The sequence below is a fragment of the Aethalodelphis obliquidens genome, unplaced genomic scaffold (assembly GCF_003676395.1).
Source record: "Aethalodelphis obliquidens isolate GAN/ISIS:26980383/991018 unplaced genomic scaffold, ASM367639v1 scaffold46, whole genome shotgun sequence".
NCBI classification, from domain to species: domain Eukaryota; kingdom Metazoa; phylum Chordata; class Mammalia; order Artiodactyla; family Delphinidae; genus Aethalodelphis; species Aethalodelphis obliquidens.
In genome coordinates this window covers 10102020-10174108 of record NW_020837990.1, presented here as the reverse complement: position 1 = coordinate 10174108, position 72089 = coordinate 10102020, and the positions used below count along the sequence as shown (strand labels likewise).

Genomic DNA, 72089 nt, shown 5'->3' with positions numbered 1-72089 from the left:
GGACACTTTGTTAATATATAAAAGTTAATTACATTCCTATATACCAGCAATGAACAAGTGGAATTAGAAGTTATAAGCACAATACTATTTATATTAGCACTCCCTCCCTCCCAAATTAAATACTTAGGTATAAATCTAACAAAATATGTACTAGATTTACATGAGGAAAAATTACAAAACTCTGATGAATTAAATCAAAGAAGATCTAAATAAATTTTGAGATAGTCCATGCTTGTAGATAGGAATGGTAAATATTGTCAAGATGTCAGTTATCTCCAATTTGATCTATAGATTCAATGGAATCCCAATCAAAATCCCAGCAAGTTATTTTGTGAATATCAACAAACTGATTATAAAGTATATATGGAGAGGCAAAAATTCCCAAAATAGCCAATACAATATTGAAAAGGAAAAAGTTGGAAGACTGACACTACCCAACATTAAGACTTAATATAAAGCTACAGTAATGAAGACAGTGTAGACTCAGAAAAAGAACAGACAAATAGATCAATGGAATAAAATAGAGAGTGCAGAAAAAAACCCACCTAAATATAGTCAACTGATCTTTGACAAAAGCGCAAAGGCCATACAATGGAGCAAAGGTACTCTTTTCAATAAATAGTGCTGGAACAACTGGACATCCACATGCAAAGAAAAAAATATTCTAACACATGCCATACACTCTTCACAAAAAAGTACCAAAAATGGGTCACAGACCTAAATGTAAAACATAAAACTATAAAACTCCTGTACAATAACATAGGAGAAAACACAGATGACCTTGGGTACTTTTTAGATACAACATCAAAGTCAGAGTTCATGAAATAAATAATTGATAAACTGGACTTCATTAAAATTAAAACTGTTCTGTGAAAGACAATGTGAAGAGAATGAGAAGATAAGCCACAAACGTGGAGAAAATATTTGCAGAATACACATCTAATAAAGGACTGTTATCCAAAATATGCAAAGAACTATTAAACCCCAACAATAAGAAAACAACCTGACTAAAAATGGGCCAAAGACCTTAACAGAAATCTCATCAAAGATATACAGGTGACAAACAGGCATATGAAAAACTGCTCCACTACATATGTCATCAGGGAAATGCAAATTAAAACGACAATGAGGTACCAGTACCTACCTATTAGAATGGTCAAAATCCAGAATACTGGATCAAGATGGCGGAGTAGGAGGATGTGAAGCTCACCTCTCCCACAAACATATCAAAATATATCTATATGTGGAGCATCTCTCACTGCAAATAACATGAAGACTGGCAGAAAAGCTCTTCTACAACCAAGACTATAAAAAAGATCCACATGTAGTCAGGTAGAAAGGGAGGAGAAGTAATTGGGTCGGGAACCACACTCCTAGCATGGGGACACAGAGGAGGAGGGGAATATCTTGGGCTTGGTGATCCTCCCTGGGGAGTGAGGGGTTCAAGTCACAGTTTGGGCAACTCAGCCCTGGGGTCCAACAGCAGGAAGACAAGTCCCCTTAGCTGGTTTGGAAACCAGTGGAACTTACAGGAGGGCTGTAAGAAACCAAGACTCTGCTGTTTGGGAGTGCACACACACACACTTGCTTACCCCCAGGAAGAGCATGGAAGCAGCAGGTTGAAAACTGCCTGGGCTCTGACCAGCTTGCTGGGACCACCCCAGCATGCAACCCAGTCCATATCAGGCACCTTCTCTGGCCCTGCTAGTGTGGAGGTGCTGTTGCTAAGGAGAGTGTGCACACTTAAAGGGAATGGAGCTGGCTCAGACCCAACCCTCAGGACTTCCACTTCAGTCCCTTGAACCCCTTGAACTCCCATCCCTGAGAAGGCAGTGACTGCCATTGAGCAGAGGAGAAGCCCTGGCTTACACATGTCTCTGGCCCTAGCCCTTCCATCTCCAGCCCTACCTCCTACCAAGGTGGTAGTTGCCAGCATACCCTGGGGGAAGATTTAGCCCATGATTGCTTCAGATTCAGCTCTTCCACTAAAGCCACTGGGCACAAGCAGATTGTATAAGGATACTCCCACACAAGGACACCCATTCAAGACTGGGATAGGTAACCATTTCACCTAATTTCATAGAGACAGAGAAAGATAAGCAAAATGAGAAGGCAATGAAATATGTTTCAATTGAAAGAACGAGAACCCTTGCCCCCCAAAAGGACCCTAATGAAATAGAGATAAATATTGAATAATTTACCAAATAAAGAGCTCAAAGTAATAGTAATAAGAATGCTAACTGAACTTGGAAAGAGAATATATGAACACAGTGAGAACTTTAACAAGGAACTAAAAAATATAAAAAAGAAACAGAGCTGAAGAATACAATAACTAAAATGAAAAATACAGTAGAAGGAATTAACAGCAAACTAGGTGATACAGAAGGATAAATAAGCAATCTGAAAGATAGAATAATGGAAATCATCCAATCGGAATAGCAAAAAAAAATTAAAAATGAGGACTTTTAAGGGACCTATGGGATCATATCAAGCATACTAGAATTTGGATGGAGAAGAGAGAAAAGGATAGAAAATATATTTGATGAAATCATTGCTGAAAACTTCTTGAAGATGATGAAGGAAACAGATTTCCAGGTACAGGAAGCACAGTGAGTCCCAAACAAGATGAACCCAAACAAACTGACACCAAGATGTACCATAATCAAAATGGCAAAAAGTTAATGATAAAGAGAGAATCTTAAATTCAGCAAGAGAAAAACCAAGAACTACATACAAGGAACCCTCATAAAGCTATCAGCAGATTTTTCTGCAGAAACTTTGCAGACCAGAAGGGTGTGGCATGATATATTTAGAGTGCTGGAAGGTAAAAACCTAAGCCCAGGATACTCTACCCAGCAAGGTTATCATTCAGAATTGAAGGAGAGATAAAGAACTTCTCAGACAAGTAAAAAGTAAAAGATTTCATCAATACTAAACTGATCTTATAAGACATGTGAAAAGGTCTTCTTTAAGTGGAAAAAGGCTACAACAAGAAGTAAGAATTTATAGGAAAGAAAAAATCCCACTAGTAAAGGCAAATATATGGTAAAGGTTGTGGATCAACCACTTAAATAAGCTAGTATGAAGAATGAAAGACAAAAATTGTAAAATCAACTAGAACTACAATAAACAGTTAAGGGAAAGACACAAAGATGTAAACTATGACATCAAAAACACAAAACATGGGGGAGAGGAGTAAAAAATGTAGATCTTTAGAAAGTGTTTGAACTTAAATGACTGCCAGTTTAAAACAAGTGGATAAAGTTATCAGTCAACATACATGAACCTTATGGTAACCACAAATAAAAAACCTTCAATAGATACATCAAAACTAGAGAAAAAGGAACACAAGCATAATGCTAATGAAAATTGTCACACCACAAGGAAAAAGACTAAAAGAAGAAAATAACAGAAGAACTACAAACACAACCAGAAAACAAGTAATAAAGTGGCAAAAAGCACATACCTGTCAGTAATCACTTTGAATGTCAATGGACTAAATGCTCCAATCAAAAGACAAAGGGTGAGAGACATTAGCAACCAAGATGGCATAGTAGACAAACGTGCTCTCACTCCCTCTTGCAAGAACACCAGAATCACAACTAGCTGCTGGACAATCGTCAACAGGAAGACACTGGAACTCACCAAAAAAGACACCCTACATCCAAAGACAAAGGAGAAGAAACAATGAGACAGTAGGAGGGGCACAATCACAGTAAAAGCAAATCCCATAACTGCGGGTGGGTGACTCACAGACTGGAGAACACTTATACCACAGAAGTCCACCCACAGGAGTGAAGGTTCTGAGCCCCACTCAGAACCTTCCCAACCTGGGGGTCCAGCAACGGGAGGAGGAATTCCTAGAGAATCATACTTTGAAGGCTAGGATTTGATTGCAGCACTTCAACAGGACTGGGGGAAACAGAGACTCCACTCTTGGAGGCCACACACAAAGTATTGTGCGCATCAGGACCCAGGGGAAGGAGCAGTGACCCCAGGGGAGACTGAACCAGACCTACCTTCTACTGTAGGAGGGTCTCCTGCAGAGGAGGTCAGTGGCTGTGGCTCACCATGGGGACAAGGACACTGGCAGCAGAAGTTCTGGGAGGTACTCCTTTGTGTGAGCCCTCCCAGAGTCTACCATTAGCCCCAACAAAGAGCCCAGGTAGGGTCAAGTGTTGGGTTGTCTCAGGCCAAACAACCAAGGAGGGAACCCAGCCCCACCCATCAGCAGTCAAACGGATTAAAGTTTCACTGAGTTCTGCAACTCAGTAGAGCAACAGTCAGCTCCACCCACCACCAGTCCCTCCCATCAGGAAACTTGCACAAGCCTCTTAGATAGTCTCATCCACCAGAAGGCAGACAGCAGAAGCAAGAAGAACTACAATCCTGCAGCCTGTGGGAAAAAAACCCCAACACATTCACAGAAAGATAGACAAGATGAAAAGGCAGAGGGCTATGTACCACATGAAAGAACAAGATAAAACCCCAGAAAAACAACAAAATGAAGTGGAGATAGGCAACCTTCCAGAAAAATAATTCAGAATAATGATAGTGAAGATGATCCAGGACCTCGGAAAAAGAATGGAGGCAAAGATCAAGAAAATGCAAGAAATGTTTAACAAACACCTAGAAGAATTAAAGAGCAAACAAACGGAGATGAACAATACAATAACTGAAATGAAAACTACACTAGAAGGAATCAATAGCAGAATAACTGAGGCAGAAGAATGGATAAGTGACCTGGAAGACAGAATGGTGGATAAGAAGGAAGTTTATAGCTATACAAGCCTACCAGAAGAAACAAGAAAAATCTCAAACAAACAATCCAATCTTACACCTAAAGGAACTAGAGAAAGAAGAACAAACAAAATCCAAAGTTAGTAGAAGGAAAGAAATCATAAAGATCAGAGCAGAAATAAATAAAATAGAAACAAAGAAAACAATAGCAAAGATCAATAAAACTAAAAGCTGGTTCTTTGAGAAGATAAACAAAATTGATAAACCATTAGCCAGACTCATCAAGAAAAAGAGGGAAAGGACTCAAATCAATGAAATTAGAAATGAAAAAGGAGAAGTTACAACAGACACTGTAGAAATACAAAGCATCCTAAGAGACTACTACGAGCAACTCTATGCCAATAAAATGGACAACCTGAAAGAAATGGACAAGTTCTTAGAAAGGTATAACCTTCCAAGACTGAACTAGGAAGAATAGAAAATATGAACAGACCAGTCACAAGTAATGAAATTGAAACTGTGACTAAAAATCTTCCAACAAACAAAAGTCCAGGACCAGATGGCTTCACAGGTGAATTCTATCAAACATTTAGAGCAGAGCGAACACCCATCCTTCTCAAACTCTCCCAAAAAATTGTGGAGGAAGGAACACTCCCAAACTCATTCTATGAGGCCACCATCACCCTGATACCAAAACCAGACAAAGATACTACAAAAAAAGAAAATTGCAGACCAATATCACTGATGAATATAAATGCAAAAATCCTCAACAAAATACTAGCAAACAGAATCCAACAACACATTAAAAGGATCATACACCATGATCAAGTGGGATTTATCCAAGGGATGCAAGAATTCTTCAATATACATAAATCAATCAATGAGATAAACCACATTAACAAATTAAAGAATAAAAACCATATGATCATCTCAATACATGCAGAAAAAGCTTTTGACAAAATTCAACACCCATTTATGATAAAAACTCTCCAGAAAGTGGGCATAGAAGGAACCTACCTCAACATAATGAAGGCCATATACAACAAACCCACAGCAAACATCACTGTCAATGGTGAAAAACTGAAAGCATTTCCTCTAAGATCAAGAACAAGACAAGGATGTCTACTCTCACCACTATTATTCAACATAGTTTTGGAAGTCCTAGCCACAGCAATCAGAGAAGAAAAAGAAATACAAGGAATATAAATTGGAAAAGAAGAAGTAAAACTGTCACTGTTTGCAGATGACATGATACTCTACGTAGAGAATCCTAAAGATGCCACCAGAAAACTACTAGAGCTAATCAATGAATGTGGTAAAGTTGCAGGATACAAAATTAATGCACAGAAATCTCTTGCATTACTATACACTAATGATGAAAAATCTGAAAGAGAAATTAAGGAAACAATCCCATTCACCATTGCAACAAAAAGAATAAAATACCTAGGAATAAACCTACCTAGGGAGACAAAAGACCTGTACTCAGAAAAGTATAAGACACTGATGAAAGAAATCAAAGATGACACAAACAGATGGAGAGATATACCATGTTCTTGGATTAGAAGAATCAATATTGTGAAAATGACTATACTACCCAAAGCAATCTACAGATTCAATGCAATCTCTATCAAATTACCAATGGTATTTTCTATGGAACTAGAACAAAAAATCTTAAAATTTGTATGGAGACACAAAAGACCCAGAATAGCCAAAGCAGCCTTGAGGGAAAAAAACGGAGCTGGAGGAATCAGACTCCCTGACTTCAGACTATACTACAAAGCTACAGTAATCAAGACAATATGGTACTGGCACAAAAACAGAAACATAGATCAATGGAACAAGATAGAAAGTCCAGAGATAAACCCACGCACCTATCGTCAACTAATCTATGACAAAGGAAGCAAAGATATACAATGGAGAAAATACAGTCTCTTCAATAAGTGGTGCTGGGAAAACTGGACAGCTACATGTAAAAGAATGAAATTAGAACACTCCCTAACACCATACACACAAAAAAACTCAAAGCGGATTACAGACCTAAATGTAAGACCAGACACTATAAAACTCTTAGAGGAAAACATAGGAAGATCACTCTTTGACATAAATCACAGCAAGATCTTTTTTGATCCACCTCCTAGAGTTATGGAAATAAAAACAAAAATAAATAAATGGGACCTAATAAAACTTCAAAGCTTTTGCACAGCAAGGGAAACCATAAAGAAGATGAAAAGACAGCCCTCAGAATGGGAGAAAATATTTGCAAATGAATCAACGGACAAAGGATTAATTTCCAAAATATATAAACAACTCATGCAGCTCAATATTAAAAAAGAAAAAATCCAGTCCAAAAATGGGCAGAATACCTAAATAGACATTTCTTCAAAGAAGACACACAGATGGCCAAGGAGCACATGAAAAGCTGCTCAACATCACTAATTATTAGAGAAATGCAAATCAAAACTACAAAGAGGTATCACCAGTTAGAATGGGCATCATCAGAAAATCTACAAACAACAAATGCTGGAGAGGCTGTGGAGAAAAGGGAACCCTCTTGCACTGTTGGTGGGAATGTAAATTGATACAGGCACTATGGAGAACAGTATGGAGGTTCCTTAAAAAACTAAAAGTAGAATTACCATATGTTCCAGCAATCCCACTACTGGGCATATATCCAGAGAAAACTGTAATTCAAAACGACACATGCACCCCAATGTTCATTGCAGCACTATTTACAATAGCCAGGTCATGGAAGCAACCTAAATGCCCATCGACAGACGAATGGATAAAGAAGATGTGGTACATATATACAATGGAATATTACTCAGCCATAAATAAGAACAAAATTGGGTCATTTGTAGAGACGTGGGTGGATCTATATACTGTCATACAGTGTGAAGTAAGGGAGAAAGAGAAAAACAAATATCATAAACTAACACATATATGTGGAACCTAGAAAAATGGTACAGATGAACTGGTTTGCAGGGCAGAAATTGAGACACCAAGGGGGTAAAGTGGGAGGGAGGTGGTGGTGGTGGTGTGATGAATTGGGCAATTGGGATTGACATGTATACACTGATGTATATAAAATTGATGACTAATAAGGACCTGCTGTATAAAACAATAAGTAAGATAACATTCAAAACAAAAAACAAAGACAAAGGGTGGCTGATTGAATAATAATAATAAAAGATGAATCTATACACTTCCTACAAGAGACTCACTTCAGAGCTAAAGGTACACACAGACTGAAAGTGAGGTGATAGAACAAGTTATTCCATGCAAATGGCAATGCAAAGAAAGCTGAGGTAGCAATACTCATATTAGACTAAGTAGACTTTGAAACAAGTCTATAACAAAGGACAAAGAAGAACATTACATAATGATAGAGGGATCAATACAAGAAGATAACATAACTTTTGTTAATGTATGTGCACCTAGCTTAGGAGCACCTAAGCTTATAAAGCAAGTGCTAATAGACATAAAGGGAAAAATAGACAATACAATTCAATTTGATTCAATACAATACAATAATAGTAGGGAATTTTAACACACCACTTACATCAATGGACAGGTCATGCAGACAAAAAATCAATAAGGAAACAGTGGCCTTAATTGAGACATTAGACCAGTGGGATTTAATAGATATCTACAGGACATTCCATCCAAAAACAGCAGAATACAGATTCTTTTCAAGTGCACATGATATGTTCTCTAAGATAGAACCCATGCTAAACTACAAAGAAAAAGTCTCAACAAACTTAAGGTGATAGAAATTATACTAAGTATCTTTTCTGACTATAACTATATGAAACTAGAAATCAATTACAGGAAGAAAAAGTGGGGAAAATGCAAACATGTGGAGACTAAACAACATGCTACTAAAAAACTAATGGGTAAATAAAGAAATTAAAAGGAAATCAGAAAATACCTCAAGACAAATGATAATAAACAACTTTCCAATATCTATGGGACACAGCAAAAGCAGTTCTAAGAGGGAAGTTTACAATGATACAGGCCTTCCTCAAGAAACAAGAAAAATCTCAAAGAAACAACCTAATCTACCATCTAAAGGAATTAGAAAAAGAAGAACAAAGCCCAACGTTAGCAGAAGGAAGGAAATAATGAAGATCAGAGCAGAAAATCACATGATAGTATATATAGAAAACCCTAAAATCTCCACCCCAAAACTATTAGAACTAGTAAATGAATTCAGCAAGGTTGATGGATACAAGGTTAATATACAGAAATCTGTTGTTTTTCTATACAATAATAATCAACTATTAGAGAAAGCAAGAAAATAATCCCATTTAAATTGCATCCAAAAGTATAAAACACTTAGGAATAAATTTAACCAAAGAGGCAAAAGACCTATACTCTGAAAACCATAAAATGTTAATGAAGGAGATTGAAGATGATACAAAGAATTGGAAAGATATCTCATGTTCATGGATTGTAAGAATTAATATTGTTAAAATAACCATACTAGGGGACTTCCCTGGTTGTCCAGTGGTTAAGACTTTGCCTTCCAGTGCAGGGGGGTGCGGGTTTGGTCTGTGGTCTGGGAGGTAAGATCCCACATGCCTCTTGGCCATAAAAACCCAAAACATAAAACAGAAGCAATAATTGTAACATTCAATTTAAAAAAAACTTAAAGTCCATACTACTCAAGGCAATCTACAGATTTAATGCAGTCCCTATCAAAATACCCATGACATTACCCAAAAAACTAGAACAGATAATCCTAAAATTTATATGGAAGTACAAAAGACTCTGAATAGCCAAAGCAATATTTGGAAAAAAGAACAGAGCTGAAGTTGTCATGCTCCCTCAATTCAGACTATACTACAAAGTTTCAGTAATAAAAACAGCATGGAACTGGCACGAAACAGATATATTGATCAATGGAATTGAATAGAGAGCCCAGAAATAAACCCATGCATATATGGTCAATTAATCCACGACAAAGGTGGTAAAATATACAGTGGGGAAAAGACAGTCTCTTCAACAAGTGGTGTTGGGAAAATTGGAGAGCTACATGTAAAAGAATGCAATTAGAACACTTTCTCACAACACATACAAAAATAAACTCAAAATGGATTAAAGACCTAAATGTAAGGCTAGAAACCATAAAACTCCTAGAAGAAAACATAGACAGAACACTTTTTATATAAGTCATAGCAATATTTTATTTTTTTTGGATCTGACTCCTCAGGCAAAGGAAACAAAAGTAAAAATAAGCAAATGGGACTTAATTAAACTTAAAGCTTTTGCACAGCAAAGAATACCATCAACAAAATGAAAAGACAACCTACTGTATGGGAGAAAATATTTTCACATGATATGTCTGATAAGGGGTAAATATCCAAAGTATATAAACAGCTCATACAACTCAATATCAGAAAACAAAGAACCTGATCAGAAAATAGGCAGAAGACCTGAACAGATATTTTTCCAAAGAAGTCATACTGATGGCCAATGAGCAGAAGAAAAAATGCTCAGTGTCACCAGTTACCAGGGAAGTGCAAATCAAAATCACAATGAAATATCACCTCACACCTGTCAGAATGGCTGTTATCAAAAAGACCACAAATAACAAATGTTGGTGAGGATGTGGAGAAAAGAGAACCCTCATAGACTGTTGGTGGGAATATAAATTGGTACAACCACTATGGAAAACAGTATGGTGGTTCCTCAAAAAACTAAAAATAGAAATACTATATGATCCAGCAGTTCCACTCCTGGGTATATATCCGAAAAAGAAAAAAAAGAAAGAAAACACTAATTCGAAAGATATATGCTTCCCTATGTTCATAGCAGCATTATTTACAATAGCTGAGATATGGAAGCAATTTGTGTCCATCAACATATGACTGGATAAAGAAGACATGGTGTATATATACAACAGAATACTTCTCAGCCATAAAAAAGAATGAAAATTTGCCATTTGCAACAACATGGATGGACCTGTAGGGTATTATGCTTAGCGAAATAAGTCAGACAGAGAAAGACAAGTACTCTATGTTATCACTTATATGTGAAATCTAAAACATAGAACAAACAAATAAATACAACAAAAGAGAAACAGACTCACAGAACAAACTAGTGGTGACCAGTGTGGAAAGGAATGAGGGGAGGGGCAAGATAAGGGTGAGGGATTAAGAGGTAGAAACTGTTATGTATAAGACAAATAAGATACAAAGATATGTTGCACAGCACAGAGAATATAGCCAATATCTTATACTAACATTAAATGGAGTATAATCTATAAAATATTGAATCACTTTGTTTTTCACCTGAAACTAATATTGTAAATCAACCGATAAAAAAATATCCAGAATACTGACAGCACCAAATGCTGGTGAGGATGTAGAGCAACAGGAGTTCTCCTTCATTGCTGGTGGGAATGCAAAGTAGTACAGCACTTTGGAAGACAGTGTGGCAGTTTCTTATAAAGCTAAACATACTCTTATCATGAGATCCAGAAATTGTGTTCCTTGGTATTTATCAAGTGGAATTGAAAATTATATCCATAGTAAAACCTGTACACAATTGTTTATAGTAGTAATTATTCATAATTGCCAAAACTTGGAAGCAATTGAACTGTTTTTCAGTAGGTGAATGGATAAATAAACTGTGGTACATCCAGACAACGGAAAATTATTCAGCACTATAAAGCAATGAACTCTCAAGGCGTGAAAAGACATGAAGGAACCTTAAATGCATATTCGTATGTGAAAAAAAGCCAATCTTAAGTGGCTACATACTGTATGATTCAAACAATATGACATTCTGGAATAAAAAAACTATGGAGACAGTAAAAAGATCAGTGGTTGCCAAGGAGTTGGGGGAGGGGGCATAGGGGATAGCAAAGTACAGAGGAGTTTTAGGGCAATGTAAATACTCTGTATGGTACCATAATGATTAATACATGTTCCTCATTATGCATTTCTCCAAACTCATAGAATGTATAACATCAAGAGTGAAATGTGGTGTTAACTACGGACTTTGGGAAATTATGACATGTCAGTGTAGGTCTATTAATTGCAATAAATGCTGCACTTTGGTGGGGGATGTTGATAATATGGGAGGCTATGCATGTGTTGGGTGGGGCAGGGTGTGTATGAGAAATCTTTGTACCTTCCCCTTAATTTTTTTGGGAACCTAAATCTATTTTGAAAAATAAAGTCTTAATTTAAAAAAATAATGAAGCAAAAATTTTAAAACTCTATCCATACTGGTTTTAATAATAAGATTATGTGCTGGGAACTTACCTATTTTTCTGAAGTGTATAGCCTTAGATTTCCTCTGAGGGTTAATCATATAATTTGGAGTTAATTCAATCTCTAAGATTCTCTGAGAGTTATAAACTAAGAATATGAAGGAGTTGGCATATTTAGCAATGACGGAGCACCCTAGAGTCTTTAGTTTGAAGTATCACACTCGACCTATTTCATCACAATCAATAAAAGTGAGTTGAATAAATAAATCAGCACATGTTGTGATGGGCTGAATTGTGCTCCCACCAAATGTGTATGTTGAAGCCATTACTTCTAGTACCTCAGAATGTTACTATGTGGAGAATATGTGGTCAAGTCCTTCAAAGAGGTAATTAAGTTAAAATGGGGTCATTAGGGTGGCCCTTAGTTCAATACGACTGGGATCCTTATAAGAAAAGATTAGGACACAGAAACTTACACAGACCAAGGGGCAACCAGATGAAGACACAGTGAGAAAGTAGCCACCTGCAAGCCAAGGAGAGAGGCCTCAGAAGAAACCACCCCTGTTGACGTCTTGATCTTAGACGTCCAGCTCCAGAAGTGTAAGAAAATAAATTATTTAAGCCCCACAGTCTGTGGTATTGTGTCATGACAGCCCTAGCAGACTAATATATACATATTCTATTTGACCAGCCTCATAGTTGAATTCAACAATCATGTACTGAACCTTCACTGCACCATTTTACTGTGCTCGATGCCAGCTGGATGAGTAAGGCATAGCCTCTCTGCCTTAAGGGCCCTCTAGTTCAGTGAGGCAGACAAACATGGTGATGAACAATGATTCCACACAGACTCAGAGATGTATACGCACTATAAGCTCATATACTTTACCTAACGGAAAGTTATTCTGGGGCACAAACTTAGCACCTGGCCAAACTACCATTGTTTTAACAAAGGCTTTTTAGTTGTAAGTAAGTGAAACCAGCACAAAGAAGCTCTAAGTAAAAAGGGGCGAGGAGGGCTTTTTTGGAAGCCACAGGGCAACTTCTTGGTAACATAGCTGGGCCACACGAGCACTGAAACCAACTCTTGGAGAGTCATCAGGAATCAGTTACTCTTCTCTTTGCTGCCATGTGATTTCTCATCCTTGATCTCTCTACAGATCTGTTTTCTTCTCATTCTCTGTCGTCCAGTTGCTTCTCTATGGAAATGGTGGAAATTGACATTTCCCCAACGCCAGGTCCATGACACTTTCCCAGCCCCAGCACCAGTAACCAACTGGCCAGTGACTTATCCCCCAAGTTCTGGGAGAGAGTCTAGTGGTCCACTTGGACCAGATGGCCACCCCTTGTCCTATTGGCTTTGGTCAGAGTGGTTGGGAAAACAATACACACATGGCCATGGGAACTGGAGAAGGAGGCAATTTTCAAAGAAGGGAAGTGTACACAGGGCAAATATCCTGACAGTTTCTTTTTACAAGCGGCAAAGTAGAATTTAATGATAATTGAATGAAGGGAAATTCATTCCATCCATCTACAAGTGCTTCTATTTGCACTGATTTAAACTTGTGATTTTCAGACCTGGTTGCACATCAGAGTCACCTGTGGAGTTTCAAAAACATGCCAGTGCCTTGTTCCCACTTTTTACCTTAACATCAGAATCTGTGAAGTTGGGGCCCACGTAATCACTGTTGTGTCCTCTCCTGTTGCAGAGCACAGGCTCCGGATGTGCAGGCTCAGCGGCCATGGCTCACGGGCCCAGCCGCTCCGTGGCATGTGGGATCCTCCCAGACCGGGGCACGAACCCATGTCCCCTGCATCGGCAGGCGGACTCTCAACCACTGTGCCACCAGGGAATCCCCCCACATAATATTTTTAAAGTTTTTAAGCACTCCAATGATCCCAGTGTGCTGCCAGGGTTGCAAACTTCTTGTTTAGACTTCATGCCATTATAATTTAGACTTACGATTTTATGGTTTCATATCTTATTCTTTAAAACTTAAAAATATTTATTTATTTGGCTGCGCCAGGTCTTAGTTGCAGCACACAAGATCTTCGTTGTGGCCTGCAGGATCTTTCTTTTTTGTTGTTGTTGCTGCATGAAGGCTCTTAGTTGCAGCATGCAGGATCTAGTTCCCTGACTGGGGATCGAACCTGGGCCCCCTGCATTGGGAGCACAGAGACTTAACCGCTGGATCACCAGGGAAGTCCCTTCATATATTATTCTTAAAAGATGTGATCAAGTTAGGAATCATGTGCCTCTGCTAAAAGTTATGGAAAAATCATCATTGAATATTTTGGGGAGAGAAGAGCTTCCTTCAGGGTGGGGTAGTATTAATTTGAAGGTACCTTTTTGTTTTATTTTTAAAACATTTTTATTGGAGTGTAGTTGATTTACAATGTGTTAGTTTCAGGTGTGAAAGGTAGCTTTTTATATTTCTGTATGATTAGGCTCTGAAACAAAGTTGATCATCAGGTTCCTTAGAATGTAACAGTCTTCTGGAAAAATAAGAAACGTAGTATCTCCCACAAATCTTTGCTGACTCTTCAGTGGAAACCTTCAGTGATCTTCCCAGCTCTTCTCAGATCCCTTTTTACTGTTTCTGTGCTCCCTTATCTCAACTTCTGTGTGCTATTGCTTCCAAATGCCAATACCTAGAACTTTCGTAGAACTTTCCTTGGGCTACTAAAGTTTTGTCTGCCCAAGAAAAGAGCAGAAAATGCCTGGGAGTTCACTCCGTCACCCCTGCCCCCAGGCTCAAAGCCAATGACAGACAGGTGTGAGTATGCCGCCACCAGGCTCCCTTACTTACTAAGGAACGAATTCTTAGTGTAGGTTTCTGTCAGTTTCCCTGCAGTTTGAGGCTATAACGATTGTTTTTCCTTAGCTATTTCTGTTGTGAGTACTTCTACAATAAACACGTGTTCACAAATCCTTATCTCAGGTATGTTTCAGGAAAACCCAATCTAAGACATTCAGCTTTATGGAATTTTATACTTTCTGTCTAATATTAAAATTCTACATGACTTTTAATAATACTGTTTATAACTTTTCAGACAAGGAGCATCAAGGTTTTACTTATTCCTGCTCTTAGGAACAGAGTAGGGAAGTCACTGAGTCACTGGGAAACTCCCAGAAACAAAGAGTTTGGAGGAACAAACGTAAGTGAGCAGGGAGGAATTGGTTGACATTTGTAAGCAGAGTGGAAATAGATTAGACAGGTTGGTGTGAGTTGATGTTGGGGAATCTAAAGAGGGATAGTCAGAACAAAGAAAAAAGAGTGGTGACACGAATAGAGGTGGGACGTGACTTTCAAGTCTCGTAAAAGTGCACTGTGTAATAAAATAGAAAACAGCTTGGCGTTTCCTGGGGCTGCAGGTATGACAGCTGCCACAAGGCAGCGCTCTGATTACATTCACTTTGACTTCCAAGTAGCTTTCCCTTTTCCCACTCTGCAGTTTTTAAGGGCTCTGACTAGAGGTCTGTCACACTCCAGCCATAGTCAGCCAGCCTATTATTAGTGCCAAGCCCTCCTCCTGGAGCAATGACAGTGTAAATTTCAGCAATGGCAGAAAGGGGACAAATACAGCTGTTGCGCATTTTAGAATAATTGCTACGGGCCATTTGGAGACAGCTTTATAACAACAGCCCTTATACAGACTTATACAGTATTTCACTTTTCCGTTTTATTCTCTCCTCAACGCTTTTTAACACGAACTTATTAATCCACTCAACTCATGTGCATCTGGGATTATCTGCCTCCCAATTTTACACAGTGAGGCTTGCAGCTTCCTGGAAGGTACCATGCTTTTTCTTTTCTTTTAGTTTTTATTGGAGTATAATTGATTTACAATGTTGTGTTAGTTTCTGCTGTACAGTAAAGTGAATCGGTTATACATATACATATACCTACTCTTTTTTTTAGATTCTTTTCCCATATAGGTCATTACAGTGTATTGAGTTCCCTGTGCTATACAGTAGGTCCTTATTGGTCATCTATTTTATATATAGTAGTGTGTACATGTCAATCCCAAACTCCCAGTTTATCCCTCCCCCCTGACCTTTCCCCTTTGGTTAACCATAAGTTTGATTTCTATGTCTGTGACTCTATTTCTGTTTTGTAAATAAGTTCATTTGTATCTTTTTTTAGATTCCACATGTAAGTGATATCATATAGTATTTGTCTTTCTCTGTCTGACTTACTTCACTTAGTATGATAATCTCTAGGTCCATCCATGTTGCTGAAATGGCATCATTTCATTCTATCATGCTCTTTCATCTCACCGTCCAGCCTTTTCACATGCTATTCCTTCCGCTCTCCTAGTTCTCTCCTCACCTACCTATCTTTACCCAGCACAAATGTCACTTGTGAAAAGCCTCTCCTCACCTCACCCCAAATCTGGGCTCCATTTTTTTTTTACTTCTATTTTCCCCCACTTCATTCATCTTTTGGCATTTATCTCGTTGTATTCTAGGTGTTTCTTACCTATTACCTCCACCCCAATTTCCTTGAACTCCCTTATCTTTATATCCCCAGTGTCTACCACAATTCTCCACAGAGTGAATGAATGAATGAATAAAGCAAGCTCTAAAAGATCAAAGCCCTTGCCCATCTTGAGTCCATGGCAGAGATAGAAATATCCAGAAATTTAGACCAAACCAGAATAGCTTTCTTACTGGTTTCTGTGATTGACCGTATCCAGGCCTCTCCACAGAAGACTCCTAAATGAACCTAAGTGGAAAAGTCCTGGGCTCTGCGGTGAGCCACAGGTCACGAGAGATTCCCCAGTGCTGGCACAGCAAGACTTGAAGGCTCATGATCTGTGCAGAAGGCCTGACCAGCATGGCATCGTGAGTCAGACTCTTTGCTTTACACTGCAGTCTAAGCAGCTTCCTGGAACTGCTGTCATTGAAGGAATACACAGAAGCAACAAGCCCCCAGGTGTACATTCCTCTGGCTTCTGGGGGGACATCTCACTCCTGGGGATCACAAGACCCCCGAATTTTAGGTACCCTCTGAGAGACTCAAAGAGAGGCATGAACTTGCTGCATTTGTGTCCCATGTTTATCCTTTTCACGGCTTGCTGGCCTGTTCTGGAGCAAACTAAATAAAAGCAATCTTGATCTGAACCCAAGCCATTATTCTCACCATCCTTTGTGAGATGGGTAGTGAAGGGTTAGCATATTATATGTGGTTGTGAAAAAGCTAGGCCCTTCCTGGTGCCATCTTTCCTGCATAAACCAAAATTCTTTTCTGCCTATTTGTTAATTCCTTCCTTCCTCTCCTCTTTCCATCCTTCTCAAACATTTAATGAGTACTCGCTAGGTACCAAGCTCCATGCTGGAGATAGAAGGATGAATAAGATACAGTGCTCTGCCTTCAAGGAATCCACAGAATTCTGGAAGAGATAGGAAAGTAAACAAATAGTCATAATACACTCAAGTGCCACAATGGAGGTGTCTATGAAGCCCTGTAAGTTCAAGGGAGTGGGCCCTGGGGTGCTAGTGGGTGTTTGGTAACCAGCTGGTCGGAGGAGACCTGATTTTTAGTGTTTGCTCGTTCCCGTGTGGCAGATACTTCCGTCATGGCTGATTTCAAGCTACTAACCTGAACACAGAGTTGGGAAGGGATGTACACAGTTGCCCCCCCCTTTTTTTTTTGGCTGTGCAGGGCTACCTTCGGGATCTTAGTTCCCGACCAGGGATCGAACCTGTGCCCCCTGCAGTGGAAGCACAGAGTCCTAACCACTGTACCACCAGGGAAGTCCCCACAGTTGGCCTTTCTGATGTAGTAAGAGCCAGCTCCAGCATACCACCATGATTTCTGCCTTGTGAGATCCTGAGCAGAGAATTTATCCCTGCTGTGCCTGGGCTTCTGACCTACAGAACTTTGAGCTCACCAATGAGCTTTGTTTTAAGCTGCTAAGTGTGTGGTAATTTGTTATGCAACCATAGAAAACTAAACAGAGCCTATTATACCCTTTTTACAGTTGGGAAAACTGAGGCTTAGAAACAGTAAGCAATTTGACCAAGGCCATGAGCAGCTAGCAAGTGATGGAGCTGGGAGGCAAAATGAGGTGTGTCTGACTCCAAAGCCTGGAACCTTAGCTCCTATGTTCTCATGGAAAACTATGTCACATAACCACGAAAGGCCGGGGTCACGGCGGACCATATTTTTTTTGTTTATTTTTAGGGACCAGAAAATGTGCATTATTACTAAAAAATGAAATCCTGTGCCAGAAAAAAAAGCAAATGTTCAATGTAGCTTTGGACTTGAAGTGGTACCCAAGTGGTTACCTTGATATTTATTTCAGAAGGCACTGCTATGGAATAAAAGAAATTTCATATGGGACTCTACTCATTAAATAAAAGAAATTTCATATGGGACTCTACTCATTAAATATTTGAGTTTGGCTAGAGTGTCCATTTCTGCTTTTCTCCTGCAGCCTGACCAGATGTGCTCAGAAAATTTGGTTCTCGCTGAATATGTACATCTGTCAAAATTCCTGTCAATTTTAGCACTACTGCCAAGGGAGTGAACAAAGAGAGTTAGCGATTAACTTCAAAGAACTTTGTTGGAGAGGAATAAAGATATTTAAGGCCTATTTTGTCAACTAATTGCATTTGCATATTTATGGGATTTACTGATACAGCAGTAATTAAAAACTATTTAGTAGTCTTAAAGGACACATAACTCAGTTGCTGTTTGCATAATAAACACTTCCTTATTATGTTTGCATAATAAACACTCTCCCCCTGCTTCTTCCAAAAAACTGGTCCAAGAGGTGTCATATCTTACTCGGAAATAGTGGAAGAACAAAGTGCAAGGGCTCATGGGAATGTGGAGAGGGGACTTCTGAAATAAATATATTTCTAGGTACTCTCTTAATGTTAGGCCTGGCCTGAACTGCTCTCAGAGAATGGCAGATTCAAACTTCAGATTAATAAGTCTTTTTTTTCCCAGGTGATATTTAAGAAGGCTGAATGCTTATCCCCTGACAATTCCATTTTCTTTACTTTAATACCCTGACCTGTTTCAAGGGTCTGAACAGGGTTCACCCTGCATTCATCCTTCCTAAAGAGATATCTAAGGGGGATGAAATCTTTGACTAATGGATTGCAAAAAATAATGTGAGTAAACAGTATTGAATTTAAGGAGTTGAGAAGAGATGGTTTTCATGGAAAATTAAAAGTTGAGCAAGGGACAGACACCGAATGTAAAGGCACTGAGTATATAAACTAAACCTAGACAGGACAGTAAGTTTGGGAAAAGAAAGCTCTGAGCCATCTGGTCGTGCAGAGCAGGGCAATCAAGGGAAGATCAGGAAATATCTGTATATAAACTACTTTGAAGACAAGTCACTCACACAAACCTTTCTTGTCTTTGCAAAATTCATCAGCCAATAAAGAGCTGTAATGGGCAGGATCACCAGACTGTTGTTAAATTAGCTAATGAAGGTCGTAATGTACCTGTATTACACGTCATTAGCAGTGGCCTTCCAGTAACAGATGGGTATATGAGAAAGTGAGCCAGAAGGGAGGGCAAGCGTGTCCCAGGAGGTTTGACCTAGAGTCATGGCTTACTAACATGTGTGGCAAGAAGATAATGTTGATTACCATCTCAATTAAAGCTTTGCATAAAGGCAAGCTTCTGTGCTCCCTGCCCATAAAAAAAAAATGGTCTGCTGCCTACAGCTTGCCTTTCTCCTGTCCTAATTCATCTCATAGGTAGAAGCCAACAATTCAAAGCATTGATGGGAAGTGATGGGATTTTGATGGCCAGATCAGTCCTTCATGATCTTACCTCTTGATGAAGCCCCATTTATTTTTCTACCCTATCTCAAGGATATTTCTCAAACTTTCCATAACTTTGTATCCAATTTCCTCTACCAGGTTATATTTCTTTTTTTACTTTTTCTTCTGAAAAAGTAAAAGTATTTTCAAATGCCCAGCAAAACTGGAAGCACAGGAAGTAGAAAGAACTCTCCACCCCCACCAGCCATGTGAGAGTTTGTTGCCAACATGATGACCCTTCACCTGTGATTACTTAGAGCATTACTCTTACAAACAAGGACATTATTTTACATAATCTCAATACAATCAAAATTAGGAATTCAACATTGCTATATCACTACCATCTAATCCACAGACCGCATTTGAGTTTCACCAGTTCTCTCCAAAATATTCTTATGACAAAAGGATCCACTGCAGAATCACACATTGCACTGAGTTGTCATGCCTCTTTAATCTCCTTTTGTTTGATACAGTTTCTCAGTCTTTCTTTAACTTTCATATCCTTGACACTTTTGAAGATTACATGCCTGCTGTTTTGTAGAATGTCCCACAATACGGGGTTTCCTACTGCGTAGATTCAAGTTATGAATTTTTGGCAGGATGATAACAGAAGGGCTGTTGCATCTTCTCAAATCTCGTGGTGCACAACTCCCATAACTGGTGATGCTAATTTTCATCATTTGATAAAGGTGTTGTCTGCCAGACTTCTCTACTGAAATATTTTTAAAATTAATTAATTAATTAATTTTGGGCTGCGTTGGGTCTTCTCTAGTTGCAGCGAGCAGGGGCTACTCTTTGTTGCGGTGCGCGGGCTTCTCATTGTGGTGGCTTCTCTTGTTGCGAAGCATGGGCTCTAGGCGCGCGGGCTTTAGTAATTGTGGCGTGCGGGCTCAGTAGTTGTGGCACATGAGCTTAGTTGCTCTGCGGCATGTGGGATCTTCCTGGACCAGGGTTTGAACCTGTGTCCTCTGCCTTGACAGGCGGATTCTTAACCACTGCACCACCAGGGAAGTCCTGAAAGATTTTTTTAAATCTTTGTATTTAGTAAGTATTTTGTGTTAATGTCCTGTTCCTCATCAAACTTTTGCCAACTAGTTTTTATCACCCATTGATGTTTCTTTTGTGAATTAATTATCACTATAAAGATTCCATTATTTCTTCTACATTTATTAGTTGGCAATTGTAATTTAAGGGAAAAGTTTTCTCTCCTTCCCATCCATCTCTTTATTTAAATCAGGATGGACTCATGGATTGTTATTCTACTTCATGAGTTATAAATCTTTGCCATCATTATTGATTTTGATGCTTGAATCGTCACAGATTTGGCCAGTGGGAGCCCCTTCAAGCTGACTCTGTCCTTTTATCCTGTCCCCATGATTCTTTTAGCACTTCTTTACTTTGTGATACAAGGAGGCATTCTAGGCTCTTTTTCTACTTTCCTGCCCTGGCCCTGGCATCACGCATTTCTCCATTTCTTCCTTGTAGGTATGTATGCTGTTTAGAGACCAAGATCTGGGTGTTGGGTGTACTCATTTTTGTTGGGCTGTTCCTGCTCTCAGGCGCTCTAGTGGACAGAGCTAGGAACATATGCGTGTATGAACACATGTACACACATGCTTACATTTGTATGTATTTCTATATTTAGCTACATGTATCGAAAACCAAGAGTTCACTCTGATACTTCCAAAACCAACTCAACACTACAGGGTTCATCCTAGTTTTCTCCCTTTCCATATTTGTAACTGCTTTCACCAACATCTATATTTTACTGGTAGATGAAAATTAAAAAGAGAGCTTCATGGATTCTAAACAAAGGGACCAAATGATTAGGAGCACAGGGATCAGGTATACGCTTCCCCTCCCTCAGTTTGTTGTGTGAAAACTTATCTCAAACCTGTTCCTCTACATTCCATCTATAGTAAAAAGGGGGCATATGTTGGAAATGGTATGAAATTTAATTTTTGTCTCTAGAGCATCTAGGGGTCTACCAATGCAAGATAGAGTTATGTGGAATGATGCATCTTTTTCCTTAATAATGAAACGTGAATGGGGCTCAATCAAAAAGTGAAAAAAAAAACCCCAGTTTTTATTGAGTGATGTTAAACTTTAGTAGTTTTCATCTTCAGTAAGCCTAGACGCATTCTCTCTTATGTAGTTACTTTCTGAATTGTGGGCAGTGAGAATTTAAGAAGCATTTCTATTTATCAAAAATCGATGTTTCTTTTAATGAAAGGGGCTTAGGAGAAACAAAAGACACTCTTCCCACTGTACTGTTAGCAGTTGCTCTTCATTTGACAATACCAGGTTTCCATTAGCTTAGTGTAATTCAAGAGTCCAATAATCATAGTCAAATGCTGAAGATGTTACTGCATAAGTCTGATTTAGATCAGCTATTTGGATCTCAATTATTAATGAAATTAGTGTCCTAAATGTCAGCAAGAGGACTGCCTTAGGTAAAGGCTGTAAAGGAAATCACATTAGTGTGGAATTTCCCCTGCTTAGGGGCTCCTCTTAGATTACATTATTCACTTAGCTATCTCCTGTCAGGGAAATTGAAATGTTGGCCAAGATCTGATCCTGGGGCAGAACCAAATGGAGAAGTTAAGAAGTATTGCAATGGTATCAATTCCAAAACATTTGTGTGGTGCTGGTACTGCCTTTGGTCCCATTTAGTGTTTACAAAATAGCACCAGCAAGGACAGCATAAACTGGCAAACAGAGAAGAACGGAATGGAAAGGAGGTCTTTTAGGAAAGATTGAGCGGCGTTCCATCCAATAGGCAAGTTTGTGTTTCTCATCTTCTGGAAGTGCCTGGGGAACACTGGCAAGTTCAATGGCCCCTCTGTGGCCCTTGGTCCTGGTGGCCGCCTCAGGTGAGTCCTTTAATGATATTACTAGGCTTTGAATATTAACGCCTAGAAGCTAGAGACGTGGTTTTCTACGTTGTGCTGTATAACTCGTCACAAGTGTTTGTTTTTATTTACGATCTGTAAAATGTCAGTCCTGTGAAGCTACACGGAGACCAACAATTTGTTACGACTTTGCTCCTACAATTATAGATGTATATACACGTAGGGTCACACAGTGGGGCTTTACACATGGCTGAAAATATGCTCTGAAATGTTATAATTGTCTGATAAATTTCTGCTTCCTTAGAAATCAAGCTTTCTTTACAACAATTGACATTGAGAGTTTGGGGTATTCTCTTTCAGATTTACTTTTATGTCTGAATAGTATATTTTTATTATACAAAGTAGTCTTGGCTTTTAGTAGCCCAGAGAGAGAGTTCCTTGGATCCATCATAGCTACAGAAACCTGGATGTCATTTTGGTATTAGGGGCTTTACATCCAGCCGTACAAAGTCTGTGTAGGTGATGAGTGTTTCTCTAAAGACGAGCTCTATAAACTTGCATGTTTTGAGTGTACAATTCCCCTTAAAAATATTTTAGAAACTAATATATATATATATATGTTTTCTTTCCCTAAATTTCTGAAACTAAAATTCCATAGTGCCAGTATTAACTCTACTGAATTGAGCCACTTGAATAGGATACAATTGGTTCTTAGAAAATATACACAAATCAAAAATTTATGTTTATGCTGGTGTTTCCCAACACCCCACTTTCTTGAGGGTTCTCCTAGAGCTCGTATCTGAATTTCCATGTTTTAAAATATAACTGAAAGTGGAATGAGTCAATTACGGAGATGAGGAAGGAATTTGGTAGCCAAGCAGGTGGCAATGATTTTTTTATTGGGTAGAGAAGAAAAATAGCCACTTATCATTAAAGAATAAAAATGCTGGGTGTTGAACTTAAAGGATAAAAGCATATCTTAATTATAAAAATGAAAACAGAGGGAATTTCATTAAATGTCAAATGGGTTTCTTAGCAGAAAATAATTGTGAACATTAAACTAAGTAAGATAAAATAGAAAAATGAAGGTTTGAAAACAGAAGAAATTCTTCTTCATGATTTCTTTTTCTAATGTTTTGCCTTATGCTTGATTTTTGCTCTAACTGTGGCAGAGAAAGTGTTTTAATAGTGTCTCGTAATCAGTGCTTGACCATAAATCATACTGAGAACATTTGTTGCAGAAAAATTCATCCTTTGGAATTTTTACTAGTTTAATATCAAGATGATTTGTAAACATCAAAGCCCTGAACCAACCACCAATTCACTGCTGCACCCAGGAGACAGTGTGCTAGGGTAGGAGGCCTGGATTAGAACCATCTAGGTCCTGCCACTCTACTCACCAGCCACGTGACCCCGGGCAAGTCAATTAACCTCTTAGAGACTCTGTTTCCCTGTAAGTTAACTGTTTATTTTGTATATTCACGAAGACGGAATAAGATAGCATTATGTAATTGTAAGCTGCAATGCAAATGTAACATATCACTGACCTGAAAACACACAAATGGCAGTCCAGTGGCTAAGACTCCATGCTCCCAATGCAGGGGACCCAGGTTCGATCCCTGGTCAGGGAACAAATCCCCCAGGCAGCAACTAAGGGTTCACATGATGAAACTCAAAGATCCCGAGGGCCGCAACTAAGCCCCGGCACGGCCAAATAAATAAATATTTAAAAAAACCCCACAAACACAGAAAATAACAGTGCGCTGTTTCTGTCCAAAAACGTACAACATGCAACTCTTCCTTTTGAAGGGTTACTCACCTAGTATTCTCAGGGAGCCAGTTCAGGGTAGTGCCAGAGTAAGAGCTTGACCTTTGCATCCAGATCAGTCTTGTTTAAATTCCGGCCTCCTCACTTACAAGCTGTGTGATCTTCAGTGGTACTAACCTCCCTAGGCCTAGAGTCCCTCACCTGTAAGTGACCCTTCACGGGGCTGTAGAGTACCTATTCTTGTAGAAGTTAAATGAGATAATTCATGTAAAGGGCTCTTAGCCCAGTGCCTGGCACACAGCTAATTATTTAATCAGTATTAGGTATTCAGTAGTACCTTGCCCTCAAACCTCTGTTTCCTTGTAACATCTCAGATATATGTATTGCTACCAACCAGGTTTCTTGGCCTTCCTTAATCAATAGAAATTGATAAGAGGCCAGACAAGAAGTTCAGGCACGGCTCTATTGGGACTCCTACTATATAGCAGGGAGGAGTAAAAACAAGTATCAGGTTCCCTTGCTCGCTCCCTGAGGTGGGAGGAGCTGGTTCCTTAAATGACGTGAGGGTAGGGGTGTGTCCAGGGGTCCAGCCAGAGGGGAGGCTTAGGTGGTCTGCCCACCCCCTTGGTGGTGCTGTGTGCAGGGGCATGTGCAGTACCCTGGTTTTGCTCCCTGCTCTTCAAAAGTGGAAGTTGGGTTTTTTTGGTCTTTTTGTATCTTGTTGTCCATAATTTGCCCTAACTGCACATGCACGCAGTTATTTTTAGTCCCTTTTAGTTTCTTTGTATTTTGCTTCTTAAGGAGACATTTGTCCAGGTGTAAGCACTGCAGCAAAGGGTCCTAGGTCCCAGGTCCCAGCCTGTCTCAGTATCATTCTCTTATAATCCTAAAGGTGGTATACTCACTAAAGCAAAAAGAGCTCTTTTCATCAAAGTGCCCAGAACATTCTAAGATAGGCGTGTGTGTAACTCGTTGAAATAAGGAAAACAAAGGAATAATTCTATTGTATTCTTATCTTTTTTAAATCTATCTTCACCAAAAGCGCTTCACAGCTCAGTTCCTAACACATTCTACTTTCCAGAAATTTACAAGTGAATTATTTGAAGCTGATTATTATCATTCAAGGAGGCAGAGCTAGTGAGGAATCTTTCCTGGGTCTGTTGATATTTTCCATCAGTGTCTGCTGAAACATCACTGAACCGTGAGTCATTTAGTGCTTGTGTGAATGTCACATTAGCTTTCAAGGGGCATAATTTACTGTTAATTAATGGTCACTTAAATCCTTAATCTCTCTCCTCTAATTGATCTTTCTCCTCAGGCAAATGTGCACTCATAGTAGAAATGTAATTTATTATTTCTTCCCATTTTAAACAAAGAACTCTTTCCCTCTGTAGTTTATTTAAGCATACTTCCGTTTGCTTCTGATTTTTCTCCAATCATTGCCTGCTTCTCTTTTGTTCCTATTTCCAGCTTCCAGAACATTCTCTTTTTACCCAAAGACTATGACACATTCTAGAAAGTATGTGTTTATCCATAGGGGACCTATGGATTGTTTCCTAGAAAAGGTATCAGAGGGGAATTTGACTCTCCATGAACAGAGGGTATAGGGAGCACACATTCACTTCTCAGAATTATGTCTTAACTCTGTCTCAAGTGGTTTCCTGTATTGAAACAGGCACATTTCAGTGGCTCCCCAGCTGGGACTTGAATTGGGAGCTTCCAAGGGAGGTAAGAGTGAACTTGCCCAAAGCGAAGTTCTCAGGAAAAGCACCAGACCAGCTGTGATTTGGGCTCCAGAAATCTCTACCCGCAGCGTCCGCCAGCAAGAAACAGTCTCAGGTAGAGAGATTCACAGCACACTTTTTGACAATCACAGTTCACAAAAACTAAAGATGATGCCTGATGCAAGTCACCCACCTTAGTCCCGCATGCCAGAATCGCTGTTGCCACTTCTGGCATCTTGTCGGGTGAATAGTTAGGGAGTTAAAACGCTAATTAGATTCCCAGTTCAGATGATAATGAAAGTGAATATTCCACTGCCCACAATGAGTCTGGAATTGCACCTCCAGCACCGTTGTTAGCATTTTGGTCACACTGACATTGATAAACATAGAAATTGTTGCCTGCGGCAGCAAGTGACAAAGCATCATTCATAAACAGATGGGTATAAACAGGATTGTCGCATGGGGAGAGGATATCTCATTTACAGTTTCCTGCTGGATCCCGCGTACCTTCAGCAGCTCATCAAAATAACCATCAAAACCGCTGAGAGCCGAGGTGAATTCACACGCAGGACACTACAGATAGATTTCACTCAGGCGCTGTTGGCGGGAGGTGTGCAATTTGCTTCAGTCCAATGACTTAGCGAAGCTTTGAATCCCCCAGGGGCCGGCAAAGCTGGTGAACAAAATATCTTTCTGCAATTCTGAGAAAGCCCTCACAGATTTGTCACTTCCAATTGCTGGTGCTCATTTCTCTTGCTTGCTTTCCCCTGGCCTTCCCGGCCTCAACACCAATCACGGCTCCTCTACAAATCAAGATTCCTGGGTCCTAGGAAATAGGTGTTCCCTGGAGCCACAGAGAATTTTCCCAAAATGAAGATCTCATTTTCCGACAAGTGCATTTTAAGGCAGAGTGAGAGAACAGATATATTTTTGAGGAGAAAAATGTGAATTGGAATCTCACTAATCCCATTACTCAGAAATCCACACAAATCTTTGTGTTCAACTGGTTTGTCCATGTTTCTGCTTTGGGCTTTCTATGTGATTTTGAATTACGAACAGAAAATCAAAAGAAAAATCCAAAGAGGAAGTTAAATGTTGGCTAAGTGCATGGGAAGTTTTCTCCTATGTACCGGGAGGGGGTGATACAGGAAAAAAGAAAGGATGTTGTCTCCAATATGCAAGATTGTTGTAAAAATGGAACTGTAAGTGAAAGTTTGCATCCTCAGAGATGGGGTTCATTTATTTATCTTTACAATGAGATTTCTTCATTGGGCACTTAGCCCATCAGCTTACTTTGCTTTTTTTTGTTTGTTTGTTTGCTTTTTAATTGAAGTATAGTTCATTTACAATGTTTCAGGTGTACAGCAAAGTGATTCAGTTATAGAAACACACACACACACACACATATTTTTTTTCAGATTCTTTTTCATTGTAGGTTATTATAAGATATTGAATATAGTTCCCTGTGCTATGCAGTAGGTCCTTGTTGTTTATTTTATATACAGTAGTGTGTATCTGTTAATCCCAAATTCCTAATTTATCCCTTCCCCCTCTTTCCAGTTTGGTAACCATAAGTTTATTTTCTACTTTAAACAAGTGTCTGCCAATAAGCCCGCTAGTTGGCTGTGAACTTAAGCAGTTCGGATGAGCTGAAAACTATATCCTGCTAGGAGCCACTGAGTCCTGAGCAGTCTGAAGTGTCCTAAAGATGCTAAGTTCCTTTTATTTTCATAAACGGTGAAAACGATGATAGTTTTCTTTTTCAGGAATCCTGGCCATAGATACCCCTCATCCCAGGAGCTCTGCTCTGCATCATCTCACCAAGCAGCTATTACAGAAATATTGCAAGGAAGTGAGGCCAGTTCACAACTGGACCCAGGCCACCACAGTATACCTGGATGTGTTTGTCCGCGCTGTGTTGGATGTGGTAAGGACCATCTTACCATCTCTCAGTCCCATCGTTCTTTTGTAAAACTACCTGCTGTTTATGCAGGGGTCTAGGAGAAGTTTTATTCTTGAGACTCTCGTTGAGCTGATAGAGAAGTTGTGCTAGACTCAGCAGTGAGCCTGGGGTAAATATTTATTAGGCAAATCATGCTTTCTAGCCCCCGACTTGCATTGTGAGGGCAGATATAGAAATAGGAATTTCTATATCTAGAAAATATTCCTAGAAATAGGAATTTCACAGAAATAAGATGTTTTAAGAATTGTGGTCATAGGTCACAGAACATATTTTATGAGCATTGCTGAAACCAAAAATGGTAATAGGTATAATTTTCTATGGTTCACATTTCTTAGTGATAGGAGCAGGTTTATGAAACAACTTCTACAACTTACTGCCTGACATTTTAAAAGGGGAAAAAAGTGCCTTGCTATCCTGAGTTTTTAAGGGAACTTATACCTAAGGTATTTGCTAAGGGTAGTGGGAAGATTTGTTTATTAAAGCATATCTTTCCTACTATGTCTGAAAAATGGGTTGTTGTGGGTATTAAATGAGAAAGTGCATGTAAAGCAGTTAGCAGAGGTCTTAGGAAGCCCTCAGTGATGGCCCATATAATTATCTCTGCTTCTTCTTTCTCCTTTTTCTTAATTACAAAGTCTTCAGTATCAATAGATCCCAAATTTCTTTTGATTTCTTTTAAAAGCAGACTTTACTGAGCTTGTTTGTTAAAGTAGTTTAATAATTGTTTTTCAATTTACTTCTCAAAATTTTTTTTCCAATTGAGGTATAATATACAGATATTGAAATGCACAGTATGAGTTTTGATAATTGCATGCACCCACATAATCCGTATCCCTATCAATATGTCAAACGTTTCCATCACCCCAGAAAGATCCCGCATTTCCTTCCCATCATCCCCTCCATCCACAAGGACAACCACTGTTCTGATTTCTTTCATCATAGATTATTTTTGCCAGTTCTAGAACTTCTTAAGAATGACAATTTACTGTATGTACCCTACTGTGCCTGGATTTTTCACTCAGCATGTTTTTGAGCTCCATTCATGTTGTTGTGCATATCAGTAGTTTTTCTTTTTTATTGATAAGTAGTATTTGGTTATGGCTATACCATGATTTGTTTATCCATTCTCCTGTTGATAGGCATATGGGTTGTTTCCAGTTTTAGTGTATTATGAATAAAGCTGCTGTGAACATTTCTGTACAAGTATTTTGGTGTATATATGTTTTTATTTCTCTTCAGTAAAACCTAGAAGTGGAATAACTGCCAATTCTCATAGGATAGATGTACATTTAACGAGAAACTGCCAGACTGATTTACAAGGTGGTTGTACGCTGTATACTCCCGCCCATCAGCTATGAGAGTTCCCATTTCCCCACATCTTCACCAACATTAGGTGTTATCAGTCTTTTTAATTTTACCCATTCTGGTAAGTGTGTAGGGATATTTCATTGTGGTTTTTCTTTATACTTCCCATGGCTAATAATTAGGGGCTCTTTTTTTATGTGTTTATTGGCCACTTATATATCTTTCTTTGTGAAGTACCTGTTTAAGTCTTTTCCTATTTTTTATTGTGTTGGTTGTATTTTTATTATAGATTAATAGGGATTGCTTATATATTCTGGACACAAGTCCTTTGTCATCTATGTATTGCAAATGTTTATTCTCAGTCTGTGGCTTGCCTACTTATTTTCCTAATGGGTCTTACGATGGACAGAAATTTTTTAATTTAATAAAGTCCATTTTTTACCAGTTCTTTATTTATGGTTAGTGCTTTCTGGGTACTGTCTAAAAGAAATCTTTGCTACTACAAGTTTACCAAAATATTTTCCTATATTTTCTTTCAGAAGATTTATAGTTTTTAGCTCCTTAGATTTAGTTCTGTGATCTTGAGAATTAATTTTTGTAATGGTGTGAGGCATAGTTCAAAATTTTTTGCTGTTGTTTTGAATTTTGTTTTGTTTTTGTTTTTGCATTTAGAAAGGATTTGTTCCATCACCATTTTTTGAAAAGTCTTCCCTTTCCCCGTTGAATTGCTGTGATGTCTTGGCTGAAAATTAAGTTAACTTATAAGTGTCAGACTATCTGATATCTTGAAATCAGATAGTGTAAGTCCTTGAATTTTGTTCTTCATTTTTAAGATAGTTTGGCTTTTTAGAACCTTTGTACTTCTACATAAATTTTATATTCAGTTTGTCACACTTCATTAAAAAAAAAAACCTGCTGGGAGTTTGCTTGGAATGGTGTAGGACCCACAGAGAAATTTAGGGGAGAATTGACATTTACCAATACTGAGTTTTCCAGTCTTTGAATATGGTATGTCTCTCCATTTATTTGGGTCTTCAGCAGTGTTTTATAATTTTAAAGGTAGAAGTTTTATACATATTTCCATTAAAGTTATCCCAAAGTATTTTTGATGTAGCTATAAATATTACTTAAAATTTTAAATGTTCTAGTTATTTGTTGTCATTATAAAGAAATAGGATTCATTTTGTATGTTGACTTTGTGTCCTGTGACCTTGCAAAATTCACTTCCTAATTCTAGTAGTTTTTCAGATTAGTATTTTCTACATACACAATCATTTCATCTGCAAATAGTTTTACTTCTTTCTTTTTTAATCTGTGTACCCTTTATTCTTCTTGTCTTATTGCATTGCCTAAGACCTCTACTACAGTGTTAATGGAAGTGGTGAGAGCAGACATTTTTATTTGTTTCCATTCTTACAGAAAAATCTTTCACCATTAAGTGTGACGTTAGCTATAGATTTTTCATAGATGATCTTTATCAGGTTGAAAAAGTCCTCTCCTATTTTCTATGTGCTGAGAGATATTTTAAAAATCATGAATGACACTAAATTACATCAAATTTTTTCTCAATCAATTTGAATGATCATATGATTTTTCTGTTTTATGCAGTTAATATGGTAAATTATTTTTGATTGATTTTCAAATGTTAAACCACCCCTGCATTCCTAGAATAAACCCCACTTGATCTTGATATATTATCCTTTTTATATATTTCTGGATTTGAATTCCTACTTATTGTAGGTTGCATCTATGTTAATGAGGAGTATTGGGTTATAGTTTTATTTTTTGTAATGTATTTGTCTGGTTTTGGCGTCAGGGTTATGCTGGCTTTATAAAACTAGTTGAAAAGTGTTCCCTCCTCAATTTCCTGAAGGAATTGTGTAACATGGATAATTTTCTTCCCTAATGTTTGATAAAATTCACCAGTAAAACTGCCTGGGACTGGAGTTTTCTTTGTGGGAAGGTATTTAAATATAAATTTAATTTCATTAACATATATAGGAATATTCAAATTTTCTATTTCTTCTTGTGCCCGTTTTGGTAATTTGTATTTTTCAAGGAATTTGTCTGTTTCATCAAAGTTACAAATTTATGTGTTCATAATATTCTCTTTTAATTCTTTTAATGTCCAAAGGATCTCCAGTGATACTGCCTTTTTCATTCCTCATGTTGGTAATTTGTGTTTTCTCTTATTTTCCCTTGACCAATATTACCAAATGTTTATCAATTTAATTTATTTCTTTAAAGAACCAAATATTGGTTTTGAATTTTCTTTATTGTTTTCTATTTTACTGATATCTACTCTTATCTTTATTTCCTTTCTTCTACTTACTGTGTACTTAATTTGTTCTTCTTTATCTTGTTTCTTAAAGTGGAAAGTTATATCATTTATCTTAAACCTTTTTTCTTTTATAATTTTAACATTTAAAGTTATAAGTTTTCCCCCAAGCACTAATTTAACTGTATCCTATGAAATTTTGATGCATTTTAAAATTTGAGGTAAAAATTATGTAGACTGAAACTCATCAGTTTTTTAAGATTTATTTATTATTTACTTTATTTATTTTTGGCTGCATCAGGTCTTAGTTGTGGCATGCGGGATCTTCATGGAGGCATGCAGGATCTTTTGTTGCAGTGTGGGGGCTTCTCTCTAGTTGTGGCATGTGGGTTTTCTCTTCTCTAGTAGTGGTGCGTGGGCTCCAGGGCTCCTGGGCTCTGTAGTTGTGGTGCACAGTCTTAGTTATCCCGCGGCATGTGGGATTTTAGTTCCCTGACCAGGAACCAAACCTGCATCCCCTGCATTGTAAGGGGAATTCTTTACCCCTGTACCACCAGGGAAGTCCCTGAAACTCATCTGTTTTAAGCCAGTCCCTTCCCCCAGCCCCAGTCTCTGGCAACCACAGATTTTCTTTTTTCTCCCTATAGTTTTGCCTTTCTAGAATGTCATATAAATGGAATCATATTGTATTTTATTCTTTGTTTTTGGCTTCTTTCACTTAGAATAATGCCTTTGAGAGCTATCAGTGTTGTGTTGTTGCATATGTCAGTAGTAGTATTCTATTGTACAAATGTACTGCAATTTGTTTACTTATTTACCAGTTGTTGGACATGTGATGTGGGTTGTTTCCAAATTGGAACAATTATGAATAAAGTCACTATAAACATTTGCATACGTTTTCAATTCTGTTGGATAAATACTTAGGTGTGAGATTGCTGTGTTGTATAAGTCTATGTTTAACTTTATAAGAAACTGCCAAACTGTTTTCCAAAGTGGCTGTGTTGTTTTGCACTCCACCTGCAATGTCTGAGAGTTTCAGTTCCTCCACATGATTGCCAGCACTTGATATTGTCAATCTCTTTAAATTTTAACCATTCTAGTAGATTTGTCACCACAAAGTAGATTTGTGATATCTTGATGTGGTTTTAAACTTTCATTTCACTAAAAACTAATGATGTTGAACATCTTTCCATGAGCTTACTTGTCAACTGTATATCTTTTAAAATAGAGTATTCACTCAAATCTTTTACTTTTTAAAAAATAGCATTGTTTATTACTTTATTATTGAGTTGCAGAAGTTCTTTATATAGTTTTGGTCTATTTTTGGATTCTATTCTGTCCAACTAATCAATATATTTCTCCTTACACCAATACACTGTGTCAATTACTGTGCATTACAGAAGTCTTGAAATCAGATAGTGTGAGTCTTCCAACCTTACTCTTCTGTTTTAAAATTGTTTTGACTCTTCTAGGCACTTTGCATTTCCATATAAACTTAAGAAAATTCATCAACTTCTATTTTAAAAACTACCAGATTTTTATTGAGATTGCATTAAATCTATAGATCAATTTAAGGAAAATCAACATCTTAACAATAAGCTTTCAATCCATGACAACAGTGTATCTCTCCATTTGTTTAGTTCTTCAATTTCTTTGCATAATGTTTAGTGCTTTTCAGTGTTCTACACATATCTGGTTAAATTTATCCCTAAGTATTTCACATTTTTGATGCTATTATAAAAGGTTTTTTTTTTTTTTTTTTTTTTTTTTTGCGGTACACAGGCCTCTCACTGTTGTGGCCTCTCCCATTGCGGAGCACAGGCTCCGGATGCGCAGCTTCAGCGGCCATGGCTCACGGGCGCAGCCGCTCCGCGACATGTGGGATCTTCCCGGACCGGGTCACAAACCCGTGTCCCCTGCATCGGCAGGTGGACTCTCAACAACTGCGCCACCAGGGAAGCCCTATAAATGATATTTTTTAATAAGAAAGAGAATTAAAATTTTAATAATATAAATGTATTTTAATTTTGGGTCTCTGTTACTTGCTAGCATACAAAAATATAACTGATTTGTATATATTGACCTTGATCCTGTGACCCTGCCATCTAATTAATTTTTGAGTCTTTTTTGTAGATTCTTTCAAATTTTCTCTGTAGAAGATCATGTTGTCTGTGAATAATGAAAGCTGTATGTCTTTCTTTCCAATCTTTATAGCTTTTCTTTCCTTTTATTGCCTACTGCCCTGACTCAAACCTCTAGTGCAATGTTGAATAGAAGGGTGCACTGTTTTATAAATGTAAATTCAATAAGTGTGTTTATAGTATTGTTAAAATCTCCTATAACAATTTTTTTGTCCAGTTGTTCTATTAATTTCGTAGAGAGGGGTATAACAATCCCCAATTATAATTGTGGTTTGTCTATTTATCTGCCCTGTTATTAGATGCATACACATTTAAGATCATATGTCTTCTTAACAAACAGAAGCTTTTACCATTATAAAATACCCTTCTTTATCTCTGGTAATATTCTTTTTCTTGAAGTTTTTTTCTTGCTTACTTTTTGCATGGTATGTATTTTGCCATCCTTTTATTTTCAATTTCTGTGGTACTCAAAGTCATCTCTTAGAGCATGTAGTTTGGTCTTTCATTTTGTTAAACTTTTTATTTTGAAATAACTATAAATTTACAGGAAGTTGCTAATAAATTTATAGGGAGGTTCTGTGCACCCTTCACTCAATGCCCCCCAATGTTAACATCTTGCATAAATACAATACAGTACAATATCAGTACAGTACAGTACAGTACAATATCAGTACAGTACAATAAATACAGTACAGTACAGTATCAATACTAGAAAATGGACTTTGGTGCTTATTCAGCTTTCTCCAGTTTTACATATACTCATTTGCATGTGTGTGTATGTTTCTCTATAATTTTATCATATGTGTAGCTTTGTGTAACCACCACTACCACCACATCAAGCTACACAATCATCATCACAGGGCTCCCTGGTACTGTTCCTTTATAGCCGCAATCCTTTCTCCCCTCTAACCCTTAACCCCTGGCAACCAATAAATCCCTTCTCTATCTTTATAATTGTGTCATCTCAAGAATATTATATAAATGGAATCATGCAGTATCTTACCTTTGAGGTTGGCTTCTTTCATTCAGTGTAATTCCCTTCAGGTTCATCCAAGTTGTTGTGTGTATCAATAATTCACTCTTTTTTGTTGCTGAGTAGTGTTCCAGGGTATTGCTATTTTAACCTGTCAACCTATGCATTTTAATGGAAGTGTTTTGTCCATTTACCAATACCATCTTGCTATTTGTTTTCTAGCTGTCGCATCTGTTTTCTGTTTTCTGATCCTCTTATCCTGCCTTATTTTGGATAAATTAAATATTCTTTAATATTTGATTTTAGTTCCTCTGAAATCAAATTAGCTTTTTTGCAATCCCTCTGTGTATTATTTTTAGATGTTATTTTAGGGATTTCCATATCCATGATTAACTTAATACAATGTACTTAGAATTAATGTTATTACACTTCATATAAAATGTACAAATCTTACAACAGTAAAATTCTATTTACCTGTTCCCCTTACATTTACATATATAATATGCCCTACAATACAGTATTATTATTTTAATGTACTTTAAAAAATAATTCAATAATTTCTCTTTAATTTATTTTAATGGACGTGTTTCTCTATGTTAATATCTTAGTGCTGCACTATGAATCATAGACTCTGATTTTTTGACTGAGACTCAGGTATTGAAATTGATAAAAAATACTTCAAAACTGAAAGTATAAATTTTCTGTTATAACATGGTTTAAATTATTTTTTATCTAATGAAGTTATTTTAGCATAATTTTCCTCGAGCTTAGATAAACCCCTGCTCATTATTTCTTCGTAAGCAGGTACATTTATTTATTTATTTTTAACATCTCTATTGGAGTATAATTGCTTTACAATGGTGTGTTAGTTTCTGCTGTATAACAAAGTGAATCAGCTATACATATACATACATCCCCATATCTCCTCCCTCTTGCGTCTCCCTCCCACCCTCCCTATCGTACCCCTCTAGGTGGACACAAAGCACGGAGCTGATCTCCCTGTGCTATGCGGCCATAAGTAGGTACATTTAAATGCAACACAAAAAATCCTCCTTTTAGCACACAATTTCACTTTTCTCAGCTTTATTTTCCCACTTACACTAGTAAAAGTACTCTATCTAAGATCCTAGAAAATACTGTTTAATTAAATGCCAGAAAACGCCCACCCTTACTATCCAAAAGACCTAGTCTTACACAAAGCCCCAGTAGAAAACTCCTTTAAATCTCTTTTCTATTTGGATGTTGAACTAGAATTTGGGAGACAATTTTCTGGGGCTGCATCTTCACTTACTTAAGAGATATTAGTCCTTGCTATTTAGTTGTCAGTGGGTTATTATGTCTATATTGTTTATCGGACATTGTCCAATGGGAAAAACATGATTTGAATAAAGACACGATATGAACCATGTTATATGAAACTCCAGGGAAGAGATAGAATCAGCCTTGAGTTAAGAGCTGAAGACAGGTTTCTAGGTCTCTCCTTATCCTTCTACTTTCTGACTTCATATTGGTGAAGTTGAAGTAGAATTGCTCAGGCTTTCATTTAGAGTCTTATTTGGAGATAAAGAAAAGGAGTAAAGTCTTTATTTTACTAATTCCCTTGGAACAACTGTATCAAATTGAAAGTTTTAATCTAACTCTTTCTTCCTACCCCAATAAAAGAAAATAAAATTATATCCCTTATGGTGGGTAAGGAGAACACCATTATTTTTTCAAAGATATGCTTTTCTCCAATGTTGTGAAATATACTAATTTTTTACAAGAATATGTTAGACATATTTTATTGGATATGGAAAACTTGCCTTCAGAAATATGGAAAAATCTTATATTCCATCCCTCTAGTTTTATCCCTATCTACTGTCTTAACTTTATCTTCTACATGTACTCAATGCTACAATGAACCTGAACTTCTTGTTTCCTGCCTATATGCTGTTAATTCTGCTATTTCCTCCAATGAATGTGTTTTCCTCTTCATTTGCCATCTATCAAATATTATAGTCCTCAAATCTCAGCTCCTAAGAGAAATTTTCCTCAATTCTCCAAACTGACAGCAATGTCTCCCTCTTTTGAATCCAACGAAGTATGTGTATTTCTTAATGCCCATAGTTAACTGTTAAAATGTCACATACACTAATAGCTACTTGAGGGAAGGATTTTCTAACTCATGGTCCTGTTTCCCACAATATGCAGCATAGTATATCTCACTTCAAAGCTACTGGGTAGATATATGTCTAACCAATTAATTAAGATATGTAAGTACAATTCTAGGGTTGTCTTTATGAATGACTTAGTCTAATATAATTTGCAAATGTCTCTATTACATTCAGGTGGGCTGCTCCTAAAGTTTGTTCCAGAGGCAGGGCTGGTTTGAAGGACTTGATAAAAATCACTCACAAATTCTGCTCAGACAAGGACACTCCCAATGTGAATAGATAACTTGTTGGATGCATCTACCAGCAGCTGAACTGCTGGCAACTTTTGTTTGGAGTGAAGAGCTTTCAGCCCAGCTTTCATCAGTGCACCTCCCTTCCGTTATGTTTTGCCTCCTGTTTTGTTTACGTGAAAGACTACAGTCTTGTCTTAGAATTTCTGGGTATTATGTGTACCTTAGGGAAATCTGATTATAGAGATAATCTACTAACAGGGAAGAGTTTCCATTTGTTTCTATTGAGTTTTGTCAATTCTGAATCCAAGATTCCTTTGTATTCCAGTCCATTGACTAGAGACTCCCAGCCAGACGTTAAGGCATCTGTTTCTATAGTCTTTGGAACTGGGAAAGATAAATAAGAATGTGCAGAAATTATCTGTATATTTGCTAACCACCAATTTAGATCTAAATAGACTCCCTCTGTTAGGAAGGCTAATGAATTCCAATTCTCTGAAATATCCTTTGCTTTTAACAAACAAGATGGAAGGCATCTAAAGAAAAAAATAAAAGAAAGAGATGCACAGAGGGAAAAGCTGTGAATAATGCCACCAGAGAACCAATTATGTTCACCAGCTGGCACTGAGAAACTTGTTTCCCTTGACAAAAAAAAGACTTCAGTTTTAGCCTCAAACTTCTTTTTGACATTGTGTTCTTTAGGGCTGAATGACAAATCTTCCCAGACACCCCCATAAGATATTAGGGAAAAAATTCTTAACACTATTGTTACGTGTAACATGACAAAGGGCTTGGCAGGAAGAGAAAAACAAGCGAAGGCGTCAACATGGCAGTTAATAAGAACCAACTAGATAAAATGACAGTGAAAATGAAACATTAATACGTAGAGACCTTCCTCCCCAGCCACATGACTGAGTCAACGAGTTATATTCACAACTTGTCATGACAGTGATAAAGAAACTGGTTGGGATATTTCATAGATGTAAAAGTATATTTGTAATGAAAGAGTAGCTAAAAGCTGTATTGCTCAGTAATAGAAACAACGTTTTGGACTTTTTCCATTGTTAAGGGGGGACCCTCTTTGATTGCAGCTAAGCCTAGAACTGTGCCTTTTGTGTGTTAGTGGGTGAGATATGATCTATTTCAGGCTCTCTCAGCCAGTAAAACTTGGAAGAAAGTGGTGTCACCCAATCTTGGGCTCTCAGTAGAGGTCTTTTTTTAACTGCCCTGAGCCCCTCAGAGCCTATCTTGGCTGGGAGTCCTCTCTGTACCTCCTCCAAGCTGTTTCTTAGGGAAATACTTGTGAATTCAGTGTTTACATTTTGTACAGTCAGTACAGTATTTGCAGATTGAACCAACTGTGCCTCGAAAATGTATTAAAAAATAATTCCAGAGACTTCCCTGGTGGCGCAGTGGTTAAGGATCCGCCTGCCAATGCAGGGGACAAGGGTTCGATCCCTGGTCCTGGAAGATCCCACATGCTGTGGAGCAACTAAGCCCATGTGCCACAACTACTGAGCCCATGTGCCACAGTTACTGAAGCCCACGTGCCTAGAGCCCACGGTCCGCAACAAGAGAAGCCACTGTAATGAGAAGCCTGCGCACCACAACAAAGAGTAACCCCTGCTCTCTGCAACTAGAGAAAGCCCGCACACAGCAACAAAGACCCAAGGCAGCCAAAAATAAATAAATAAAATAAATAATTTTAAAAAATTTCAGAAAGTTCCAAAAAGCAAAACTTGAATTTGCCATGCATCAGCAACTATTTACATAGCATTTCATTGTATTGGGTATTATGAGTAATCTAGAGATGATTTAAAGTATACTGGAGGATGTGTGTAGGTTATATGCAAATACTTCTCCATTTTATACATAAGGGTGTTGAGCATCTATAGATTTTGGTATCTGAGGGGGTTCTGGAGCCAATGCCGCATGGATACTGAGGGACAACTGTATACCATTTTAAAACCTGCCTTTCTCATGTATCTATTTGAAGATCATAAAAATCTGCAGAGCAAGTTCACTCCGACTAACCTTTGCTGAACCACTGAAGTAGAGTCCCTCTGTATCTGTGCACAATCCCTTTTTTCTCAAGGTATCTAGAAATGTTTATTCAATAGCAACTTACTTTTTTGATTGCAAAAAGGGGGAACTTTAAAAAGTTTATTGTTTCTCTTTCAAATGATGCCATCCTGTGTACACCTGTATAGTCTGAGCACTACACAATTCCAGGTGCACCCCCCGCAAGAAGTAAATGTCAATGGCTCCTCCCTACCCCCCACCCAGCCTGGATTTAAGAGAGTGGTAGTTTTGACCCTATGCACAAAGATTATATATATATATATATATATTTTATTTTTTTTTCGGTACGTGGGCCTCTCACTGTTGTGGCTTCTCCCGTTAAGGAGCACAGGCTCCGGACGCGCAGGCTTAGTGGCCATGGCTCACGGGCCCAGCTGCTCCACGGCATGTGGGATCTTCCCGGACCGGGGCACGAACCCGTGTCCCCTGCATCGGCAGGCGGACTCTCAACCACTGCGCCACCAGGGAAGCCCCAAGATTATATATTTTTGATGTGATTGGATAACTGACTGGATAATTAATTTAATATACTTTGTTCTGGGGAGGAAAATGGAGCTGTTGTTTGCTTTCATGCCATAACTCCCCAACTCTATTATTTTACTGAAATTGGTATTACACTTAATATTACAGAAATACAAATGTTATTTAAATGACTCCTCAGCTTTGAACCAAAATCAGTAAGGAAGTGTTTTACACATTTTATTTCACATGTTTTTATCTTGGATTTTCCATGCCTCTTATTCTCTTTGAAGGATACAGTTGGAAAGGAATGGTTTCATCAGTAGTTTGTACCAGCCTTCTTACCTATACATTCCCTGAAACATCTTCAAAAATGGTTTCCTGGGACTTCCCTGGTGGTCCAATGGTTAAGCCTCCACGCTTCCACTACTGGGGGCATGGGTTCAATCCCCAGTCAGGGAAATAAAATCCCGCATGCTGCATGGTGTGGCCAAAAAATAATGATTTTCTTTTTCTTTATTAATACATTTTTTAAATGGCAGTTCTATTGAGATATAACACAACCACAAAAGTCATCCATTTAAACTATATAATTCAGTGGTTGCAGTATATTCACAGAGCTGTGCAACCATCACCACTATCTAATTTCAAAGCATTTCATCACTTCCAAAGATTTCATACCATTAGCAGCTGCATCCTGCACCCCACCCTCACCAGCCCTAGGCAAACACTAATCTACTTTTTAAAAAAATTTTCTTTTGATGTGGACCAGTTTTTAAAAAGTCTTCATTGAATTTGTCACAATATTGCTTCTGTTCTATGTTTTGGGTTTTTTTTATTTTTGGCTGCAAGGCATGTGGGATCTAGCTCCCCAACCAGGGATCAGACCTTCACTCCCTGCATTGGAAGGTGAAGTCTTAACCACTGGACTGCCAGGGAAGTCCCACTAATCTACTTTTTATCTCTATAGATTTGCCTATTCCAGACATTTCATATAAATGGTATCATACAATAAATGGCCTCTTGTGATTGAATTCTTTCATTTAGCATAATGTCTTCAAGTTTCATCCATGTTGTAGCATGTATGAACGTGCTAGTTTTTAGTGCTGAAAAATATTCTATTGAATGGATATGTACCACATTTTGTTTATCCATTCATCAGTTGATGGATATTGGGTTATTTCTACTTTTTGGCTGCTATGAACAGTCCTGTACAAGTTTGCTTTTTTTCCTGTACACACTGTGTGTGTGTGTGTACTTCTGTTTTCAAGAGTCTTGGTTATTCACTTAGGAGTGCAGTTGCTAGGTCCTATGGTAACTCTATGTTTAACATTCTGAGGAACTACCATACTGTTTTACACAGTGGCTGCACCATTTTATAATCCCACTAGCAATGTAGGGGGGCTCTAATTTTTCTACATTTTCCCAACACTTATTTTTTGTCTTTTTAATTTTATCCGTCCTAGTGGGGTGAAGTGGTATCTCATTGTGGTTTTGATTTGCATTTCCCTAATAACTAATGATGTCGAGCATCTTATCAAGTGTTAATTGGCCACATTTATATATCTCCCTTGGAGAAATATCTGTTCAAGTCCTTTGCTTATTTTAAAATTACTAATTTTGCTTGTAGTAAACTACACGTAATATAAAATTTCCATCTTAACCTTTTTTAAGTGTACAGTTCAATGGCATTAAGTACATGCTCATTGTTGTACAAACATCACCACTGTCCATCTCCAGAACTCTTCATCTTCCAAAACTGAAACCCTGTACCCATTAAACACCATTTCCCCATTTCCCATTCCCCAGCCCCTGGCAACCATCATTCTACTTTCTGTCTCTATGAATTTGACTAGTCTAGGTACTTAGACTATATATAGCCTAATATGATATTTGTCTATATATTTGTCTATATATAGACAAATATCATAAAATATTTGCCTTTTTTTTTTTTTTTTTTTTTTTTTGCGGTACGTGGGCCTCTCACTGTTGTGGCCTCTCCCGTTGCGGAGCACAGGCTCCGGACGCGCAGGCTCAGCAGCCATGGCTCATGGGCACAGCCGCTCCGCGGCATGTGGGATCTTCCCAGACCAGGGCATGAACCCGTGTCCCCTGCATCGGCAGGCAGACCTCCAACCACTGCGCCACCAGGGAAGCCCTATTTGTCCTTTTGTGACTGGCTTATTTGTGACTTTGCATAGTGTCTTCAAGGTTCATCCATGTTGTAGCATGTGTCAGAATTTCCTTCCTTTTAAAGACTGAATAATATTACATTGCATATATATACTACATTTTGTTCATCCATTCATCCACTGAGGGGCACTTGGGTTGCTTCCACCCCTTGGCTATTGTGAATAATGAACATAGATGTACAAATATCTGTCCAAGTCCCTGCTTTCAATTCTTTTGGGTAAATGCCGAGGAGAGGAATTGTTGGACCATGTAGTAATTCTATTTTTAAGTTTTTAGGAACTGCCATACTGTTTTCCATAGCAGCTGCACCATTTTACATTCCCAACAATAGTGCACAAGAATTCCAATTATCCTCACCAACACTTATTTTCTGCTTTAAAAAAAAATAGTAGCCATCCTAATGAGAGTGAAATGGTATTTCATTGTGGTTTTGGTTTATATTTCCCTAATGATTAGAGATTATATCAGCCAGCTCCAACTGCCGTAACAAATACCATACGCTGGGTGGCTTAAACAACAGAAATTTATTTCTCACAGTTCTGGAGGCTGGGCAGTTCAAGATCAAAGTTCCAGCCAATTTGGTTCCTAGTAAGAGCTCTCCTCCTGGCTTGCAGATGGCTGCCTTCTCACTGTGTCCTCACAGGGAGGAGAAAGAGAGATCATTCTCTCTTCCTCTCTTTCTAAGGTCACCAATCCTATTGGATGAGAGCCCCACCCTTTTGACCTCATTTAACCTTAATTATCTCCTAAAAGTCCTACCTCCAAATACAGTCATATATGAATTTTGGAAGAACACAGTTTGGTCCATAGCTGTGATGTTGAGCATATTTTCATGTATTTATTGGCCATTTGTATATCTACTTTGGACAAAGGTGTATTCAAGTCTTTTGCCCACTCTTAAATAAGGATATTGGTTTTGTTTTGAGCTGTAGAAGTTCTTTAATATTCAGGATAATAACCCTTTATCAGATGTAGGATCCACAAATGTTTTCTTCCATTCTATGAGTTGCCTTCTCACTCTGTTGACTGTGTCCTTTTTTTTTTTTTTTGCGGTACACGGGCCTCTCACTCTTGTGGCCTCTCCCATTGCGGAGCACAGGCTCCGGACGCGCAGGCTCAGCGACCATGGCTCACGGGCCCAGCTGCTCTGCGGCATGTGGGATCTTCCCGGACCAGGGCACGAACCTGCGTCCCCTGCATCGGCAGGCGGACTCTCAATCACTGCGCCACCAGGGAAGCCTTGACTGTGTCCTTTGATGCTCATTTTTAAATTGGGTTATTTATCTTTTTATTGTTGAGTTGTAAGAGTTCTTTATATATTCTGGATACAAGCCCCTTACTAGGTATATGATTTGCAAATATTTTCACCCATACTGTGGTTTGTCACTTGACTTCCTGATGATGTCCTTTCAAACACAAAAGTTTTAAATTTTGATGAAGTCCCATTTACTTTTTCTTTTGCTGCTTGTGCTTGTGGTGTCATATCTAAGAAATTATTGCCTAATTCAAAGTCATGAAGTTTACTCCTATGCTTTGTTCTAAGAGTTTTATAGTTTTAGCTCTTACATTTTGGTTTATGATCCATTTTGAGTTAATGCTTGTATATGGTATGAGATGTTCCTTTTCTTTTAATCCCTAAGAATATAATCATTTTAGCATGTTTTTACTAGATTCAATATGAAAAAAAATTAGTAAAGTGGATTTTTTTGTTTGTTTGGGGAGATCTTTTTTTTAAATCACTGACGTGGGAAGCCACATCTATTTATATCACCAAAAATATACCTCACTTGGATTAAGCTCATTCAGTCTGTTTTATAAGCAGAGAAATCCAAGCATAAGGTAACAACAGGAATGGCTGCCAATGGCAGTTGAGATAACACTCATTGAAAGATTATGAATAACATCTTGATTACAAATAAAAGCGTGGTCTCATCTTTTTAGTCCAAAATTGGCTACGACTACATATCATCTTTTAGTCTGATTAATGGCAGGGTAACAATTAGAGTAGGAAAGAGATTCACAAATCATTTAAGATGTCAAGTGCAGTTAGTGTGTCATTTTATCATAGATAATATAGTAAAGCTCATAGCGACAGGTGTATGTAATAAATAAGAACTGAGAATACTCAGATATTGAAGAGTCAAGGTAATGTTTCTAAAATCAGCATTATTTTGTTGGATTTGATTTTCTTCCTCTGAATTGTCATACTGTTGAATTGGGCTTTGATTTTCTGACACTCTAAGATTTGGTGTGGATGTTCTTTTTGCTTTGCAGGATGCACAGAATCAAAAATTAAAGACAAGTGTATGGTACCGTGAGGTAAATGATTATGTTTTCTTCCGTGCATGCTGGACTCCTGAACTCAATCTGTTGCAAGATGTAATTATTCGAAGAAATAGATACTATCTTGTGTTTCTAGTTCCTTATGTCTGCAGCAGACCTGATTTATTAGAATCTGAGTAAGATACATGGCCGTGGTTTCTGGTTGGGGCAACCCTCTTTAGGAGCTGAATGGAAAGTCCTCTTCCCTGACAGATAGAACCAACGGGTTGATCAATTGAGCTATTCATCCGAATCCCTCTTCAGTTCTTTGATGAGATTGGCATTGCCCCTTTGTGATGTTTCCTTTTTGGATACAGGTTTGGGATGATGAGTTTTTATCCTGGAACTCCAGCATGTTTGATGAGATTAGAGAGATCTCCCTACCCCTAAGTGCCATCTGGGCTCCTGATATCACCATAAATGAGTTGTAAGTGTGCTGGGGTGTGTTTCTGTGGGGTTTAGACTGCTTAGAATATTCAGGCTGGTTGCTGCTTCCTTTAAGTCATTGTTACTATTTTTTGTTTCTCAACTTGAAGAAGAGCATACTGTTGGGAATATTCAGGTTAGAAGTACCATGGGTTGACATCATTTAAGATACAGATTTGATTGCTAATGCTTGATGTTACTCATGGATTATGTCTGTGTGTGTGTGTGTGTTTGTTTTATACATTTACTTATTTATTTATATTTTTTATTTTTGGCTGCATTGGGTCTTTGTTGTTGCGCGTGGGCTTTCTCTAGTTGAGGGGAGCGGGGGCTACTCTTCGTTGCGGTGCGTGAGCTTCTCTCATTGCAGTGGCTTCTCTTGTTGCAGAGCACAGGCTCTAGGCATGCGGGCTTCCATAGTTGTGGCACGCAGGCTCAGTAGTTGTGGCGCATGGGCTTAGTTGCTCCGTGGCATGTGGGATCTTCCCAGACCAGGGCTCGAACCCATGTGCCCTGCATTGGCAGGCAGATTCTTAACCACTGCACCACCAGGGAAGTCCTATGCCTGTGTTTTTTTTTTCTTTTTTTTACATCTTTATTGGAGTATAATTGCTTTACAAGGGTTGTTAGTTTCTGCTTTATAACAAAGTGAATCAGCTATACATATACATATGTTCCCATATCTCTTCCCTCTTGCGTCTCCCTCCCTCCCACCCTCCCTATCCCACCCCTCCAGGCAGTCACAAAGCACCGAGCTGATCTCCAGTGAGTTGACTTACAAGGCTGTCATTGCTGAACCCACCTTTGCCAGGGTGGCTATCTCATGTAAAGTGCGATTCTGTCTTTGCACTTCTAGGCTAGTCTTGGGTGTTACGGTCACTATCATCTCATAATCAGTTCTGCTTATGTATTGGAATGACTAAAGCCCTTTCTGTAACAAAGATCTTTTGTGTTTCATATAGTGTGGACATTGAAAGATCACCTGATCTTCCCTATGTTTACGTGAACTCATCTGGGACCATTAAGCACTCTAAGTCCATCCAACTGGTCTCTGCATGCAGTTTAGAGACATACGCTTTTCCATTCGATATTCAGAATTGCAGCCTAACCTTCAATAGCATTCTGCACACAGGTAAGCCATGAGAGGTGTAGCCTGCTAGTGGGCAAACACACTTGTTGTGCTGGGTTGGCACACATAGGTGAAATTATTACATTCTGCTGTCCCTCAGGTCTATTTTATTCTTGCACATAACTGAGTTTTTATAAATCTAAATCTCTTCTTGTAGTTATTTGGCTCCTGCTGTAATTCAGACTAAGTACAGTATTGTGCCCAGAGATATTGCCCTTTGCTGCTGTTGGTTTGAAAATACAATATTAGGCCTCTACTGCCATTGAGAACATTATAGAAGTCTCATTCTATAGACAATGGAGTACAAACCCTCAGTTCATAGCTGCTTTTTTTCATGACCTGAAAGTTTTTATCCCCCATCCCTACCCCTAATTCAAAACAGTATATTGAACCCCATCTCCATAAGGCTATCCATGTGGGAACAGGAGTAAAAAGGAAGGATTTGAATTGCGAGTTGGAAAAGTGGGTTAATATTGGTGCCTCTCTCCATGGGAAGTCAAGTGTTTCTGTTGTTTTCAGTGGAAGATGTAGACCTGGCCTTCCTGAGAAGCAGAGAAGACATTACACATGACCAAAAAGAATTTTTGAATGACGGTGAGTGGGAACTTCTTTCTGTGTCCTCAACATACAACATCCTGCAGAGCAGCGCTGGAGATTTTGCACAGATTCAGTTTAATGTAAGTCCTCCCCATTCCTGTCCCTGTTGCCCACTTCTCTGCAGTCTTTCACCTTCTCTATTGGGCTGAGGAGTCTCTCTCCTGCATCTTCTCATTCATTACCACCTAAGTACAGGAGATTCCAATGGTTCCAACATCCACTTGCATTTTGGCATTTCAGAGACGAGAGATTCAGCCGTAGATCCTGGACTCCTGCTGTAGCTATTCCGTATGTGAATATAAAGAGAATGGTTTGCAGACAGAGACCTGAACCAGCCCCTACAGCAGGAATCTTCAAGGCTTTCAATACATGTAACATCCTCACTTTTAATTGCTACCGAGAGAGAGAGAAAAAAACCCCCACAACAACAGCAACAAAAAATTGGGAGAAGAGTGTCTCTTCAACATTAATGTCCTGTTTGCATTTGAGTAAATTATTAATTAATCCCAGACTCAAGTGCATAAAATTATCATATTATTAACTTGAGTATCTTGAGGGATTAGCTGACAAATCACCTGCAGGATCCGCACAGACCACTGGTGGTTTCCAGGTCAGAGAGAACAACTACTCTAGAACGACGTGATAAGAACCCGAACTTCTCAGATGTGTCACCGGGAATGCCCTTGGCTGCACTGCTCCTGGGGAAATTTGTCCAGCAGACACCTGGGAGGCAGTTGGGAGCAGGACAGTGAAGCCTGATACTTTGCAGCAAGTTTCTGCAGCCGGCAGACTTGTCATTAATATTCAGCCCTGCTTTTCTGCACAAAGTCAGCTGGTGGTGGGAGCTGGGGGCAGTGGGAGGGTCTTTCATGCCAGGTAATCTGATTGAAAAGTAGAGACTACAGACAGGTCAGAATTGCACAGATGAATTCACACAGATGAAGTCTCCTGGAAACAACCCTTTTGAATAAGAAGGAAAAGTCAGACTAGACTAAGGTGCTACGGTTACAATGGATAATCATATGCTAAGGGGAGCGGTGGGGATGAAATAAGCGATTATTGAGGGCACAGAAGTCCTCCGTTGGTTAAAAGGTGTGGTATGCAGCTTTCTAGCAAAGCTCTTGTTAAATCAAGGCCTCCTAGACACAGCTGTGATTTGAACATGACTAATGTATAACTCCAGGCACCAGCTACTCCCAATTCATACCTTCTTTGCGGTAGGGCTTGGGTTCTTGCCTATTCTGCTTGGTTTTTATCAAAGCTTGCATCGTGGCTTGTTTGTCCACTTTTTTACCAAGAGAAAGGGAGGGGGAAAAGAAAGCTTTTTTAATTTCAATGAGTTTCTGGGCTAAGAGTAAACACCTCATTAATTTTAAAGATATCAGCCCACAAACATTATTAATGCAGCCCGAATAATGGAGATCATTAAAGGGAGATGTGAGGGAGTAGCACATGCAAGGTGGAACACAGTCACCTATCAAGCACTCTGGAGAACGCTGCACACACCATTACCTACACTGCACGGAGGAGACAAACAAAGATGGGAGACGGGGCAGGTAAACAGGAGTGTGTGTTCCCGTGCACACAAACGCACTCTCTCCATAGAGCAGCCATTATTTGTAGTTACATGTCACCCTTTACCCTAGATATTAATTGTCTTCTCAACAGTGGCAAGAGGTTTTCTTTTTTTACTTTATTTATTTATTTGTTTGTTTATTTTTGGCTGTGTTGGGTCTTCGTTGCTGTGCGCAGGCTCTTCTATAGTTGCATCGAGTGAGGGCTACTCTTTGCTGCTGCACGTGGGCTTCTCGTTGAGGTGGCTTCTCTTGTTGTGGAGCACGGGCTCTAGGTGTGCGGGCTTCAGTAGTTGTGGCACGTGGGCTCAGTAGCTGTGGCTCGTGCACGGGCTTAGTTGCTCTGCAGCATGTGGGATCTTCCCGGACCAGGGCTCAAACCCGTGTCCCCTGCATTGGCAGGCAGATTCTTAACCACTGCGCCACCAGGGAAGTCCTGGCAAGAGGTTTTCTATGTCCTAGTCCATGTTAAATATGATGAACAGAGGCATAAAAGATTGTTAAAGGGAGGAGACGATCTCCTCCCTGGATCTCGGGGACCAAGGTCCTATTCGTTTGTTGTCTTCACTGCCACCCTTCTTTTCCATTCAGTGTTTACACTGAGTGGGGCTGGAGGGGACATCGGTGCGAGATTTCATGCTCTTGGAACTTCTCCCTGGGGACTTTTGCCCTGGGGGTTAAGGTTGGTTATCTAGCAGGCTGCCTTCCACCCTGGCCCTCTGGAACAGAGTAGGGAAAGAATACTGGGAAGAGCCACAGATCATGTTTGGTAAGGCAGGGAGTCAGACTCAGGGGCATTCCTGCAACTTTGGAAGACAAGTAGATTGAATGACTCTCCAGTTCAGTTCTTTGTCCCCCTCGACCTCGTTCAGCCTCCCTGACTCCCTATTCCCCCTATGTGCACCGTGTCGGCCCATGTTCTCCTACTCCGTGCCAGACATCCTACTCTGAATTTAGCAATCAAGTCACCCTGGTGTCCTTCAACGACCTTTAGCCAATAATGTGAAATTCAGAGCCCAGTTCCATGCCAACAATGGGCCTGCCAGGGTCCTGACAGCAAAGGATCAACTCCCTCTTAATCTAATCACCTCCTATGTCCAAGTCCAGGCTACCCAGCAGGGGTAGGGAACAGGTGGGGCAGGCAGGAGGAACAAAGATCTATTCTAAGTACGTCATCAACCTGGGCCTGATGTACATGCTGCCATTGACACTGAACCAAATGCTCCGGGTGCCCCATTAGTTCTGGCTAATGTGCAATCCTGTCTGCAGCTCTAGGACATGTATTGATGATCAGAGGGCACCGGTGACACTTTGGAGTCAGGCTGCATTCCGCAGGGGGCCCAGAGCACAGGCACCTCTGCCTACGAGGATGTCTGTGTGCAGCCTGGCACCCGATCCAGCAGCCATAGGAGGGGAGGTTTCCTCCAACACATTGCCAGAGGTGCTGGTTCCCAGAAAGAGCAGGGTGAACATTTGATTTCTATATGTAGTGTTTTGTTTCTTTTTTGTTTGTTAAAGAATGAGGGTAGGGCTTCCCTGGTGGCGCAGTGGTTGAGAGTCCGCCTGCCGATGCAGGGGACACGGGTTCGTGCCCCGGTCCGGGAAGATCCCACATACCTTGGAGCGGCTGGGCCCGTGAGCCATGGCCGCTGAGCCTGCGTGTCCGGAGCCTGTTGCTCCGCAGCGGGAGAGGCCACAACAGTGAGAGGCCCGCGTACTGCAAAAAAAAAAAAAAAAAAAGAATGAGGGTAGAAGTGAGAGGCGGTAGAAATAAAATTTGAGAACTTACGTTGGATAGAAAAGGGCAGACCGTTGTGGGAACTAAAGTGAGCTGGACCACAGATGTCCTCTCACTGACTAAATTTCATGCGGCCAGAATTGGGAGGTCCACAGGGGACTCCTAGAAAAATGCAGAGGGGCATCTGGGAAAGAAAGGCGCCTTGTTTACCCTCACTTTCAGATGTAATTTTCCTTTCTAGAGTAGGGTAGATTAATTTCATTGAGATATCCTTTGAATGCAGCTCAGAAACTTGATAGAGGATCCTTCTAAGCTCTATTAGGTCACTCCAGAGACAGAGATAAAGAGAGGAGAGAGAGACACACACACACACACACAGATATATAGATAGATGATAGATAGAGAGATAGAGAGATAGAATTTAGACCCCTAGAAACCCTTCCAGGGTCACTCAAGTAACTCTGGAATCACGGACTTTCTGCTAATCCAACCCGACCCATGGTCTAGATCCAAGAAACTCTCACTCTTGTGCAAGGATCTTACTTAAATGGCCGCAACTTTCCCATTCTTTCTGAATTGGGAATGTTAGGAGGGGCTTGGGAGAGGAGGAGAATGGGCTTCTGTATGAAGCGTGAGTCTGGGCGTCAAAATTCCAACTATGTCATAAAGATGGTCATGCAAAATTGAGTACTGGTGAGGTCTACCATCAAGGAGGCAATTAGAGGCTCACCTTGGGGCCTATTCCATCTCCAAGGAGCTCTCTACATACACATTCTGAATTAGATTGATCTCTTTCATTAACATCAATAGGCTGCAAATACCTTTGTGTACTTATTATTACCTGGCTTTAATGGATAATGAAATTGTGGCATAATATTGCTAACACCTGAAGGGTGTCTAATGGAGAATACGGACTGAAACCAAAGTGCTTTTTCTTCCCCTTCTGTGGAATTTAAAGGCACCAGCTCCTTTAGTCCATTAGAAATGATGGGCTCTAGGTAGGGGCAGTTCTGCAGAGAGTGGTGTCTCATTGAGCTGGTGACATACCGTCCCCTGGCATACAGGGGTCACTGCCTGACGTGATCTGCAGAGAGGTAGCCCTCAGAACACTGACCTTAAGATGAGAGCCCCCCTTTGGGTTCACTCCACTCTCCCACCCTACTGGAGCTAAAAGCAGCATTATTAACAGACTCTAATACAGCTCAATGAACACCTTTTGTGTTTTTATCGTGCACCAAGCTCAATGCTGAGCACTGAGGACACAAGCATGAATAAAACAAGTCTCTTGGCTCCTATCACAGGCCTCAAAATCTGCCCAAGGAGACATGGTAACAGTAACCACAAAACCAAGCACTAACTCCAAACCAGGCACTGTTTTAAGAGGTCATACTGTAACCCTCACATCTCTGTGAGATGCAGCCGCTAAGGATCCACATGTTTACAGGTGTTTGAATTGGGGGCAGAGAAGTTCAGTATCTTAACCAAGGTTATAGGGCGACTGGTGGAGCCTGGACTTGACTCCAGAAACTCTGTGCCTAATCCTGTATGATGGTGACACACAACTAAAGATAAGCAGTAATATTCCAGTCCAGTCTGTGGCATCCTGCCACTGTGTGTTACCGGCCAAGTCGCCTGTATTAGTTTCTTAGAGCTGCTGTAACAAAGGACCACTTTAAAACAATAGAAATTTCTTCTCTCACAGTTCTGGAGGTCAGAAATCTGACATCAAGGTGTTGGCAGGGTTGGTTCCTTCTGGGCACTCTGAGGGAGAGACTGCTCCATGCCTCTCCCTTAGCTTTTGGTGGTTGCTAGCAATCTTTGGCTTTCCTTGGCTTGTAGACATATCACTCCAAGGCCTGCCTCCATCCTTACGTGGCATTATCCTTTGAATGGATACAAAGGAGATCCGTTTCTTCTTCTTCTTACAAGGACATCAGTCATATTGGGTTAAGGGCCCACCCTATTCCATATGACCTCACCTTAACTAATTTCATCTGCAATGATCCCATTTCCAAATAAGGTCATATCCTGAGCTTCTGGAAGGACACAAATTTGGGGGGGCATTATTCAACCCAGTACCATCTGCCACCCTCTGACTCCCCCAAATTCATGTCTGTCCCATGTGCAAAATATAGACGCCCTATCCCAACATCCCCAAATGTCTTAACCCATTCCAGTACTGATTCTAAGACCAGAATATCACCTAAACTTTAACTCAGAAAGTCCCAAATCTTGTCATCAAATCAAGAATAGACCCTGGGTATGGTCCATTCTGGGGCAAACTTCGATCTGCAGACTTGTGAAATATCTAACCATCAGAATCTGGTTCCTGATCCCATAAGACGTGGGTTGGGGGTTTGGGGGGCAAGAGTAGAGACTTGTCCTGTCACCAGTTCTAACTCTATCATTTAGGATAGTGCCTGATACTCTGTGCATGCTCAATTCATGTTTCTTGGGTAGGGGGACAGAGGGCTTTGAGGATCAAAGGAGATCATGATAACAAAACATTTCTGAAAACTGTGGGATAAAATTAGAGTTTCTTTAGGCTGTACTGGGCTTGTAGAGAAAATTAGTCTAGTCCATAGGTAACATTGCCCCCAGATCAACTTAAAGAAAAAGGTGGGTCCTTTGTGCTTGAAGAAAACCAAAACTGTAGGAACTATTTGATCTGTCTTAGGAATTGAAACATCCTTGCTAAAAGGCAGAAAAATGGCTAAGGTAGTTCTGGAGGGTCTGCCTAGTTTCACGATTTTACAAGCCAAACATAGACATAGAGCTTTCTGCTTTATGTCACAGCCCAAGCTAATTGTCCACCCTTGTACCTACCTGTTTACTTTCAGCTATTGTTGATAGCCAGTGAGGAGTATCGTCACAACAGGACAGGCTACATACTTTTTGGGGCCTCCTGCAAAGTGAAAATGCAGGGTCCCTTGCTTAAAAATTATTAAGAATCTCAAAATGGCACAAAGCCAAGCATGGGCCCATCTCAGTGCCAGGCGCCTTGTGACTGCATGAGGCTGGCATGCCTCTCAGCCTCTCACCTCTTGACACGCCTCTCCCCTGGCACCTTGGGGAACATGAGGTTTGGTGAAACTGCACTTTCCTAGGAACCAGGGACCCTAAGGAGCCACACTGCCCATCTTTGGTTCTGTCCCAGATTTCCATTCACTTTCTGCATCAGCCTCTGGGTGGAGAAGAGTCATCTCAGCATGTGCTATTTACACGGGAACTTTATTTACAGAGTACAACAGCTAATCTCAATTGTACCCAAGGTGCTTGGCAAGGCAAAAGTAAACTGCTTTTTTAAAAAGGGAAAAACCAAGGCAAGGAGAGGTTCGATACCATCCAGAATCACTTGAACCAGCACATCAAATTGAGAAGCTTAGGAACTCTGCTGTTCCTTTGACTCTAAGTCTGGGCTCTTTCTGCTTAACCAACATGCCTACTGGTACTTTTCTTTAGGGTGGTATTCTTATTCCTTTCATCTCCTTTATGTAACATCCACCATGAAGTCTCTGGGGGTCTTCCCACTTCTACCCTCCAGAGACAGCAGGCTTGGTCGCCCCCATCTCCCCATATGGCTAGATCACCAACAGCCCAGGTGGGGCTCACAACACAAGAGCCCCTGTGGACTCTGGCCCCTTGACTCCCTTCCCCCTGCGCCTCCAAACACGGCTATGTCTGTCACAGCACAACGAAGGGAGTAGAAAGGTGCAGGTTGATGACAGGTCACGGTTTTCCTTGTTGCCTGCACTTGGGTAAAAATGTATTTTAACCAAATGACTGCAAAGCAGTGAGTGTCACTCTGGTTTAGATATTTGCAGCCAGTTATGTCTCATGTGAAAGACAACAGCCCGACTACAATACGCCGAACGGCTCTGGTCTGCAGAACTCCACTGAGTCAGGACACGCTTCCAGACCCAAAGGCTGGGGAGGCCCTGCCCTCACCAGCAAGGTGACATCTGGTCTCACCCAGCCAGGCTCTTCGCCCACCACCTTCCGCTCTTTCCCTGGTCTCTGCCCTGGTTCCTGTCTATGTGATCCTCATCCGGAGAGGGAGGCAGAGGTGAGAGAGAAGACCCTGAACTCAGTTCAGAGGTCTGATCAGACCAAGAGTAGGCTGTATGGGAAAGAGCACAGCGCTTGGAACCAGAAGATGTGGGAGCACATCCCGGCTCTGCCACTTACTCAGCTTACCTAGGGGGCTGAGCTTTATTTTTAAAGATCTATAAAGTGGGGATGCTCTATTACCTCCCAACAAACTGACAGTGAAGAGCAAATAAATCACATCCCATGGGAAAAAGTATCTAGCACACTATCTGACACGTAGAAGTCGTCCAGCTGTTTGGTGAATCAGAGAAATGGGAGATTTCAGACATTATTTTTTTCCAAATCTAACAGCAACGTGGCTCAGAACATTCATTTGTTCAGTAAACATTTATCGAACACCCACTGTAAGATAGGTATTATTTCTGGCCCCATGAAGGATTAAAAAATGCCATTTTCACCCTCAAACGGTCATTGCAAAGCAGTAAGTGTCTGATGGGGGAAACAGCCCTGTCATATCATAGTTTCTTTCCAGGAAGGATGAGAATAGATTTTGTATTAATTACAGACATCTCCTATTCCCATCCCAGAGAAGCTAGGTATAACAAAATGGCAACAGCAATCATTGTAATTTTATGAGTCTTAAATTCCCAGCTAAGAAACCTGCTCAGCAGCTCTCTGCCCAGCCGTGCAGCAGGCCCTGCTGGGTATCTGCAGGTGCCCCCACCTCACATCTACTTTTGCTCCTGGAGGCTGGTCTACGGCCTGTAGAGTTGGGACTCCTGGTCATGTTTGGCCAGTAGCAGCAGGGGAGGCAGTGGCAGGAGATTGGAAGGAGGGGGGAGAGTGAGTGGGGCATTTATCTCTCCATTTCTCCCCACCCCACGGTGTTTCTGCCAGCTGGCTGTGCTCCTACAAGGAAGCCACAAGTCCAACCAGCTTTCTGTCCCCTCAAGTTCCAACCACATTCCCGGTCTTTGGTCCCTTCAGGCCTAAGGGTAGGAACAGCTGACGCAGTCCCCCGAATCCCTGGGGCACTGTCCTCTTCCTTGTTGTTTCTCTATGTCCTGCCCACACCTTGTCAAGCCCTCCTCAACTTTCTTAGTTTAACTGTGTTATTTGTTCCTAACAAGACTCTGACAGATACACAGGTACTAAGGTGTTTGCATCTCGGGTAAGAAGAGAGACTAAACCAAAACCAATACAATATATTGCAAACTAAATGGTTTAAAAAGAAAGATTCTGGTGTAAGACCTGGTTTTAAAACAGTTTCTCACTCACCAGTTATGTGAATTTGGACAAGCAATTTAATCTCTAGGAACCTCAGTTTCCCGGTTTGTAAAATGGATATAATAATACCCAGCCCTGTGAGAGAGTGGTAGTGTATATATGGACATGTATACACTACCAAATGTAAAATAGATAGCTTGTGAGAAGCAGTCACATAGCACAGGGAGATCAGCTCGGTGCTATGTGACCAGCTAGAAGGGTGGGATAGGGAGGGTGGGAGGGAGGGAGACGCAAGAGGGAAGAGATATGGGGATATATGTATATGTATAACTGATTCACTTCGTTATAAAGCAGAAACTAACACACCATTGTAAAGCAATTATACTCCAATAAAATCGTTAAAAAATAATAATAATAATACCCAGCCCTCAGAGCAGCCCTCAGAGCTGTTGTGAGGATTAAATAAGACAAATCATATGAAACACTTATTCCAGTGCCTGGCATAGAGCAAGTGCTAAATAAATGGTAGCTTCTTCTTATAATGATTAATAATATTAATATTAGTTCTATGTAAAAGCTTAAAGGATTTTTTTCTATTTTCTAAACCACAAGATAATCTCCTATTCTAAACTACATAGACTTTTCTTATTATGCAGAAATGTTGGGACGGCAGAAAGTGTTCTTGGCTAAGTGTTCTTTGGCCAAACATTTGTCCATTGGCTTAGACCCTCTTGGCAACAGATTCCTCATCCCTGTCCAGGTGGTGATTCGCAGGCGCCCACTGGTCTATGTTGTGAGCCTGCTGATTCCCAGCATCTTCCTAATGCTCGTGGACCTGGGGAGCTTCTATCTCCCGCCCACCTGCCACGCCAGGATTGTGTTCAAGAGCAGCGTGCTGGTGGGCTACACCGTCTTCAGGCTTAACATGTCTGATGAGGTGCCGAAGAGTGCAGTGACCACGCCTCTAATTGGTAAGCAGCTCCGGGGTCTCTAGGTACCTGTCTTGCATTACTTCTGTCCAAGATCTGATGTTGCCTTTCAGATGGGGAAAAAAGAGGCCCAGGGACCCCTGCTAACTCCACCTCCATTGGCTCCTTCCCTCAGGGGTCTTCTTCACGGTCTGCATGGCCTTCTTGGTCCTCAGCTTATGCAAGTCCATCCTGCTGGTCAAATTCCTCCATGATGATCAGTGCAGCCAGCGGGAGTGGACCTTCTTGTGCTTTCGAGGGGACACCGATGCAGAAGGGTCTAGAATGGATTCCTGGGCCCAGCTCACTGGGGTAACAGGTTTGTGAGAAGCCTTGAGGTCCCTGCCTGGTTCTGCTTTATCACCCTCAGCCTTAGTTCCCATGGGTGGAGTACCAGGCCGTCTTGAGTCAGCTGTATGAAAAAATGGAAACACCTGCTTCTTAACCTCTGCCCTGCATATTACATTACCTCCCTGGAGACTGAAGACCGTCTCCTGCTGGCTTGCCAGGAAGCCACATGTCAGCCTAGAGATCAGGGCCTCAGTCCCCTTAGCTTGTTTTATTTTCCAGTTTGGAGCCATTGACTCCAGAATAGCAGAGTGCGTGCATGTGCACGCGCGCACACACACACACACAAATGGTTTGTATACATGTGGGATCTGATCGCTTAATGTGCAAAAGTATACAAATCATCCCAGTGTTCCCTTTGGCAACACATATACTAACACTGGAATGATACAGAGGTTAGCATGGCCCCTGTGCAAGGATGACATGCAAAGTCATGAAGCAGTCCATATTTTCACTGTATCCTTGAAAGTTGCCAAGAGAGTACATTCCAAAAGTTCTCATCACAAGAACAAAAATTTGTAACTGTGTGGTGATGGATGTTACCTAGGCTTATTGTGGTGATCATTTCACAGTGTATACAAACATTGAATCATTATGTTGTACGCTTGAAACTAACATAATATGTCAATTATACCTCAATTAAAAAAAAAAAAGAACCATTCCAGCCCCTGAAGCTCTAAGTCAATGTGGGCTGGCTGCTAGCTCAGAAAAATCTCCCGGATAGATGTAGCCTCGACACCCTACTTACACAAGCACCCTACTTGCTGTGTTCTCCAGGGGTTCCTTCAGCGCAGTCTTGCCTCCCCTCAGCAGGTAGGGAGAGGGTCCCCAATCCTAACTAACCCACTGCCCAGTTTTGCCCACCACCTTTCTTGAAGGTTGAGGCCATCGGCTTCAATGGGAAGGCTGGGGGAGCCTTGGTAGCCCCTGGCTCACCTAGAGTGTCTTCCTCTCATGTAGAGTCACCCATCTGTCAGGAGCACCAGGCCCAGCCATGGACCCTGAGGGAAGTCTGGTCCCAGCTTCAACGTATCAGCAGCTACTTCCAGACCCAGGACCAGGCGGACCGACAGGAGGCTGGGTGGCTGGCCCTCCTGGAGCACTTTGACCGATTGCTCTTCCAAAGCTATCTTGTTGTGCTGGGGTTCTACACCATCACCCTGTGCTCCCTCTGGGTGCTGTGGAGTGGCTTATGAAGACCCAAGTTTGCTGGTCTCCATCAATGTGTTTGCATGGCACTTGGGGAAGGCTGAAAAGTTTTTGTGGGGATATTGGAAGGGGACAAATGATGGGGTAAAATGTTCTCCAGCCCCCGTTGCCTCTTTTCATTCAGCCCAGGGATGCACATCATCGAATTAGCTATTGAATGACCCAGGAGTAATGCATTCATGATGAAAATGCATAATCAGTACGAGGTATCCAGTGAAAAGTAATCCTGGCCTCTTACCCAGTTCACTCCCCAGAAGTAACCACCGTTAGCAACCTCTTTCAGAAAATTTCTAGCACATGCAAGCATACATGTGTGTTTAAGTGGTTTTTTAAAAGGTGTAAGAGCACTCCATCTCCCAGTCCTGTCTTGGTCACTTATTCAGTCGGTCGTTCAACAAAACTTGTATTGAGTGTTGATTAGGTCCTAGGCCTTGTGTTAGGCACACGAGAGAGTACAAAATAAGTCAGTTTCAGATCATTCTTCACTTGACTTGATCCCTAAGGAACATTGCTCCAACCAGAACACAAAGTTCCCACCTTATCTATATCCTGGAGCTCTTGTTCCCTTCATCCCAGGTGAGTCTATCTTCCCCGTGCCTTCTCAGCAGTGCATTCCTATTGGAGGGGATCCAGATCTAGCACAACATTTCATCAACACGCACCATGTGTAAGGCACTGAGCTGGGGGATAGGCTTAATGCATGGCCCTTGGGTTCAAGGAGTTTATTATAATCTGCTATCCTTGTATTAGTCTGCTCTGGCTGCCATAACAAAATACCACAGACCGGGTGGCTTAAACAGAGATTGATTCTCTCATAGTTCTGCAGGCTGGAAGTCCAAGATCAAGGTGTTGGTAAGGTTGGTTTCTTCTGAGGCCTCTCTCCCTGGCTTGTAGATAGCTGCCTTCTTCCTGTGGTTCTCTTCTGGACACATACGTGTCCAAATTTCCTCTTCTTCTAAGGACACTAGTCACACTGGACCAGGGCCCACCTTATGAACTCATGTAACCCTAACTACTTCTTTAAAGGCCCTGTTTCTAAATACAGTCCCACTGTGACATATTGGGGGTTAGGACTTCAACATATGAATTCTGGGGGGACACAATTCAGCCCATAACACTCACATGATTGTGGAGGCTTGGCAAATCCATAATCTGTAGGGTATTCTGGCAGGCTAGAGACTCAGGAAGGAATTGCAGTTTGTGTTCATAGGCGGTCTGCTGGCTGGATTTTCTCTTCTGGAGAGGTTGGTCTTTTTCTATTAGGGCCTTCAAATGATTGGATGAAGCCCACCCACGTTCTGGAGGACAATCTGTTTTACTCAAAGTCTACTGGTTTAAAGACTTTAAACATTTAAGAGATACCTTCACAGAAACACCAAGAATAATGTTTGAACAAATATCTGTGGCCCAGCGAAGTTGACACAGAAAATTCGCCATCAGAGTCCCAATGGCCCCTTAGCTCCCCATCTGTGCCCACAGCCATCTGTCCAGATAGAAGAGCCCTGATCACCTTGCACTTGGGTAACTAATCAACTTCTGGTTCATTCTCCTCAGTAGCCAATTCTGTACTGATTATCCTATCTTATGGCAGTTCCTGTGGCCTCATAACCTGAATCCTAAGATTAGAATTCACGCCTTCCACAAAGTTTCCCTCCCCTTATATTTAACTTTCTTCATTTCTCATTGCTTTCTATTACAGAACCTTCAATCTAGCCAAGCCAGCCTGCCTACCATCCTGCTCAGGAAGGGGTTCATTTCCATCTAAGCCTCTATTTCTAGTTGGCACAGTCTTCTTCTGTTTCACCAATCTGTAGGTCCCTGTCTAAGACCTGGCTCAAAAAACAGCCTTCCTCCCCCACCCTTACCACTTGATCACCCTATGACTCTGTCCCCTCTCTTCTAACTTCAGACTTACATTATCTCCTATCCTTCTCCCCTTGAATGTTTCGTGGCTCTGTGTGTGTGTGTATCACTTGTCAAATAGATCGCACACTCCTAAAACAGAAATCTTGTTTTCTATTTCTAGGTCATCCTCATCTCTGCCCAGGTCCATACAGAGTTTTTTTCTGGTGATTCTGCCATAACTATTGCAGAGAAACTCATTCTAGCTCGTGGCTGATGGTAGACACATTTCTACCATCTACCAGTGTGTTTCCCCAAGTCTGAGGGACTGAATCTGCCCAGGGTCAGACACCCAGTCCCTCAGCATCCCTCACTCAGGGCAAGCACCAGAATTTGGTGGGTAGAATAACACCGTGGGCTGAGGGTAAGGCATTACTCCTAACACTGCTTACAGAGGACTGCTGTTTGCTAGGAACTTTTTCCAGCACTAAAATTGCCTTTAAAAAAATCTGCCCCCCATCCCCCCAAAGGAAAAGAATTTAAATTCAGACAGCCTTTACCGCATCCTCCCTCTCATTACCTCCCAGTTAATGCTCAACGCCAATTGTCCATGAAATTCCGCTGCTGCTGTTAATGAAATGAGGAGCGTAAGAAGTTTGTGAACAGGAAGTGTCCATGCAAACGCCCACCTGTTTCCCTCCTCGCTTCCTACTTCCTGCTCCTGGTCTCCTCTGCCTCGACCTGCTCAGTTAGCCTCTAAATTGATCTCAAATATTTCTTCACTGTCTCGGTTATTAGAAAAGGAAAAGATCTGCGGTGAGGTCCCCACTACAGAGGCTCCTTCCTTTCCACCACCTGACTTTGCTCCTGGCTCCATCACTACCTAGCCAGGGGACCTTGAGACTGACCTCTCAGAGCTTCAGCTTACTATTTGACATCAGGGCTGCTTATACTTATTCTACCCATATCACAGAATTTTGAGGCTCAGAATGAAGCAATGTATTTAAGAGTACTTGGAAAAGTAAATCATATATTGCGAAATAAAAACACCTGCCTGCTATCAACAGACGGATTCCATTCTTTAGTCTTTGCTGTGAGGTCCTCTTCCAGCTACCTCTATCAGAATCCATTTATGGATTGGATGCCCCAGAAGGGCCTTTATTCCAGAATCCAAAGACCAAGGGCTGAAGCCACCATATGCCTCCTTGTCAGGGACTTGGGCTGCGGGTCGGGCAAGGGGTGGGGGTGGGTGCTGCCCAAGGGACTTCCCATTTCACTTCCCATGCAGCTCACCTTGGCTTTCTCCTTAGGGAATCTCTCCCAGCCTCTCTATGTCAGCAGGCCTTCAGGAGTGAAGCCTGGCTGCTGAGCCAGGCCCCAGTGTGTGGACCTCCTCTGTCCAAGTGCCAAGTGGCCCTGATGTCAACATGGCAGCCAGAGACTCATTCTAAGCCCTGGGTCAGGGCCTGAAGCAAAGCTATCATTAGCGAATGGCACTTAGAGCCCTCCTCCTGGAATAGTGTCCCTCTGCAGTGGGACGAAGATAGGGCACCAGCAGCCCTTACTTACAGAGCAGCATTGGCTCAGCCTCTCCAAGTGTTTATACCTTTCATGATTCCCATTTCATAGAGGAAGACAACTGAGGAACAGAGCAAAAATGGGATTTTCCCAGCTGTGAATGCTCCTACCATCTGCTGTTTCCCAGAATCTCAGGTAGTTTCAGCACTCACCAAGAAATCTCAGCTCCAGTTCTGGGGACTTCACTAACATCTAGAATAAAGAGTTAGTTACGCACAACCCCTGGCTAGACAGGCAGCCCTCTATTTGTCATTATATCCAGAAAAACTTCCAAGGGCTGCTGCCACAATCTCCCACAGTCTCTGCATCCTGTTGGATGGCCAATAATTCGATGGTAGAGGTCTCACTTTCCTCCCAAGACATCCCCACTTACTTCTCCAGTTGTACTAGAGGAGAGGAGCTGTGTGGTTAAGGATACTGAGCCCCTCGTCTCTTACATCTCCATGACTCAGCCAGTCTCCCGGGGTCCAGCTTGAAGCCTCTATGGGCCAGACCCATAAAGGAACCAAAGAGCCGCCCTGCAGGCAGCCAGCCTGAAGCTGCCCGAAGGCATTAGCTCTCCCCTCGGTAAAGCCCGAAGGCTTCCTGGGCCCTCTCACTCCTCAGGGATCTAATTATGTATCTAAAGACAAGGTTAGTAGGAAGGGGTGGAACTTAAATTTTTACCCTACCCTGTGGCTCTGAGGTTCCAGAAAACTTCAGGTCTTGGGTTTTGCTTTTTTTTTCTTTCTTTTTTTTTTTTTAAATCAAAGTATAGTTGATTTACAATGTTGTACCAATCTCCGCTGTACAGCAAAGTGACTCAGTTATACATATATAGACTTTCTTTTTTTTTAATATTCTTTTCCATTATGATTTATCCCAGGAGATTGGATATAGTTCCCTGTGCTCTACGGTAGGACCTTGTTGTTTATCCACTGTTGTTTTGGGTTGGTTGCATCTGCCAACCCAAAACTCCCAGTGCATCCCTCTCCCTCCTCCCCTCCCCCTCCCCCTTGGCAATCACAAGTCTGATCTCTATGTCTGTGAGTCTGTTTCTAGGTCTTGGGTTTTAAGACCAGTTCCCAGATGGTGGGTGGTCACCCCAGGGCAGGGACAACAGTCCCTGTGTCCCCTCCAGGAAGGCTGTGCTTCCCTCCCTGCAACCCCATCTGTGCCCCAGGGCCCATCTCAGGTGTTGCCCTGTCCAGTTCCCCAGCTCACACTCCATCTCAGCAACCAGAAGCTCTTAGTCCTGAGTTATTCACCTGGGAGACAGTAAGAGATTCGCAATTAGCTGAGCACCAGCATGGAGGCTTTGGGGAGCTGCCACGCCCCCAGCACACTCCGGAATTGAAATGACCCATGCCAGTGATTAGATTAGGGGCTGAAGCCGCCCAGCGTTTCACTCCAGCCCCTCCCTGTCCTGTCAGGGGGGTGATGTAGAGAAGTTTGTGCTTCATTTGGCAGAGGCCATAAAGTGGGAATTGTAGCCAGGCTTTCTGCTGGGCAGGAGGGGACTGCTGGGTAGTAGGTGGGCTCGATAGCAGGCAGTAGAGCCGGGGTGGGGAGCCCTTTGCTCGCCCTTTACCTCACATTCTACCTCTCCCCAAGCCTAGTGCCAGGCTCCAAAGACCTGGGGCCCAAGAGGGCCTAGCAGGATTATCAGCCCTAACTGGTGTCACTAGGGACAGACCTGCATGGGGATGGCCAGCCCCCTGCCCAGTCATCTTGCTCATCCTCTTTAGAAAGCTCCAGGCCGAGAGCAAGGGAGTTGAGCAGCTGTTGGTAGTGCTTTCCCTCCCCACCTCCCTGGTCAATCTTGGCTTCTCGGCTCTTCCCCATATGAACCTCCCTCTGTCTCTGTCCCATCTGCCTCCTCCTGGGTGCTGACACCACAGGCTTTGAGGTCAGAGATGTTCATTTGTTCCATGATTACTCAGAGCTGACATAGCTTTGGTCTCAGTGCAGACAGAGGCTGCCTGGAGTGCTGTCTTAAGACAGGTTTTTTGGACGGAGGCAGGCTCTGCGGGAAAGAATGCTGTGATCAATTAGTGATGTCTGCCACAGGCAAGAGAAGGGTAAGAGGACAAGCAGAGCTAGTGCTCATTGAGGGTTTTGCCATGTGCCAAGCACTGTGCTGAGTGCTTAGGAGGTATCAGTCTAGGACCCCTAGAGAGCAGGGGGTTTATTGTGTTTACTGCTGTATTTCCAGTGCCTACAGCAGTGCCTGGCACACTGTAAACACTCAATCAATATGTCAATATGTGTTGCGTGAATCACACTGGGTTCAAATTCCAGCTCTGTCACTTATTAGCTATGTGATTTGGGGCAAGTCATTTAAACTCTGTGCCTCGGTTTCCTCATCTATACAATGTGATTAATATTAAACCTAGCTTATAGAATTATTATGAGAACTAAATGAGTCACTACATATAGAAAAGTGTCTGACACTTGCAAAGTCTTTGATTGAGTGATAGTCTTTGTCTTTAGTATCAATATCCCCATTTCACAAGTAATCATATCACTGATATTTGTGCCAGACACTTTTCTAAGTGCCCTCCGTCTATAATCTCATTGGACAGATAATATAAAAATGAATAAACAGAGACCTCAATGAATCTCGAGTTGAGAGGTCAGAAGGAGGAGTTCTCACACCCTGGATGATAGCAGAGCCCTACAGGAAGAAGAAAATCTTTCTCTTCTAGGCTGGCAGGAGCTCAGCCAATGAAAAGCCACTATGCTTTGAACTCTCAATTCCTCCAATGGACTCTACGTTTACTATAGCCCTCCCAGCTTCCTTTCGCCCTCTATAAAAGAGTTCTCGTCTCTTTGTTGCACAACACTTACACATGGCTCATCATGCTTGCAGACCCCAAATTACAATTCTTTGCTGATCCTGAATAAACCCATGTACTGCTGAAGAAATAACTGTCTATTTGTTTAAGGTCAATGATAGATAGATAGATAGATACTACTATGGTTATTATGAGGATTATATATATTATGAGATGCATATATAATGATATATCATAGTTTCTACAGTGTCCCTTGGTATCTGAGGAGCATTGGTTCCAGGACCCCACCCCCTTGGATACCAAAATCTGTAAATGCTCACGTGTCTTACAGTCAGTCCTCTGTATCTGCAGGTTCCACATCCATAGATACAGAAGGCTGACTGTATAATCCTCATAATAACCCTAGTATTATCATTGCCATTTCAGTTAAAGAAACTGAAGCACAGAGAGGTTAAGTAAGTTGCCCAAGATCATTAAGCTAGCCAGTGACAAAGCTAGCATTCAAATCGTAAGAGTCTGGGTCCAGATTCTTGGGCTCTCTGCTAAAGTCAGGCACACTCTGGCTCCAGAGCTTACACCCTTGACCATTACTTTTTAAAAGAAGCTTAAATTTGTCAACTTTATATATAAATAGAGGAGAGACCAGTGTTAGAAGATGGAAGTTTGAATTCCAACTCCACCGCTCCTTGGGTTCATGACCTTGGCAAGTTATCTCAGAATGTCAACTTTTTTCTCATCTGTAAATTCTGAGAAAGAGCTCTTTTGCTGAGGTGCTGTGAAGATTGAAATAGGATTTATGAAATTCGGGGTTCAGTGTCTTGCATTGGAGGCAATGAGAATGATATATGCTACTACCATTATTATTATTATCATTACTCTTTCCACAGGGCTGTTATGAGAGCAGAGATCATATACATAATGATGCTATGAAAATTCTAAAGATTTCCTAGTCAGAGCATTGTCCCTGCATCAGCAGCAGAGCAACAGTACCGGGAACTGGTTAGAAATACAGAATCTTGGGCTCTAAATTGGAATCTGAATTCTAGCCACATCCCAGATGATTCACTTGCTTATAACAGTTAGAGAAGCGTGGATCTAAAGAATGATGAAGGGAAAGGGGGACGGTCTGAGTTTTGGGAAGGGGACACACAGGAGTCCCGGGAGCTGGGGCTTCTCGGGCAGTACAGTGTCACGTGGAGCCTGCCTCTGCTACCAGGGCAGCCGGGCCCCCCAGGCACCTGCCAATCACTTCACTCCACTCAGTAATCTGCCCTCCCCACAACCAGAGCAGCCAAGCACTCAGTGCAGCTGGGTGGCTGAATTACAGGCTGTGGGCAGATGCTGGAGATGACTCTGTGTATGCTGTCCAAAGAGAGAGGGCAGTGAAGGGAAGAGAAGGCCCCTCCCACTGCCCTCCTTCCCCTGACAGCAGACACCCTCTTTTTTGGAGAACCAAGCTGCCGATACCAACCATCAGGTGGCCCCTTTCCCCCAGAGCCCACTCACCGTGGAGCAAACTCAGTGCAGCCAACTCCTGAGCCCTCCTGCCGGCCAGGTCATGGCCAGAGTATCTCCAAGGACCTCCATTGTGTGAATCCTTCCCCTCGCAGGAGGGGCTTCCTCTAACGGATTGGCCTCTGACCGATGGAGCAGGTTTGCTCGCCCAAATTCTCGCCACTCCCCAGAGCTTGGCGCCTCTGAACACCGGGCGAAGGTAGACCTGCGACCAGAGCTGCAGTCGCCCTAACCGTATCTGGCATGTAATCACAGGCCCGCACAGAGTGGGGCACTGGGAGTCCTGGATGTAGGAACATGTGCTCCAGTTTCCCCAGAAGGCAGCCGGCCAAGCTACGGTGGGGCAAGCGCTTTGCTGCCATCTTGCATCAAAGCGCTGGGCCCCGGGGGTGGGGACGGGAAGAACCCCAGGTGACAAGGTGCGCCGTGCTGCCGTCACCGCTCATTGCCTGCCTTCCAGAGGTGCCAGGGTGCAAGTGGAGACGACGCTCTGTCTCCCCACCCAGGTCTCCCTGCCACTATGTCTCAGCCCCAGTTGCAGGGAGGGATGAAAGCTCTCTCCAACTCCCAGACCTTCCCTGGCTGGTGATAGTTCAAACACCCATTAGGTTTTATGGGGCACTGATTCCAAGTGATGGCTCTGGGCTGCACTCCAAGACCTTAGGTCTCCCTGCACCCTGCTAACCCTTCTGGGCATTTGACCTCTTTTTCCCTCACCCTCTGCCCTCTTGCCTTTCAGCCTCCATGACACTCTGCCTACTCCCTGAACTTGACCCTTGAGGGTAACTGAGCAGAGCTCAGGCTTGTCACTGTGGCTTTGTAAATCTGGGGTCCCCTGCGCTGCCTCTTTGAGCAGCAGGGTGTGTGTGTGTGTGTGTGTGTGTGTGTGTGTGTGTGAGTTTGAGGGAGTCACTCAAATTTGGAAGGGAATTAGACCGTCTCGTTCAAAGCTTTCATTTTGTAGATGAGGCTGGGAGAAAATAACAAGAAACCATAGATAGTGATAAAGATGATGGCAATGATACTGATCACTGACAGCTACCACCTGTGGGATACTCACTAAATGGGAGAACTTCCCATATTGCACATAAGTGAGTCCTCCTGATAATCTTACAGGGTCGAGTAACTTTACAGATCCAGAAACAGAGGCCCAGAGAGGCTAAATAACTTGCCTAACATCACATAGTGAGTAAGAGAAAGAGTAGAATTTGAGCTCAGGATTATCTGACTTAACACCTATTAGCTTTAGTATCTAGATGTCAGTATCTAGGTGCATCTAGTGTCTCTAGAGTTTAGGGAGGTGGTGATGATAACCGGGGCCCTCCCTGTCGCAGGGAGCTGTGGCAGAGTTAAATCAGCTCCTGAGGCGGTGGGAGCTGCAAACATGAGGGGTCATTATTCTCCAGTGCAGAGCCCAGAGGAGAGCTGGGGTCTTCTGTTTCCCAATGCAGTGCGCCTCCCCGAGGTTAACCCTGCTGGGAGAGAGGCTCTGCCCTCGTGCTGTCATGTTAGAAGATGCACACACGGTCCTGGGCTAGAATCCTGAGGACCCCCTGTGCTCCCCTGCCCAGGTTGAAGAGAAGCTGGTGGGAAGGGTAAGGGAAGGGGTCAGATATGGGACTGGGCTACCGCAGGTCAAGTCAGGATGGGCCAGGTCCAGATTTAAGGAGGAGGCTAAGAAGGCTGGCACTGTAGTGTGACAAGCCATGCTGCTCTGAGGAAGTGATGGAGCTAGTTGGGGCTGGAGTAGAGGGTGCAGGGCTTAGGGGTGCCCAGGGCTGGGAGCCTTCTCTTTCAAAGAAAATAAAGAAGATGATAGGGAGAGAATCATCCAGGGCTAAATTCAAATCCTGGCTCCATCATTTAATGACTCTGTGACCCTAGAAAAGTTAAATAATTCTCTGAGCCTCAGTTTACCCATCTGTAAAATATGGATACTTCTGCAAAAAATGCCATTGGTAATTTGCTAGAGAAATGCAAATCAAAACCACAATGAGGTATCACTTCACACTGGTCAGAATGGCCATCACCAAAAAAATCTACAAACAATAAATGCTGGAGAGGGTGTGGAGAAAAGGGAACCCTGTTGCATTGTTGGTGGGAATGTAAATTGATACAGCCACTATGGAGAACAGTATGGAGGTTCCTTAAAAAACTAAAGATAGAACTACCATATGACCCAGCAATCCCAGTACTGGGCATATACCCAGAGAAAACCGTAATTCAAAAAGAGTCATGTACCAAAATGTTCATTGCAGCTCTATTTACAATAGTCCGGAGATGGAAACAAGCTAAGTGTCCATCATCGGATGAATGGATAAAGAAGATGTGGCACATATATACAATGGAATATTACTCAGCCATAAAAAGAAATGAAATTGAGTTATTTGTAGTGAGGTGGATGGACCTAGAATCTGTCATATAGAGTGAAGTAAGTCAGAAAGAGAAAAACAAATACCATATGCTAACGCATATATATGGAATTTTAAAAAGCAGTACCGATGAACTTGGTGGCAGGGCAGGAATAAAGACACGGACATAGAGAACGGACTTGAGGGCATAGCGGGGGAAGGGGAAGATGGGATGAAGTGAGATAGTAGCACTGACATATATACACTACCAAATGTAAAATGGATGGCTAGTGGGAAGCTGCTGCATAGCACAGGCAGATCAGCTCGGTGCTTTGTGACCACCTAGAGGGATGGGATAGGGAGGGTGGGAGGGAGCCTCAAGAAGGAGGGGATATGGGGATATATGTATATGTATAGCTGATTCACTTTGTTGTACAGCAGAAACTAGCACAACATTGTAAAGCATTTACACTCCAATAAAGATGTGAAAATATAAAATAAAATACGGATAATGATGTCCAACACATAGGATGAAGAAAATTCGGTCCCCTTTTCCCTCCTGTACCTTACCAACAGTCACTTCTAACTAAGGGGACTCTGGGCAATTAACTGAATTTCTTTTATAATAATAACAGTAACAACAACAACAATGACTACAGCTTCCATTTACTGAGCATTTACTATGTGACAGGCACAGCACTAAGAATTTTATTCATATTATCTTGTTAAATCCTCCCCCAAACTCTGTGGCAGATGCCATGCATCCATCCTGTCAAGCTCTAGAGAGGCTGACTGACTCATCCAAGGCCACATAGCTAGAAAGTGGCAGAGCTGACTTTTAAACCAGGCAGTCAGGAGAAGCTAGTGGTGGCCACATGACCCCCAGCTCTCAGTGGCTTACAGCAACATGCTGTGTTCCCACCTTGGATCAGCCCCGGCTCTGATCCATGTCCTTCCTCTGAGACCCACGTCGATGGAGCAGCCTCCATCTGGGACATCGTTGGTCACCGTGGTAGAGAGAAGGAGATCTCACAAGGGTCTTGCCTGGCCTGGAAGACAAATGTATCTTTTCTGCTCACAACTCACTGTGCTATTGTCCTCAATCATGCAACCTGCCCAACCACTGCAAGACCAGGAAGTGAGATTCTTACAAGTGCCAGAAAAGGGGACATCTGGAACATATGGAGCATGGCTCTAAGGGTCACCATATCTGGCTTCTAACCACCACATTCCACGGTATCCTGAGCCTCAGATTCCTCATCTATAAGGAGGGAGTGATAATTCTACCTTTCAGGATTGTCATGCTGACTTGTTTATAAAAAGCCCAAGTCTGGGAACCCTGCATCATGGCGATCTGTGTTTATGGGAGAATTCAGGAATACTCTGGGGCTGATCAGTTCAACCTTCGTTTGGTGGAATGACAAATAGAGCTATAGAATTTGGAAGGTTCCCAGGAAACAAGTGGATGTGCTTTGGAAAGTGCTGCTGCTCTCAGTGTGCCTGCAATCACCTGCAGTGGAGCCAGAGGGGAAGGAAAGTTTCCAGGATGACAATCAGAAGCAACAGCAACCACACAAATGTGATTATGTCAGCAGATGTGCAAAGTGCTCTTCACTTTTGGAGGATTCTTCATTTAGGACTAATTAAATATTTAGAAGCAGGAAGATGCAGAGGGTCTTCTCAGGGAAGCTATTCCAGGCCAGCAAGACCTTTGGTAAAGCGTTTGGAAAAAGCTGCAGAGGAGGAGAAAGAGGGTGGCTCAACTTGGAACAACACAAGGTTGTCAGGGCTGCCATCACCTGGGACACTGCAGGGTCCTCCTGCCCCAGTGTGAGTCTGAGGTTCTGTGTGGTGTGAGAAAACACACGTGGGGTTTGTGCTGGTGGTTGTGAAGGGGAGCTGCCAGTGGTTTCCTATGGTTGCTGTAACAAATTACCACAAACTTAGTGGCTTAAGACAACACCCTTCCCTTCCCCCCGTGTCCACAGGTCCATTCTCTACGTCTACGTCTCTATTCCTGCCTTGCAAATAGGTTCATCTGAACCATTTTTCTAGATTCCACATATATGCATTAATATACAATATTTGTTTTTCTCTTTCTGGCTTACTTCACTCTGTATGATAGACTCTAGGTCCATCCACATCTCTACAAATGACCCAATTTCGTTCCTTTTTATGGCTGAGTAGTGTTCCATTGTATATATGTGCCACATCTTCTTTATCCATTCATCTGTCAATGGGCATTTAGACTGCTTCCATGACCTGGCTATTGTAAATAGAGCTGTAATGGAACATTGAGGTACATGTGTCCTTTTGAATTATGGTTTTCTCAGGGTCAGATTGGGAGATTAGGTTTGACATAAATACACCACCATGTGTAAAATAGATAGCTAGTGGGAACCTGCTGTATAGCACAGGGAGCTCAGCTCAGTGCTCTGTGATGACCTAGTTGGGTGGGATTGTAGGGGGTGGGAGGGAAGTCCCAGAGGGAGGGGATGTAGGTATACATATAGCTGACTCACTTCATTGTGCAGCAGAAACTAACACAACATCGTAAAGCAGCTATACTCCAATTTAAAAAAAAAAAAAAAGACAACAAAGGTATGTTCTCTTACAGCTGTGGAGGTCAGAAATCCAAAATCAGTTTCACAGGGTTAAAGTCAAGGTGTTTGGGCAGGACTGGCTCCTTCTGGAGGCCTTGAGGGGAGAATCCATTTCCTTGCCTTTTTCAGCTTCTAGTGGCCGCCTGCATTCCTTGGTTTGCATCCCCTTCCTCCTCCTCCAAGACTCACCACTCCAGTTTCTGCTTCTGTCATCGCACGGCCTTCTCCTTTTCTGTCATAAGATCTCCTTCTGCCTCCCTCTTATAAGGACACTTGTAATTACATTTATGGCAGATTGGGATAATCTCTCCCTCTCAAGATCTTTAACGTAATCACACCTGCAAACTTCCTTTTGCCATATCCAGGATCCAGGGATTAGGACCTGAGTATCTTTGGGGTCATTATTCAGCTTACCACGTGGGGCATCTGAGATGGGTTGGAAAGCAAAGGGGGCAACCATGAACCCAGTCATACTGCAAAGATCTCCTGCTGTGGCCTGGCATAGAGGGCACCCACTAGGCCATGGCCATGGGTGGGACCTCTGTGGCAACCACAGGAGAGCCTGTGTACACACCTCTTCCTTCAGCTGGGTAGCCAGTGCCCAATACACAGTGCTACAGAACAGCAAAGACATGTCATGGAATCAATCAGTCTATCTATTAAGAACTGTGTATTCAGCCCCTACTGTGCCCTGTTGGCAGCTGATTCAGACCTGGGGCCCTGCTGCGTTCTCTGAGCAGGAGATTCATTCAACAAATATTTACTGAGCCCCTACTAGGTGTCAGGCACTGTTTTAGGTATTTGGGATACATCAGTAGACAAAGCCCCCAAAGATCCCTGCCCTCACGGAGCTAACATTCTATCAGTGGAGACAGAGGATAAAGAATCAACAGGAGTCAATCCTGTAGAATATTAGGAGGTGATGGGGCTATGGGAAAAAGTAGGGCAGAGTAAGAGGGATCAGGTGTGCTGGGGTGGGACTGGGCAGGTGAGGGTATTAAATGGAGTAGTCTGGGTGGGTTTCACTGAGCAGGTGAGATTAAGGCAAAGACTTGAAGGAGGCGAGGGGGGATTAGCCGAGTGGGCATCTGGGGGGAGAGAGCCCTGGACAGAGAAAACTAGAGCAAAGGCTCTAAGGCAGAGTGGACAGGATGATGGGAAGGGTCACAGGAAGAGGAGCAGAGCAGATGAGGACAGAGGGAACAGGGGCCAGATGGGCTACGAGGCCAAACCCGAAAATAAAAGACAAAGCAAAGCAAGGTCTCTAAACATTCTGGTAGGGGACTCTGGAAAACCCTCTGAACTGGAGCTAGTTCTGGTGTGAAGAGCTGATGGGCTTGCGGACATCACTAAGCCTCACTGAGATGCACTTTACTTGAGAAGCTTGCACCGGATTCTTTGACTCATCCATGCATTCAATGGACTTGGTCAAGCACCCATGAGGCCCCAGGCACACAGCACAGCACTGCAGACTCTAAGGCGGGTCATGCATGGCCTCAGCCCTCCCTGTCCAGGGTCCTCCCTGCTTTACACTCTGTGCTGGAAGAATTTAAGGGCATGGCCTATAGAAGAGAAGGCACGATGATGGAATGACTTTGATACTGAAAAGGAATTTGCCTTCCTCTGAGTAGTCCCAAAGGAAGGTCTGGATGGGTGGAAGGTTTTGTGTAACCGATCTGGGGAACAAGAAAGACTTCTGCAAAAATACAATGGGCTGTCATGAAAAGTCTCCTCATTGGACGTCTGCAAGTAAAGGCTGGAAGATCGTTTGCTGGAGATGTCATAGAGATTTGGGTGCTGGATGGAGGCTGGACTAGATGGTTTTTAAGACCCGAGGGAGTTTTCTCTAATATCTGCCACTCTGGAGGACATTGATACAAAGGCAGATTGAGTCTGTTGGGATGTGGTGAGGGCCTTGCTTTGAGCTGAGAGACAGACTGCTCTCCTATAAGGAGAGCTCCTG

At 41.5% G+C, this 72089-nt stretch overlaps 1 protein-coding gene and 1 non-coding gene across 2 annotated transcripts; both read left to right on the top strand.

Moving 5' to 3' along the window:
- The first annotated feature begins 19421 nt into the window (after positions 1 to 19421).
- On the top strand, positions 19422 to 57447 carry HTR3B (5-hydroxytryptamine receptor 3B). Its single transcript, XM_027081846.1, has 10 exons — positions 19422 to 19459; positions 22560 to 22624; positions 27862 to 28022; positions 44147 to 44191; positions 44512 to 44621; positions 45583 to 45752; positions 46269 to 46426; positions 55696 to 55906; positions 56040 to 56222; positions 57212 to 57447. The coding sequence occupies exons 1-10, from the start codon at positions 19422 to 19424 to the stop codon at positions 57445 to 57447; spliced, it is 1377 nt and encodes a 458-aa protein (XP_026937647.1).
- On the top strand, positions 56601 to 56704 carry LOC113607211 (U6 spliceosomal RNA). The gene has a single exon (XR_003427839.1). It is a non-coding gene; the product is annotated as a U6 spliceosomal RNA (small nuclear RNA).
- Positions 57448 to 72089: the final 14642 nt, after the last annotated feature.

What these genes read in the sequence shown, in the direction of transcription:
- HTR3B (XM_027081846.1), top strand. Translation starts at nt 19,422, where the DNA reads ATGTACCTGTATTACACGTCATTAGCAGTGGCCTTCCA. An exon ending in TCATTAGCAGTGGCCTTCCA is followed by an intron (nt 19,460 to 22,559) that starts GTAACAGATGGG and finishes ATCTTCTGGAAG; the next exon opens with TGCCTGGGGAACACTGGCAA. An exon ending in GGTCCTGGTGGCCGCCTCAG is followed by an intron (nt 22,625 to 27,861) that starts GTGAGTCCTTTA and finishes TTTCTTTTTCAG; the next exon opens with GAATCCTGGCCATAGATACC.